Genomic DNA, 66049 nt, shown 5'->3' on the forward strand with positions numbered 1-66049 from the left:
GCCTATTCCGATTGAGAAAAAAGGTTGAATTCACCGATGGCCAAAATGCTTACTGATGTTTTAACTGAAATTCAGAATATGCTCTGAATATTTCAATATGCATAGGCGTACCATCAAAAACACTTTACATCTGCATTCTCTTGGAAAATGAGATGAAGCAGTGGTGAATCCTAGGCTGCTGTTCCACTCGATTGGCGCAATTTACAAGTAGAATGACTGCTTTTGGTTAGTAGTGACCCCTGGTGGCTAATAGTTATAAGCTGCAAATGGTAAAGTGAGCTGATTATATCTATATATATATATATATATATATATATATATATTCACAGAAAAAACCATAGGTTATAGACCATATATAGTTAGGAATTAGCATTTACAAAACCTTGAAAATTCACTGAAAAAACCATAGGTTATAGACCATATATAGTTAGGAATTAGCATTTAGAAAACCTTATTTTACTCACACAAAACCATTGAAATTCCATATATAGTTAGTTGCACTAACTATATATCGCGCACCCGCAATCCACTGCTGATGATGTCACATATTACATCATTCATGACATGGTCAGTGACATCACTGATGACATCACTGATGACATCTCAAATGACATCACTGATGACATCACTGATGACATCTCATTTGACATCATTCTTGTGCTAATACGATAAACCTCTTCAGACTCTAATATAACCTTAGATACACTCAGTGTATACAGACACTCACACACTGTCACTCATCCATGGAGTTACTCACACACCTAGTCAGTCATGCAAAGAAACAATCTCACCTCCATTTCCTCAACTATACAGTTATACACACCTTACTTATTCAAACATATACTAACACATATTTACTCTCTTATACAATCCCTGATACAAGTTCACAATGATCCATACAGCCACTCACACATTCAGTGGCTCTCATGCACAGTTATTTATATATGCCAACTCTCACATGTACTGTGTTTTACATATGTACTTACTATGACATGTAGCATTGAGATATCCATTCACTCATCAATACACTCATGCACACAGTCAACCGCCCATGTAGCTTTTTCCACATGCACTCTTGAACTCATACACCTAGTGAATCAACTGCTCACACATCTATGCACAGAGTCACACACCTCCCAGCCACCCCCACACAAACTCAATCTCCCATAGAAATACTTGGGCAACCAATTAATAACACATATAGCCTCTCGTATAGCTAATGATCAACACATGCAGCAGTTTACATCACAACAGACATAATGATGCACAAATTAAGACAGTTTAGTCACTAACCCATGCATTCAGTGAGACACATTTAATCACTCACTCATACAGTCAGTCACGCACCTACTAAATCCTTCATCCAGACACTTATACATCCACTCATTCTTCAATATCTAAGACATATTTTAACTTTACAGAAACATACAGTCACTGGATGTTGTCATCAGTGATGTCATTTGAGATGTCATCAGTGATGTCATCAGTGATGTCACTGACCATGTCATGAATGATGTAATATGTGACATCATCAGCAGTGGATTGCGGGTGCGCGATATATAGTTAGTGCAACTAACTATATATGGAATTTCAATGGTTTTGTGTGAGTAAAATAAGGTTTTCTAAATGCTAATTCCTAACTATATATGGTCTATAACCTATGGTTTTTTCAGTGAATTTTCAAGGTTTTGTAAATGCTAATTCCTAACTATATATGGTCTATAACCTATGGTTTTTTCTGTGAATTTCATTGGTTTTTTAACAGCTAATATCTGTAGCTGTAAAATGTATTCTTCTTTAAATCCAAAAATATATTTTATATGTTTATGAATAATTTTTTTTTTAAATATTTTTTTTTCTTCGTTCCCGCTTCGCGAATCGGGAAGCTTCCCGTTAGCTGACCTTGATGCCGCGAAATAGACCGCGAGCCGGTAAACGTTTCTTTACCGCAAGTGCCGCGTTAGAAAACAACATCGTGACGCCTCCCGTCCGCATGACGTTCCACGTTGTCGCGTGATACGTCATATGACGTGCTACGTTAGCGAACTGGTACGCGAAGCGAGTGCCAAAGCGCAGGTTTCTGGAAGCAAACCGGGAGGCCCTGCAAAGCGCTTAACGTAAACACAGCAAGTCATGTGACTTGGTAATAACACTTTTCATTGGTTCATTTCACTTTTGGTTTCCTAATGATGTAAGACTAGGTCATATAATCTAAAATGAACACTTTTGATTGGTTGAGAACTCTTGTTTTTCCCAAATGATGAAAATCCCTCCTTCTTTCCTCACTCTGACTTTCATCATTGTGAGAGAAAGACCCTTTGTGATCACTGAGCAATGGCTTCTTTAGTAGCTTCAGCTGGTGCTTCCCCACCACCTCCACCACCTCCAAGGAAGAGAGGACCACCTGCTCAAGTTGTAATTCAACAAGAAGAAGAAGAAGAGGAACAGGAGGACGAGCACGAAGAGAGGCAGTTTTTGCCTGAGCAGCCCAAGACGTCTCACCGGAAAGAAAACTTCATTTGGCAATTTTTTTAAATTCCCAAAGGTCAGAAAAAAGTAAATGCAAGATACGTAACTTGCCTTATATGTCAAGATAGACTGTCCAGAGGGACCGACAAAAAATACAGTTTCGGAAACTACACAATGCATCGCCATATGACTAGGTGGCATCCTAACAACTACAGTGCTGCACAGTTTCGGAACGACCTAGATAATCTCCCTATTATGGCCAGAAGATCTGTTGTACCGGAAGTAACGGGACCAGAGGGCAGGGAGATGGTGCCAAATATACAAATGAGATTTGGTGAAGTAAAACACACCTGCGTATTTTGCGATGGATTCATTTCCTACGGAGAAAGAAGCATCACTCTGATCAACAGAGCTATTGACTATCATATGCAAGTTTGTCCGAAACGCCCAAAATAATAAATACTTCTTTTTTTTGTTTTGTTGCTCCTGTTGAGCCCTTTACAATGAATCGTTTTCATTGCCCCCTCCAAGAAAAACCCAAAAAAATATAAAACTGTTCCGAAAAATTCAAAAACATTAAAAAAATGTTCAGAAAAATAAAAAAAAAAGTTCTTTTCAGAACTACCTCCCCGTTATTAAAAAATTGGTACAATATTTGGAACTGTGCCAACCTCTATTTCTCTTAGTTCGCTTCCTAGTTCGCTCGCTGGTACGCGAACTGGAAGCGAACCAAAAACAGTAAGTATAAGGGAAGGAAACACACACTTATGTTAAAAGAAAGACAGCTATAGGGGAGTAAACTAGAGATACTATTACCCATAATCCACTACTGATGATGTCACATATTACATCATTCATGACATGCTCAGTGACATCATCAGCAGAGGATTGCGGGTTTTTTGGCAACATGCCTTATCCACGGTTTAATAACGCTGCCTTTTGCTTTATATAAGTTTTCAAATTGTATGAAATATATACCAATAGGTCTTTATGAACCTTTAGGTAGTGCTTTTGTTCATGAGGTCTGGTCGCTTCCATACACATACAGATGTTTCAAACATGATCAAGAAGTTTATCTGAATGGAGAAGAATGCACTGAGACGCCAGATCATTCACTAATGTGTAGGCACATACAGTTACACGATTCATGCAACAAACACCGACCAAATATGGCTTGCGTGTTGCAAGGCACGCCAGTTCCTGCTATCATCCCCACGTTCAAGTTGTTGGAAAATGGTAGTTATTTGATGCTCAATAATGAAGATTGTTCTGAGTTAATTAAAAGTATTCCTTTTATCGTAACAGTAAGTGAACGGGTTATTTGCTGCAGAAATGTTCTATTTCCTCCCACACATGAACATAGGGAGTTTTCAATCTGGCCACAAATACCAACCTTGGGACACGTTTCAACGGCATGACAAGAATAAGAGCTCTTTTGTCTCAGAGAGAGGTGGCCTTGAGTTCGGCCCGTGAAACTTTCGTACTTCACATAGCGAACACCCGTACACAGCTTTGCCTTTCAATTTCAGCAACATGTTTCCGACTATCTTTAACGCATCCTCCACAAAATCCCTGGCACACTTTTTTAAAGTTGTTACCAGTGGTCTCGTGACTTCATTTGAGAAAATCTTTGGAGTCATCCCTGCTCCCTTTCATTCCATTTTCTCCACTCTGGTTCGTGGATTGCATTTTTACTTGCATTACCAGCGGACGCTCTTGTGCTTTTTTACATTTTTAAATATGGATGTCCCTCCTATGCAACCTCTGACCCTGCAGCTGCTGACACTGTTCCGCAATCGCATGCTAGAATATTATGGCACAATGCCGTTGGCGATATTAAGCACGGCATATGGATTATCTTTTCGGTTCTCCTACTTCACCTGTGTCCAGCCTGTATTTCACTGCCTGACCTGTGATTTCGATTGGGCCATTGATTTGTGTCTCTGCGGACCGGTTTCTCCTGACGTCGACTTTAATCAGCTGATGACTCCTATCATTACTCACGAGTTGGTTTGTCCTGGCGAAAGGATTATGGCTGTGGCATTGATGCATGGACTACTTGGTCCCTGGAATTTACTGGCGGCAGCACAGTCTTTCTTGGAACACAGCTTTCTTGAAAACCCACCGAGCTGTCCTCTGATGGTGATAGAGGATCCGGTGCTGGGAGAGCACGTATGTTCTTTTCCGCTTTTAAATTGGATGGCTGAACTGTTTTCGGATGAAGACGGTGACTTCCTGTTGGAGGCTGTTGCAGCTTATTTTGCATACACACTTATGTCATAGACCTTTTTCATGTTTCATATGCTGAGTACTAGCATTTCATTGACAATTCATTGACTTAATTGTCAAGTTTTTATTATTTACCTTGCCTATTGGCTTAAGACTCGATAAAGTACTTGGCTGTTTTATTTTTCTTTAGCATTGAATTTTCCTAGTTTTTAATGCTTTACCTTGCGGACCGTCCACATATAAACTTGCAATCTGCTCTCATGAGATGGCACTTCTATTATCTTATTCAGTTCGTTTCCGGATCATGGGGAGGTGTCATCTAGGTCCTGGATATCTTTACACCGTGTTAAGTTAGCATGGGCTCATTACCGGTTTAAACGCCATTTTTCCTTTTTTGCAACTTCTGCACACGACATTTAGTTGTTGCTTTAGCTTTCCACCTAGTAGTTCATCGTGGTTTACATGAGAATAATATGTTATTGGTCTACTATCTGCTTTACTTGTTAAACTATATCTGTACAGCGAGTGCTAAAGTTTCAAGAACAACACGATACAGAATTGTTATGAGGTCTGATCTCCACGACTTCATACTCATAACATAAGTGCAACTTCTGCCAATTCTGGGCATGAGGCGGGTTTTATATTGCTTTGCCGAACACACATACACAACAGTTGATGCGGTTCACATGAAGAGAGAGCTGGTGTATGCTGATGTGATTCCTTCAAATCTAAGACACTAAAGTATGGGCACGCCCTAAACCAACACAAAGAGACCTTCTTAGCAAATAATATAATATGTGTATTAGGGAGGGTGAGATATAAGCAGCCGCGGGCCGTGGAGGGAGTTACGGTGAGGCAGGGAGGCGGGGAGGGGGAGAAGCAGGGTGGAGCCCTCTCTACCTTGCCCCTCCCCCTCCCCGCCTCCCTGCCCCACCGTAACTCCCTCCACGGCCCGCGGCTGCTTATAAGTGTTGCTAACTCTTATTCATTTACAGCATGTTAACATACTGTCACCATTCGCTTTTTATGTACTAGTAACTATGCTGGTAATTTTGCTACTGATAATATGTGTACTTGTATTCTCCACCCTGCTTCTCCCCCTCCCCGCCTCCCTGCCTCACCGTAACTCCCTCCACGGCCCGCGGCTGCTTATAAGTGTTGCTAACTCTTATTCATTTACAGCATGTTAACATACTATCACCATTCACTTTTTATGTACTAGTAACTATGCTGGTAATTTTGCTACTGATAATATGTGTACTTTTATTATCTAAGGTACTACGCCTGAGAAGACGGCATTAGTAAATAAACATTTCAAATACACATGTGTTCTTCTTAACTCCATGTTCTGGTTTCTAAGAAATATATAACGACCGACTGTTCATGAGTTCCACGTATCCTGAGGTACTATAAGTTCATATTCTGGATTGTCTAAACATTGAGAGTTTGTTATATCCAATGTGACACTGTACCTAGCTTGCTAAATAGTTTTTGATTACTAACGTGAGTTTTGGGACACCCTAATTCGCCGAGGTTCCAATCCTCTGTCCACAGTTCTGTGTGAGAACAGAAACCCTGCGACAGGGGCACCCCCGACCCTTGCTGGAGCTTCATCACACTTGCGATACAACTCCAGCAATGCGCCACCTTTACGGCACAGATACATCACGCATCTGTGCTGTTTTTGCCCCGTGATGCGCCGCATTGTAAATGCAGCACACCATAGGTGACGGAACAGCGGCACAGAATGACTAACACATCCCTGGTGATGCGCCAGTCATCATAAATCTATCCCTATGCTTCTTATCTTGTTAGAGATGAACCGCCATATGTATCATCAAAGTTATTTGCATTTCCTAAATAGCGAACTTTAAGGAATAAATAGCGATTCTTTACCATTCCTAGTTTGCGATGAGCTATTTGCTAATTAGCCGAATGTAGCCCAATGAAGCCCAATGTAGCCCAATGTAGCCCAAAGATGGCCGCCAGACACACAAAAAAACAAATGTAGCCCAAATATCAGCCAGATGTAGCCCAACTATAGCCCAGTGACAGAATGACCAATCAGCTTCGCAAACCTCCGTTACGCGAAGCGGAGCGCTGTTACAGATATATATCTTTTTTTGAACGTTAATTTCTCAAAATCCACTGGAGCACATATATTGAGACCTAGCAAAGGCACATCGGGCTACCAGTCCCTAATATTTTGCCAAGTTTCGTGCAAATCCATTCAGCCGTTCGATTATTATTTTTATTATTTTTTTTTGCCCCGCGGGGCCCTTTTAAAACCTCCACATCAAACCTAGGGGGTCAGCGAGGATCTACTATGCCCCCTTATAGTTATTTCCCCCTTTGTTTTGACCTCCTCTTGTCTCTCGATCCTACCGAGAGACAAGATGGCGGCCGCTACGGACTGTTTGGAATGTTGACAGACGCCGGAGAACCAATCAGCTTCGCTTCACAAAGCTCCGTTGCGCGAAAAGTCCGCGAACCAGAGCGCTAACCGGTCCGCTGTTACAGATATATATCTTTTTTTAAACGTTAATTTCTCAAAATCCACTGGAGCACATATATTGAGACCTACAAAAGGCACATCGGGCTACCAGTCCCTACAATTTTGCCAAGTTTCGTGCAAATCCATTCAGCCGTTCGGGCTAAAAGTGAGGCCAACCGCCCTATGGAAAACTCAATGTTAAAAACACGTTTTGGGACCCCCCTTTTTTCTCGGCCCCCACTGGACGAACCCCCCCCAAATTTTCAAGGGCTGCTCAGAAACAAAATGTGCCATTTTCCTGAAAATTTCTGCCGATTCCGTCCACAAACGCCAAAGTTATTAGACATAGAATTTTCAAAAAACCCATAGAGAAAAAATCCTAACTATATATACCTACTGGCGACCGCCAGTAGGTAATATAAATATATATATTGATAGTTAGAAAGATAGCCAGATAGACAGATCGATAGATAGATATTTATTTCAATGAAATAATTTCTTGATAAAACTGATTGTTTTTGGCTAGGAATTTCTGTATTGTAATATTTAGGAAAAAAGATTACTTGTCCTAACCAAAAGCAGCAAATCTGCCTATTACAATACTGTGAATTGATCGAGGGTATGCCTTAACCCCAAGGAGGTGAGCACTGTTTAACTGATGCCAATAAGTCCTCGTTAGTATAGTGGGCAGTATCCCCGTCTGTCCGCGGGAGACCGGGGTTCAATTCCCCGACGGGGAGGCGATTCCTTTTATTCACACAATTAAATAAAATGATGTACTTTCTAACATTGTAAAATATATCTTTCATTATCCTTGCCTATTCCGATTGAGAAAAAAGGTTGAATTCACCGATGGACAAAATGCTTACTGATGTGTTAACTGAAATTCAGAATATGCTCTGAATATTTCAATATGCACAGGCGTACCATCAAAAACACTTTACATCTGCATTCTCTTGGAAAATGAGATGAAGCAGTGGTGAATCCTAGGCTGCTGCTCCACTCGATTGGCACAATTTACAAGTAGAATGACTGCTTTTGGTTAGTAGTGACCCCTGGTGGCTAATAGTTATAAGCTGCAAATGGTAAAGTGAGCTGATTATATCTATATATATATATATATATATATATATATATATATATATATATATATATATATATATAAATATATATATTGATAGTTAGAAAGATAGCCAGATAGACAGATCGATAGATAGATATTTATTTCAATGAAATAATTTCTTGATAAAACTGATTGTTTTTGGCTAGGAATTTCTGTATTGTAATATTTAGGAAAAAAGATTACTTGTCCTAACCAAAAGCAGCAAATCTGCCTATTACAATACTGTGAATTGATCGAGGGTATGCCTTAACCCCAAGGAGGTGAGCACTGTTTAACTGATGCCAATAAGTCCTCGTTAGTATAGTGGTCAGTATCCCCACCTGTCACGCGGGAGACCGGGGTTCAATTCCCCGACGGGGAGGCGATTCATTTTATTCACACAATTAAATAAAATGATGTACTTTCTAACATTGTAAAATATATCTGTCATTATCCTTGCGTATTCTGATTGAGAAAAAAGGTTGAATTCACTGATGGCCAAAATGCTTACTGATGTGTTAACTGAAATTCAGAATATGCTCTGAATATTTCAATATGCACAGGCGTACCATCAAAAACACTTTACATCTGCATTCTCTTGGAAAATGAGATGAAGCAGTGGTGAATCCTTGGCTGCTGTTCCACTCGATTGGCACAATTTACAAGTAGAATGACTGCTTTTGGTTAGTAGTGACCCCTGGTGGCTAATAGTTATAAGCTGCAAATGGTAAAGTGAGCTGATTATATATATATATATATATATATATATATATATATATATATATATATATATATATATATATATATATATATATAAAATATATATATTGATAGTTAGAAAGATAGCCAGATAGACAGATCGATAGATAGATATTTATTTCAATGAAATAATTTCTTGATAAAACTGATTGTTTTTGGCTAGGAATTTCTGTATTGTAATATTTAGGAAAAAAGATTACTTGTCCTAACCAAAAGCAGCAAATCTGCCTATTACAATACTGTGAATTGATCGAGGGGATGCCTTAACCCCAAGGAGGTGAGCACTGTTTAACTGATGCCAATAAGTCCTCGTTAGTATAGTGGTCGGTATCCCCGCCTGTCACGCGGGAGACCGGGGTTCAATTCCCCGACGGGGAGGCGATTCCTTTTATTCACACAATTAAATAAAATGATGCACTTTCTAACATTGTAAAATATATCTGTCATTATCCTTGCCTATTCTGATTGAGAAAAAAGGTTGAATTCACGATGGACAAAATGCTTACTGATGTGTTAACTGAAATTCAGAATATGCTCTGAATATTTCAATATGCACAGGCGTACCATCAAAAACACTTTACATCTGCATTCTCTTGGAAAATGAGATGAAGCAGTGGTGAATCCTAGGCTGCTGTTCCACTCGATTGGCACAATTTACAAGTAGAATGACTGCTTTTGGTTAGTAGTGACCCCTGGTGGCTAATAGTTATAAGCTGCAAATGGTAAAGTGAGCTGATTATATATATATATATATGGCGGACTGGTGCTGGGCTAACATTTAATAAAATAACATTTGCACCATTTCTGGGTCTCGCTGCTCCTATTTTCCTGCTCGACAGTAACGGCTGTTACTGAACACTTCGACGTGGGAGCACTACGTACCTTATATATATATATATATATATAAATATATATATTGATAGTTAGAAAGATAGCCAGATAGACAGATCGATAGATAGATATTTATTTCAATGAAATAATTTCTTGATCAAACTGATTGTTTTTGGCTAGGAATTTCTGTATTGTAATATTTAGGAAAAAAGATTACTTGTCCTAACCAAAAGCAGCAAATCTGCCTATTACAATACTGTGAATTGATCGAGGGTATGCCTTAACCCCAAGGAGGTGAGCACTGTTTAACTGATGCCAATAAGTCCTCGTTAGTATAGTGGGCAGTATCCCCGTCTGTCACGCGGGAGACCGGGGTTCAATTCCCCGACGGGGAGGCGATTCCTTTTATTCACACAATTAAATAAAATGATGTACTTTCTAACATTGTAAAATATATCTTTCATTATCCTTGCCTATTCCGATTGAGAAAAAAGGTTGAATTCACCGATGGACAAAATGCTTACTGATGTGTTAACTGAAATTCAGAATATGCTCTGAATATTTCAATATGCACAGGCGTACCATCAAAAACACTTTACATCTGCATTCTCTTGGAAAATGAGATGAAGCAGTGGTGAATCCTAGGCTGCTGCTCCACTCGATTGGCACAATTTACAAGTAGAATGACTGCTTTTGGTTAGTAGTGACCCCTGGTGGCTAATAGTTATAAGCTGCAAATGGTAAAGTGAGCTGATTATATCTATATATATATATATATATATATATATATATATATATATATATATATATATATATAATATATATATTGATAGTTAGAAAGATAGCCAGATAGACAGATCGATAGATAGATATTTATTTCAATGAAATAATTTCTTGATAAAACTGATTGTTTTTGGCTAGGAATTTCTGTATTGTAATATTTAGGAAAAAAGATTACTTGTCCTAACCAAAAGCAGCAAATCTGCCTATTACAATACTGTGAATTGATCGAGGGTATGCCTTAACCCCAAGGAGGTGAGCACTGTTTAACTGATGCCAATAAGTCCTCGTTAGTATAGTGGGCAGTATCCCCGTCTGTCACGCGGGAGACCGGGGTTCAATTCCCCGACGGGGAGGCGATTCCTTTTATTCACACAATTAAATAAAATGATGTACTTTCTAACATTGTAAAATATATCTTTCATTATCCTTGCCTATTCCGATTGAGAAAAAAGGTTGAATTCACCGATGGACAAAATGCTTACTGATGTGTTAACTGAAATTCAGAATATGCTCTGAATATTTCAATATGCACAGGCGTACCATCAAAAACACTTTACATCTGCATTCTCTTGGAAAATGAGATGAAGCAGTGGTGAATCCTAGGCTGCTGCTCCACTCGATTGGCACAATTTACAAGTAGAATGACTGCTTTTGGTTAGTAGTGACCCCTGGTGGCTAATAGTTATAAGCTGCAAATGGTAAAGTGAGCTGATTATATCTATATATATATATATATATATATATATATATATATATATATATATATATTACCTACTGGCGGTCGCCAGTAGGTATATATAGTTAGGATTTTTTCTCTATGGGTTTTTTGAAAATTCTATGTCTAATAACTTTGGCGTTTGTGGACGGAATCGGCTGAAATTTTCAGGAAAATGGCACATTTTGTTTCTGAGCAGCCCTTGAAAATTTGGGGGGGGTTCGTCCAGTGGGGGCCGAGAAAAAAGGGGGGTCCCAAAACGTGTTTTTAACATTGAGTTTTCCATAGGGCGGTTGGCCTCACTTTTAGCCCGAACGGCTGAATGGATTTGCACGAAACTTGGCAAAATTGTAGGGACTGGTAGCCCGATGTGCCTTTTGTAGGTCTCAATATATGTGCTCCAGTGGATTTTGAGAAATTAACGTTTAAAAAAAGATATATATCTGTAACAGCGGACCGGTTAGCGCTCTGGTTCGCGGACTTTTCGCGCAACGGAGCTTTGTGAAGCGAAGCTGATTGGTTCTCCGGCGTCTGTCAACATTCCAAACAGTCCGTAGCGGCCGCCATCTTGTCTCTCGGTAGGATCGAGAGACAAGAGGAGGTCAAAACAAAGGGGGAAATAACTATAAGGGGGCATAGTAGATCCTCGCTGACCCCCTAGGTTTGATGTGGAGGTTTTAAAAGGGCCCCGCGGGGCAAAAAAAAATAATAATAATAATAATCGAACGGCTGAATGGATTTGCACGAAACTTGGCAAAATTGTAGGGACTGGTAGCCCGATGTGCCTTTGCTAGGTCTCAATATATGTGCTTCAGTGGATTTTGAGAAATTAACGTTCAAAAAAAGATATATATCTGTAACAGCGCACCGCTTCGCGTACTTTTCGCGTTACGGAGCTTTGCGAAGCGAAGCTGATTGGCTCTCCGGTGTCTGTAAACATTCCAAACAGTACGTAGCGGCCGCCATCTTGTCTCTCGGTAGGATCGAGAGACAAGAGGAGGCCAAAGCGAAGGGGCAAATGACCATAAGGGGGCATAGTAGATCCTCGCTGACCCCCTAGGTTTGATGTGGAGGTTTTAAAAGGGCCCCGCGGGGCAAAAAAAAAAATAATAATAATATTCGAACGGCTGATGACCATAAGGGGGCATAGTAGATCCTCGCTGACCCCCTAGGTTTGATGTGGAGGTTTTAAAAGGGCCCCGCGGGGCAAAAAAAAATAATAATAATAATAATCGAACGGCTGAATGGATTTGCACGAAACTTGGTAAAATATTAGGGACTGGTAGCCCGATGTGCCTTTGCTATGTCTCAATATATGTGCTTCAGTGCATTTTGAGAAATTAACGTTCAAAAACAAGATATATATCTGTAACAGCGCTCCGCTTCGCGGAGATAAAATTATATGTGTATTACCTAGCTGTTGCTAACACCAGTTAGCGACGGCTAGTAGGAGATAGCGACCATCTTGGGTCCCACTTTGCATGTGAGTGATATTTATCACTAATGACATGCAAAGTGGGCATGCCAAGATGTTAGCGACTGGAAACAGTCGCTAACATCGCTATCTCCTATTATCAACTTTTGGAAATATTCGAGATAAGCGCGAATATCTCCAAAAAGTAACAGCTGCCCTGAGCAGTTCTTAGCCATGTTATCCAATGGGAGGTGGATAACATGGCTAAGAGCATTAGCTCGGTAATGCATGAATATCGCGGAGTTTTCAGCGACATTAATGCATTGCGCTCGTTTTTTATCGTATTTGCGATAAACCTTGATAATAGCAAGGTTTATCTGCGATAATTTCTGACGGTAAAAAAATCTTTGCAATGCATCGTTAGGGATAAATATCGCTTAACTTTGGTAATATGCCCCAACGTCTGTTAACGTTCGATTCGAAGGAAATCAGGAATTGTTGAAAAACATTGTGTGCGCCATCTTGTCTTTTTTCAAATGCCACACTTTTGTCGTGCACGGCAGCCATTTTAGATGCCTTGACCAGATCCACTCTGTGAACGCTGTCGATCCTTAGCATGGCTCCCCACCCTTGCAAGCATCTCCCCCAGGCAGTGGTCACCCCCGCTCTCTGTTTTATGCATGGGTAATAAACCTCCCCCCATCTGCGCTGTTCTTCCCTGAGAATCACACCCTGTGCCCGCCCGACACCTCCCTTTCGCCCTATTCACTACCGCACCCTCTGACACTCCTTTTCCTCTGTGTCCGATTGTCCAGGCCGGTCCTAGGCTATCAGCTAGCCCTGCAGATGTAGTTTATGGCCACAGCTGTAAAGAATCACCCGTCTTCAAAGGAGTTATAGTAGATCAAGGCCCACACTCGATGAGATCCGTCACAGCAGAAGCGTTGCTATTATCTGAAAACCATTCTGTATTGTGATTGGGGAGGGGACCGAGCGTGAAGCGGAAGATTCCAGGGATGACTCTTTGTACATCAAAGTTTTTACAATTATGTGTCACATTAAAAATATATAGCACTCCGACAAAGTAGTAAGATTATAAAACTTTAATAATTTATAAATATATACAAGAAAACAAAAATAGTAATAACATATAAACATTTTTCGAGAAAAACAACGAAGTAGCGGTCGGCTGTGCGAATAGTCCCAACGCAGCACAACGTCCAGATTTCCGGCGTGGGGCGTCGCGGGGGGTGGGTGATCAGTAGCAAACTGTTGTGCGAATAGTTCCAAGGCAGCAGAACGCGCCGAAATCTAGATGACACAAAAGTGATGTCTAGTAAGTTGCCACCCAGCAAATAACGGCGTGGGGCGTCGCGGGGGGTGGGTCATCAGTAGCAAACTGTTGTGCGAATAGTTCCAAGGCAGCAGAACGATGGCACCAAGGTGATGTCCAGTAAGTTGCCGCACTGGTTTTGGTATCCTACAATGCTGCTCCGAATAACGGCGTGGAGCGCCCCGGGGGAGGCGGCGTGAACGGGCCTCTCCAGGTGGAGTCTCGTCTGTTGTAGTGGGGCGCCCCTTTACCGTTTCAGTTGCCATTCCGTCCGCTTTTGGTCCACTGTGTCAAAATCCGCCATTCAGCTGAGTTGCGCCCACTCTTGCGGTGCAGCGATAGGCGGCTGTCACAGGACTCTCAAAATGGCGGCAGGCTGTTTCCTTTTTGGGCCTGGTCCACTGAAATGGCCCTGGGACACCTTGGAAATCGGACGCTTGTCTGCTAGGTCTTGGACCCCATTCTCGAAAGCGTCCCCTCCGCCTTGAGAATTCATCAAAAGTTTTGGGGGCCCCGACTCCTGCAGGCTTCTGGTGGGGAGCGGCTGCCATGATTGCTCGCGGAATGACCACGACGGAGCTACGAGATGGTGGTGCTCTCATGGTGACGCCAGCTTCAGTCTGAAACATCCAGAAACAAGGTGGGGCTTTCATCGTTTGGGGGAAAAAAAAAGTTTTCATCCAATGAAAAGTGTTGTTTTTAGGTCATATGATCAAGCCTTCCATCATTAGGAAACCAAAAGTAAAATGAACCAATGAAAAGTTTTATAAACAAGTCACATGACCTGTTATGCGGCATAGGGTATAAAATGCGGAGAAAATACGTTGGCACGTGAGGCGGCGTCAGTAGCGGACCGATGTGCGAATAGGCCGAAGGCAATACAACGCGCCAAGATCCGGATGGCATCGAGGTGGTGTCATAGTTGAGAGTTCTGAGCAGCGGTTGTAACACTGTCTGAAGCTTATTTGCAGCTGCTGCAGCTTCACTACGCGCCAAGATCCGGATGGCACCGAGGTGGTGTGTAGGAAGTTGCCGCACTGGTGTGGCCATCCTACAATGCTGAAAGTCGGCGTGGGGCGCCCCGTTGGCCTGTGAGTTTGCGTCAGTAGCGGACCGATGTGCGAATAGGCCGAAGGCAGCACAACGCGCCAAGATCCGGATGGCACCGAGGTGGTGTCTAGTAAGTTGTCGCACTTCTGTGGCCATCCTACAATGTTGAAAGTCGGCGTGGGGCGCCCCGTTGGCCTGTGAGATGGTGTCAGTAGCGGACTGATGTGTGAATGGGGCCAAAGGCAGCGCAACAATATTTTCTACTATATTTCCGGTGTAGAAGAGACCACAAGGCGCTGAGATGCCAAGATCCGGATGGCACCGAGGTGGTGTGTAGCAAGTTGCCGCACTGGTGTGGCCATCCTACAATGCTGAAAGTCGGCGTGGGGCGCCCCGTTGGCCTGTGAGATGGCGTCAGTAGCGGACCGATGTGCGAATAGGCCGAAGGCAGCACAACAATATTTTCTGACTGACACCACAAGGCGCTGAGATGCCAAGATCCGGATGGCACCGAGGTGATGTCTAAGTTGCGGACTGATGTGCGAATGGGGCCAAAGGCAGCGTAACAATATTTTTTGTATGGAAGATACCACTAGGCGTTGAGATGCCAAGATTCGGATGGCACTGAGGTGATGTCTAGCAAGTTGGTGTGGTCATCCTACAATGCTGAAACTCGGCGTGGGTCACCCCATTAGCCTGTGAGATGGCGTCAGTAGCGGACCGATGTGCGAATAGGCCGAAGGCAGCACAACGCGCCAAGATCCGGATGTCACCGTGGTGGTTTCATAGTTGAGAGGCACTTCATCTGCAGTGGGGCGCCGAGATCCGGATGGCACCGAGGTGATGTCTAGCAAGTTGCTGTACTGGTGTGGTCATCCTACAATGCTGAAACTCGGCGTGGGTCGCCCCATTAGCCTGTGAGATGGCGTCAGTAGCGGACCGATGTGCGAATAGGCCGAAGGCAGCACAACGCGCCAAGATCCGGATGTCACCGTGGTGGTTTCATAGTTGAGAGGCACTTCATCTGCAGTGGGGCGCCGAGATCCGGATGGCACCGAGGTGATGTCTAGCAAGTTGCTGTACTGGTGTGGTCATCCTACAATGCTGAAACTCGGCGTGGGTCGCCCCATTAGCCTGTGAGATGGCGTCAGTAGCGGACCGATGTGCGAATAGGCCGAAGGCAGCACAACGCGCCAAGATCCGGATGTCACCGTGGTGGTTTCATAGTTGAGAGGCACTTCATCTGCAGTGGGGCGCCGAGATCCGGATGGCACCGAGGTGATGTCTAGCAAGTTGCTGTACTTGTGTGGTCATCCTACAATGCTGAAACTGGGCGTGGGTCGCCCCATTAGCCTGTGAGATAGCAGTTCTTTGGATTTGGGCCTGGCTCGTCTGCTGTAGTGGGGCGCCCCTTTACCGTTTCAGTTGCCATTCAGCTGAGTTTCGGCTGCTCTTGATGCTACAGCGACAGGCGGCTGCAACAGGACTCTCAAAATGGCGGCCTGTTCTTTGGATTTGGGCCTGGTCCACTAAAATGGCCCTGGGACACCTTAGAACTCGGACGCTCGATTTTTTTTTCCTTTCCTGTACATGCAAAAAAAGGTAAATGCCCGGTACGTTACACGCTTCATCTGCCACGATGAACTCTCTAGAGGAACCGAAAAAAAATATAGTTGTGGTAACTATACCATGCATCGTCATATGGAGAGGTGGCACCAATTAATTATAGTGCTGCATAAAAGAGAGATTTGGAGGAGAACCCCTGACCTGCTAGTACATTCATCAAAGAAGTGGCACTGAGAGCTTCAGAGGCAAGGGAAACGGTCCCAAATATTTAGAAGAACTTTGGAAAGATTAAAATGACATGTTTAGATTGTGGCAAATTTATTTCATGTGGACATCTGAGTGTTACTCTAATAAATACAGCATATGAACATCATCATAGTCGATGGTTGGTAGAGACATTTTGACTATATCCTGGACCTGCCCGTCCTCGCCCAAAATGGCGCCAGAATAAATGGGACTCGTAACTCCTTGTTGTGTACTGGTTGCAGAACCTTGAAATCACGAGATACGTATGCAGTTTTGAAGCACATGGCGGGCGGGGACGAGAATTGATTGAATATTTCGACATCCCTATTGATATTAAGTTCTGATGTGTTATTGATTACTGTACTGTTGAAAGTTCGAATTAACGTCACCCATGGTACTTGCCCGCAAATGTATATCTAGATAATTTTATTGTAACTGGCCCTGTCGTATTTTAATTATAAAATGTACGTCCACCGATTCCGTAACTGTTAGACACCTTAGTTCTTGCAACCTAATGGCCCGCCCGTTACGTTCCTCTACAGTGTAAATGTCTATTCATCATATACGATTACAGTTTGCTCCGTGGCCGGCCCACGTGGTTATAGGCTCGTATTTGTATAATGAAATTTTCACAATAAAGGTTTTTAAAAGAAAACATGGTAGTAGTATATACATTGGTAAAGTTTTTAATAATAGTCACTGTTTTAGAATCATTAAAAGGCAAGTGAAATAAAGCAGACCAATTACATGAAGGGTAAAAGGTATAATACGAAGGAACGCAGTAAAGATAAATGGTCAAGGGCTGTTGTGTTTTCTATTCCTGCAACATAAAGTGATCGATAAGAATCTCATATTCAGGCGTATCGGCGACTAAGACAGCAGGTCGACCCTCTTTTGCTCAACGGCTCCGTCATGGGACGAAGAAACGCTCTTTTTCTCGAAAAAAGAATATATTTTACTTGCAGGACAGTTGTAAAATTTCCGGGAAAGTACATTAGCCTGGAACATTATAACATATATTTAAGAAAAAATAATGTTCGGAAGTAATGAAAAGCGTAATTTTTAGGTCATATGACCAAGCCTTTCATCATTACAATAAGAAAAGTAAAATGAACCAATGAAAAGTTTTATTAACAAGTCACATGACTTGTTATGCTTACGTTACGCGCTGCGCGCCCCGGATGACTTCCGGATGCGCTAACGCGGCGCGTCATATGACGCATTACGCGACAACGCAGGTACAGAATATAGTCAAAATGTCTCCACCAACCAGCGGTCGGAACACAACCCCTTTCAGCAGGCTAAATAGTTCTGTTAAATGACAACAGAAGGGACAGGCAACAAGAACCATCAGTCAAAGAGGGGAGGGCTAGTTCTTCTCTACCGGGTTACATTGGGGCGCTACCGGAACTGATCGAATTGGTAGTCTACAGTGTTTCTGGATGTTTCAGACTGAAGCTGGGGTTAGCATGAGAGCAGCACCATTTCGTAGCTCCGTCGTGGTCATTCCGCAACCAATCATGGCAGCCGTTCTTTATCGTTATTTTGGGCGGGGTGGGTGGCGGAGCAGAGCTGTTTTGCAGCCATCATTGTGTGGAGTTCAGTTCATCTCACTAGTTTTGTATTTGTCATGAGGGGTTGTTCCTAATGTTTCTATTTTAGCGAGGTCAAAAAGAGATCCCATTAGTGGCCTACTGATTTTGCTCGATTCCTTTTCTTTTTTTTTACACGATTTTTCGTTATCTGCAAAGACTAAACAGAGTATTGCGACTCTGTGTTTGTTTGTAAATAGAGAATGAACCAAAGAGAACTAATTCTAAAACAGTAAATACTTGGATAACAATGAATCAAATGGAGAGAGAAGCAGGCACGACGGATTACAATGGGGGCAAAGACCTGCGTTAACTACCTTTCACTATCTGCAAAGAGAGAGTACTCCTAATAGAAATGAGGGGGGGGGGCACCATTCAAAGCAGATCAGTGTGCATAAACACGAAAATGTTTTCACTTACCACGTACTTGACATTCGACAGCTTATGATATTTGCTATTAAAAAACCATTGAAATTCACTGAAAAAACCATAGGTTATAGACCATATATAGTTAGGAATTAGCATTTACAAAACCTTGAAAATTCACTGAAAAAACCATAGGTTATAGACCATATATAGTTAGGAATTAGCATTTAAAAAACCTTATTTTACTCACACAAAACCATTGAAATTCCATATATAGTTAGTTGCACTAACTATATATCGCGCACCTGCAATCCACTGCTGATGATGTCACATATTACATCATTCATGACATGGTCAGTGACATCACTGATGACATCACTGATGACATCTCAAATGACATCACTGATGACATCACTGATGACAACATCCAGTGACTGTATGTTTCTGTAAAGTTAAAATGTGTCTTACATATTGAAGAATGAGTGGAAGTATAAGTGTCTGGACAAAGGATTTAGTAGGTGCATGACTGAATGCATGAGTGAGTGATTAAATGTGTCTCACTGAGTGCATGGGTTAGTGACTAAAGTGTCTTAATTTGTGCATCATTATGTCTGTTGTTCTGTAAACTGCTGCATGTTTTGATCAGTAGCTATATGATTAACTATATGGGTTACTGATTGATTGTCCAAGTATTTGTATGGGAGACTGAGTGTGTGTGTGGCTGGCTGGGAGGTGTGTGACTCTGTGCAGATCAATGTGTACTTGTATCAATGATTGTATAACAAGGTAAGTATGTGTTAGTATATGTTTGAAAATGTAAGGTGCTCTATGTTTAACTGTATAGACAAGAAAATGGAAGTGTCATTGATTCTTTACAGGACTGACTAGGTGTGTGAGTAACTCCATGGATGAGTGGCAGACTGTGAGTGTCTGTATAGGTGTATGAGTGCATATGATAGTGTTGTAAAGATGAGTGATTGTATGTATGAATGATAGTATGGGTGAATGAGTGAAGGTGTGTGTAGACGTAGGAATCAGTGAGTGCGTATGTAGTAACTAGTATTGGTGTGTCAATGGTTTCAAAAATTATATTCTGTATTTAACACTGGGTGAAACAGAGGTTATATTAAAATGTGAGGAGATGCATTGTATTGTCACATGAATGATATCATCAGTGATGTGGTCATTGATGTCAAATGAGATGTCATCAGTGATGTCATCAGTGATGTCATTTGAGATGTCATCAGTGATGTCATCAGTGATGTCACTGACCATGTCATGAATGATGTAATATGTGACATCATCAGCAGTGGATTGCAGGTGCGCGATATATAGTTAGTGCAACTAACTATATATGGAATTTCAATGGTTTTGTGTGAGTAAAATAAGGTTTTTTAAATGCTAATTCCTAACTATATATGGTCTATAACCTATGGTTTTTTCAGTGAATATATATAAATATATATATTGATAGTTAGAAAGATAGCCAGATAGACAGATCGATAGATAGATATTTATTTCAATGAAATAATTTCTTGATAAAACTGATTGTTTTTGGCTAGGAATTTCTGTATTGTAATATTTAGGAAAAAAGATTACTTGTCCTAACCAAAAGCAGCAAATCTGCCTATTACAATACTGTGAATTGATCGAGGGTATGCCTTAACCCCAAGGAGGTGAGCACTGTTTAACTGATGCCAATAAGTCCTCGTTAGTATAGTGGTCAGTATCCCCACCTGTCACGCGGGAGACCGGGGTTCAATTCCCCGACGGGGAGGCGATTCATTTTATTCACACAATTAAATAAAATGATGTACTTTCTAACATTGTAAAATATATCTGTCATTATCCTTGCCTATTCTGATTGAGAAAAAAGGTTGAATTCACTGATGGCCAAAATGCTTACTGATGTGTTAACTGAATTTCAGAATATGCTCTGAATATTTCAATATGCACAGGCGTACCATCAAAAACACTTTACATCTGCATTCTCTTGGAAAATGAGATGAAGCAGTGGTGAATCCTAGGCTGCTGTTCCACTCGATTGGCACAATTTACAAGTAGAATGACTGCTTTTGGTTAGTAGTGACCCCTGGTGGCTAATAGTTATAAGCTGCAAATGGTAAAGTGAGCTGATTATATCTATATATATATATATTACCTACTGGCGGTCGCCAGTAGGTATATATAGTTAGGATTTTTTCCCTATGGGTTTTTTGAAAATTCTATGTCTAATAACTTTGGCGTTTGTGGACGGAATTGGCTGAAATTTTCTGGAAAATGGAACATTTTGTTTCTGAGCAGCCCCTGGAAATTTGGGGGGGGGTTCGTCCAGGGGGGTCCGAGAAAAAAGGGGGGTCCCAAAACGTGTTTTTAACATTGAGTTTTCCATAGGGCGGTCTGTCGCACTTTTAGCCCGAACGGCTGAATGGATTTGCACGAAACTTGGCAAAATTGTGGAGACTGGTAGCCCGATGTGCCTTTTGTAGGTCTCAATATATGTGCTCCAGTGGATTTTGAGAAATTAACATTTAAAAAAAGATATATATCTGTAACAGCGGACTGGGCAGCTCCCGGTTCACGGACCGGGGAGCGTACCAAAACTTCGCGTAGCGAAGCTGATTGGTTATCCGGTGTCTGTAAACATTCCAAACAGTCCGGAGCGGCCGCCATCTTGTCTCTCGGTAGGATTGAGAGACAAGAGGAGGCCAAAACAAAGGGGGAAATAACCATAAGGGGGCATAGTAGATCCTCCCTGACCCCTTAGGTTTAATGTGGAGGCTTTAAAAGGGCCCCGCGGGGCAAAAAAAAATAAAAAAATTTTTTTGTTTTTTTGCGTGGGTAGCGCCCGGTACGCGAACCGGGAAGCGTTCTGGGCAGCGTACTGCAATGAAAAATGAATGATAGACTTTTCAAATGCTGTATGTTAATTGATTGTTGGTTTTGTTGATTATTTTTTTTTTTTTTTTTTTAAGCATTTTTTATTGTGTTTCATAATTTATTAAACTTTCTAACATTTCATTGTCAGAAATTTCAAAATTATCATGGAATATACATTGTAGTCTCTGAGGTTGTAAAATGTCCTCATTTGCAAGGAGGTTATCTACTGCTTGTACACATTGCAGTAGTTCTTGGTCCCAAGTTTCATCCATAAATTCAATCTCATTTGGATCAATGATTTCTGTGTTGGACTCTGGAAGGACAATTTCAAATGAAATTTTTGTTCGCTTTCCATTTTCCCTGAAATGTGCATAAAAAAAATATATATTAGTAGAGGTAGGGCACTGTTGGGATTAATTTTAGATAGGCAGTTTTTAACAGTGAATTTATCTTTGGGCAGTGTATAGTATCAGAGTGATTGTATCTAAATTTATAAGTACTACAGAGGGATAGTATATAACTAACAGAAAAAGTTTGCCATATTAACTTAAAGTGCACAATATACTTCAGTTTTAAAAATAACAACTTACCTTTAAAAAGAAGTTGAAGTTATTAATGAAAATGCTATTGAAATGTACACCAGGAAGTAGTAGTCAAAATGGCTGTGTTTCCTTCTCTTCCTTTATATATATTCGGGTACATAACCAATCAAATGTCAGGTAAAAAAAGTAGAAAATGAAAGTAACATTTTAATTGGTTGTGAATTCCAACACTTCAGATGTGTTTTGTGAAGTAATTTACCTCACGGTATTTAGAGAGGTCTACAGGCTAAATGGCTAAATGGAATTCCAATAAAATTTGTGAAAATGGTAGGGATTGGTATGTAGTATGAGCTAATCTATATTTGGTGAAATTGTCTCAAGTGGCTTTTGTGTGAACTACTTTCCCACCTTTTTTGATGGTGCGCTTCCCAGGGAGCGACCCGGTACGCGAACCGTTGAGCGCCCCGGTTCGCGGACCTTAAGCATTCCAGGAGTCCACCATTTTGTGTTTCGGTCGAATTAAGATACAAGATGGAGGGCAAATAATGTTCAGAATGGGTAGAAGGGGGCACGGTAGAGTTATCTTGACCCCCTAGGTTTTCTGAGGGTGGCTGAGGAGGCTTATATGTGCGAAAAAAAAACATTTTCAAAAAAAAATTCGCGAGGTTAGCTCCCGGTTCGCGTACCGGGTAGCGGCCCCGGTAGCGTATTTTGTTGAAAATTAGTGAAAAATGTTAGAGTTAAATAATAATTGTGAGTGATCAGATGTAGGGTAGCTCTGAGAAGAGCTTTTGGGTTTATGGTACATTTAGGTACTTATAAGTAGGTACCAATGCACATTCTTAAATTCAGAGTGAAAATTCTGTTGCCCTCATCTGAGAAGTGAACTCCATCTCCTCTGTAGATATCTTGCATGTAGTAACGCAAGTTATTGTTGTACAGGGAGCCCATTCCATGGTCTCTCATGTAAGCTGAAACAGATTTGTTTACATGCTTCCTCGATTTCTCAATTTGTGGACAAAATTGGTTGGACCACCTCCATTTCTGTCTTTGGCATATATTTGAATATACCAAGGCAGTCTGAGGAAAAAGTGCCATCAATTGCTCAAAGGTGTCCTTTAAAAGCATTTCCAGACCTACCCCAGTCAAAGTGCCCAAGTCATTACCTCCACAGTGCACAATTAACAGGTCAGGTTTGGGCAAATGCATAAAGGTTTTCACCAATGGTATCAATTGGTGACATTTTAATCCTCTGTGGCCAAACCACTTAATTTCCACATCTTGTAAATTGAGGTTAGGTAAATTCCTGCTTTCAACACACCTTTGAGCCCAGTGAATATAACTATGACCAACAATCCAGACAGAAAACATGGTGAGAGAAGGTTCTCCTGCAGTCAGATGAAGTGTGGCAATGAAATGGCAGTTGAAAAAATGAGAGTTTGAAATGAAAAAAACTGTGGAGTTTCTGTGTTCATGAAGCAGTAACAGTGATTGGTGGATTTTGATTGCTGAAAACAAAAAGTTAGGGTGCATGGATGTGTTCTTTGAAAGATGTATTTTGAGTGGTCAATAAAAAGTCATTAAATGAAAGAATGCACTGGATATGCAGGTGCACTGAGAGTTCAGAGTTCAATTGCAACATTGTTGTGTGAACTTGCAAACAACAGAGTTCTTCCAGGAGGTGGTTGCCATGCAGATAAAGCAGAAAGGGCAGAGGGGGGATGGGTTTTCATTTGAAAAAAGTGAGGGAAGACTTTTGATTGGGTGACATGAGAGATATGTGTGAAGAATTACAGCATTTCTGTGCTTTTCATAGCTGCAGACTCTGGAGTGCATACCTTTTGCTCTGCTGCAGACAAATTGGTGTGTTTCTGAGACTGTTTTCAAACTCAAAGTATTTGCTAAGGTGAGAAAATATTTCTTTACTTTAGATAGAGAATAGTGTGTTTTAAGGAGAAAATTATGATTTATGTGGCGCAAATTGCTTGTAAATATGCTCCCACATGTGCATGGAAAATTTAGAGTTTGAATGTTTGTGTTACATAGCCATGTTAAAAGTGACCCTACCATGCAGGGAAGCCAATCAAAAAACGCATTTATGTGTCTTAAGGACATTTTAAGTCATTTTCCCATGTGCAGTGTTTAGAAATTATGATTTGAAAATCGTTTTTGGGGAAAAGGAATTGTTTTTAAAATCATGACAAGGAGATAATGGTGTATACTTCTTTATAAGGCTATTGACTGTCCTTGATGTTATTTTTCTCATTTTAGTGTAAGACCTTTCTCTGTGGCGCAAATTGCTTGTAAATATGCTCCCACATGTGCATGGAAAATTTAGAGTTTGAATGTTTGTGTTACATAGCCATGTTAAAAGTGACCCTACCATGCAGGGAAGCCAATCAAAAAACGCATTTATGTGTCTTAAGGACATTTTAAGTCATTTTCCCATGTGCAGTGTTTAGAAATTATGATTTGAAAAACGTTTTTGGGGAAAAGGAATTGTTTTTAAAATCATGACAAGGACATAATGGTGTATGCTTCTTTATAAGGCAATTGACTGTCCCTGATGTTATTTTTCTCATTTTAGTGTAAGACCTTTCTCTGTGGCGCAAATTGCTTGTAAATATGCTCCCACATGTGCATGGAAAATTTAGATTTTGAATGTTTGTGTTACATAGCCATGTTAAAAGTGACCCTACCATGCAGGAAAGGCAATCAAAAAATGCTGTCATGTGTTTTATTGACATTTTAAGTCATTTTCCCATGTGCAGTGTTTAGAAATTATGATTTGAAAATCGTTTTTGGGGAAAAGGAATTGTTTTTAAAATTTATGTGCGCCATATGACCCCAAATTTCTTTTTCAGGGGTGCAGCAGGGTGTTCTTGAGATACCCCTGCACGCTTGAAAAAAATCCTATTTTGTGATGAGCTAATTGCTAATCACAAATTGCAACCTTCATTCCTATGAGCCTCCTAGCCCATGGAAATGAATGGTTAATTTGCAATTAGCAATTTGCTCATTGCAAATTAGGAATAGTAAAGAATTGCTATTTATTCCTTAAAATTTGCTATTTAGGAAATGCAAAATAGTTTGATGGTACATATGGTGGTTCATCTCTAACAAGATAAGAAGCTTAGGGATACATTTATGATGACTAGCGCAATAAAGTGCACATTACTTACTTCATTGGTAGGCCTTTACATGTATTATCTCCTCTGTATTCTTCATCAAGCGTAACTTTAATCTGCAATCCTGAGTAGGCCTCACCTTAAACAAACCTCTGGATAGGACACACTTTATTGTCATCCTGGATTAATCATTTAAAATGGTAGGGACAGATTTATGATAGGTGTATGCCTCTTTTGTGCCACTGTGCGTCACTTTTATGATGCAGCGGTGGTGCAAAAGATTTGCTATGAGGCGACAACATTACAAATTGATGCATTTAGGCAGATATGTCATGGTGTAAAAAAAACGTACCACATAAAACCCAAGCAGCAGTGATGCAAAAGATGCACCATGCCGCAAGACAGGCCTCACTTGGGGCCATATGTATGAAGGTAATTAGCATTTGCAAAGATCAAAATTCTACGAATTTCAGCCTTTGTTAAAGTTAATTAGACAAATGGTATGTATCAAACAAGTTTGATGCAAAATAAGGAGTAGCAAAATTTGCTATTCCTTATTTTGCAATTGCACTGAAGGATTTGCAAATTTTGTGATTCCTTAAATGCAATGTATCAAACAAAAAATATGTAAAAAATGACATTAAGGATTTGGAAACTATTGTGGTGAATTGGTGGTAATTTGTGAAATCTTTTCAAAAAGCTTTTTTTCAAAAAAACAAAAGGTGCTATATGACGCCAACACATGCCCTTAGGGCATGTATGTGTGCCATATGCCCCCAATTTTCTTTTTCAGGGGTGCAGCAGGGTGTTCTTGAGACACCCCTTCACCCTTGGAAAAATTCCTAATTTGTGATGAGCAAAATGGTAATCGCAAATTAAACCTTCATTCCTATGAGCCTCCTAGCCCATGGAAATGAATGGGTAACTTGCAATTAGCAATTTGCTCATCGCAAATTAGAAATGGTAAAGAATCGCTATTTATTCCTTAAAATTCGCTATTTAGGAAATGTAAAATATTTTGATGATACATATGGCAGTTCATCTCTAACAAGATAAGAAGCTTAGGGATACATTTATGATGACTGGCGCATCACCAGGGATGTGACAGTCATCCTGCGCCGCTGTTCCGCCACCCATGGTGTGCTGCATTTACAATGCGGCGCAGCATGTGGGCAAAAATGGCACAGATGTGTGACGCATATGTGCCGTAAAGGTGGCGCATTGCTGGAGTTGTATTGCAAGTGCGATGCAGCTCCAGCAAGGCTCAGGGGTGCCGCATCTCCACAATGCTGCGTCAAGACCTATGCCAGCTTCAAGCAGGCGCAGGGTTTTGACGCAGCTTTCTCCTATCTGATTGTAAATGCGGCACACCATGGGTGGCAGAGCAGTGGTGCACGTTAACTGGTGCATGCCTGGGGATGTGCCATTTAATATAAATCTGCCCCTTTACATTTAAGTATGTGCAGGGGACACAGAGTCGGTGAGGCTTATCCAAGGTTAAGAAGAGATGAGTCCTGTTCAGTGAATAATTAGACATAGGCTTCACCTGCTCAGCATTGCTGGACATGGCTAAATAATAGCTGCTAAATGTTAATCTTGTTAAACAATTTTACTAATATAATCTCTGAGATTTGTCTCTTACTCTGCAACATCTCATTGTTGTTATCTTTCTTTAAAGATAAAGACAACCTCAACATGAGCGACAATCTGCAATCAGTTGATTTTGACCTCATCATTGAACTTGTAATTGAAACATCAGTGGATGTTGATCCTTTGGATGATTTAAATCCTGAGGATGAAGAAGGGCGTGATGAGGATGCAGATTTGTCCGAACTATATGATATAGGATGGGAAGCTGACCTGCTTGAGCCTTTGGAAATATAAACATTTATTTTTAAAATTTATAATTAATAAAAAGTAAAAAGGTGAACCGTTTAATTTAAAAATAAAAACACCTTCAACAACAGGTTATGTGTAGTGTCTTCAATAAAATATTAAAATATGTTCATAAAATTAGATCAGATTCACATATAAAATAGCATAGATTCTTTTCTGGTATTTTTGTATTGTAAGATTGCCAATGACTAAAAAATCTTCAAATTAAAATGTCAAGTAGTGTGTTAAGTTTTTGATCACTGTTACTGATTTACTGTTTGGTAATAATGTTTATTAACATTTTTTATTATATTTTTCCTCAGATTCAACTGCAGATCATTTCAAGATTTTACCATGCCTACAATACAAAGACAGATTAAGGCTGCAAAACGTCAAAGACAGCAGGTGAAAACAAAAACCCAGCAGTCCTCTAACAAAAAGATTTCTCAAGCCACGAAGAAAGCACCGGGTAAGAGCTCTAAATATTTCATAAGAAATATTTGTAAGAAAAAAAATATTACTACAGAAAATGTTTCTGTCCATAACACGATAAGGAAATCAAATGGAAAGAAAAGGACAATGAAAAATGTTACTGCTAGAGCAAGAGATAAATCTGTGCATGATAGTAGAAGGAAACAACAGTTTAGGGAGATTCGTAAACGAATGTTCCGCAACAGGATAATTGGCAATTTGTTAAAAAATATTAAGAAAGGTCAACAGAAACTAGTTTTTTATAAGAGAAAAAAGATAGTTGAGAAAGTTATTGATCAGGCATTTGAAATTAAACGTAAGTTATTTATTTTGACAATCAATAGAATTAGGAAGCTAAACAAGGCAATTTTTGATTTCAAAAGAAATAGTAGATGGAAGAGAATAGTTAATCGTAGTAATTTTTGTGAAGTTTTTTCTGGAGAATGGATGCATAGTTCAAGCTCTGAGGCATTTTTTAATGAGGAGAGTTATTTCCAGGATAATGATTTGGTGCATGCAGTTGACACCAGTGGTCGTGCTTATGAAGTGAAAGATGGTTGTCCAGTTGAAAAAGAAAAACTTGTGACAACAGAGGCCGAAGAGGTGTTAGGTAATGAGGTTTTAGGAAGACGTGCTAAGGGTCCTGTGTACACCTGGAAGTGTAGTAGTATTTGCAGTGTGCGACAGGATTCCATCAATTTGCTTTGTGATTTTGTACGGTCATTTAACAAAAAAAGTTTGAAGCAGAAAATGATGTTGTTGCAAGAATTAGATCCTTGCAGAGTAAGAGAAGTGACAGGTTTGCATGGTCATTCACTGGCTTGTCTTTCCAGGAGAGTATGCCAGAGTGTTTTTCATCATTTCAGGATGCTAGCAGTGCATCATAACAAAGTGAGGAAATTAGTTAGAATGTTGTATTATGCTAAGAGTCCAGCAATTATGCTGAAACAATTATGCGCTGCTCTTTTGCATGGTTCTGAAATAGATGTGAAGAATATGTGTGAAGAAATTGAGTTTTGTTACTTTGGAAGTAAAGAGGAGAATGTTGAAATTGAGCAAGAAGTAGAGGGTCATGTGGAAGATAGTGTACAGGTTTCCAGTACAGATAATTTCCAGAGGGAAATTGCGACGTTTGAGGTGAAATCAAGTGAGAGGCCTAATTTCACTTGTGTGTGTTGTAGACGCACTTATTATAAGAATCAGACTAAGTTAGTGGATTTATATGCAAAAAGTGAAAGGGAAAATAATAGTGAATGGAAGGATTTTGCAACATACTTGATGGTAGAAAATTGTTTTGATTTGGGATTGGATCAACGTGTGTGTACTTATTGTTGTAACAAATTAAAACAAAACCAGATGCCTGCTAGAGCAGTTCATAATAATCTGGAATTGGTTGAGATTCCTTCTGAATTGAAGGACTTAAATACTTATGAATCTATTTTGATTCAAAGTATCCATCCCTTTCAGGCTATTGTAAGAATGGAGCCAAAGACAGGGAAATTGCCTCCATCAGATTTACAGAGAGGATTAAAGGGAAGAGTTGTTTATTTGCCTCTAGATTTCAAGAAAAACATTAACACAATTGGAGTAGAAAAAGTGGAAGAGGAACCTCTGGTTATCTTAGTTAATGGGGTTCCGACAAAGAATAAGAAAATATGGCAAGATTTAGTAGATGTTAGGAAGGTTAAAAAGGCAACATTGTATTTGAAAAAAAATAATAAATACTATAAGAATGTATATGTTGCAGAAGAGGAAGTAAGTGAGGAAGAGGATAGCGATTTGTGTGCTGGTCAAATTGAGAAAGTAGAAACCTCTACTAGTGAAGAAATATATGAACATTATAGTGTTCATCCTTTGCATTCCAAGGAAGTCATGGGGAATGCTATTGAGTTGTTTCAAATGAAACAAGCCAAAGGGAGTCCCATTAGTGTTTGGGAGGAAAGTTTGGAAGCTCGGTGTTTCCCACAGCTTTTTCCAACAGGTCAGGGAGGAAGATATGATGAGCGACCTCATCAAATTCCTGCTTCTGAATACCGGACTTTGCGATTGTATGCAGGAGATGCTAGGTTTCGACAATGCATTCCCTATTTGTTTCATCTCCTGTTTGAAAGCGATCTGTCTGGACTGTCATATGCAGTGAACCACATCTTGAAAAGTGGTATACACATGCAAAACATCTCTGCAAGTGACTTTATGGATAAAGTGAATGTCCAAGATAGTATTTTGGATTCTCACCTGATTAATCTCATGGCGTGTCAGCGTGGTACTAATGAGTACTGGTACCGTCGTCATGGTGATTTAAAATGTATGCTGAGGAACTTAGGTACTCCCACATGGTTCCTCACTCTGAGCTGTGCCGAGTATGGCTGGGAAGACTTACTTGAATTTCTACGAGAGGCAAATGCTAACGTAGATAACATCGAATTCAAGACACCCGGAGAACTGTGCTCTTTGGATCCAGTCAATGTATGTAGGTACTTCAATCATAGATTTGAAGCTATGATGTCTTTCATCATGAATAAGAAGAATCCACCTCTTGGAGAGGTGTTGGATTTCTTCTGGAGAAAGGAGTACCAAGCAAGAGGTGCTCCTCATATACATATGTTGCTGTAGATCAAGGATGCACCTAAATTTGGAACGGATCCAGAAGACTCAGTGATGAGTTTCATCCAACAGTATTCTGAGTGTGCTGTTCCAAACGCAAAGGAGAAGAAAAGCCTAAGAGAAAAAGTTCTGCGTTTCCAAAGCCATCGATGTGGAAAGTACTGCCGACGTAAATTCCGAAACAAAGACAAGTTCTACACCAAATGTCGTTTCGGCTTTCCACGACCGGTGATTTCTAAAGGAAGAGTAAACAGTTTGATGTCTTCGCTGCGACACAATGTGATGAAGAAATCACCTAAAAACACATACAATTTGAAGAGGAACGAAGAGTCCAAGTACATCAACGACTACAACCCGGTGATTTTGTCCATGTGGAATGCTAACATGGATATACAGTTTGTGGCTGATAACTGTATGGCTGTGGCTCGGTATGTGACGTCTTACATCACCAAAAAAGAGAAGACAGAATTAAAGGATATGTGGGAGGACATTTCCCATGAAAAGAGCCTCAGCAAGAAGTTGTACAGTTTCAGTCTGAAGATGTTGTCGCATCGAGAAATCGGAGCGTACGAATGTTCTGACCGGTTGTCTTCAGCAAGTCTCTATGCCAAGTCCAGGAGTATCGTTTGGGCGAGTCTTGGTCTTGCTGCAACGCGTAATAGAGTTCTGAAACCTGTGCGGGAAATTGAGTATTTGGCGGAAAAGGAGCCAAACAGTACCGACATTTTGAAGACAAACATGTTGGATACATATTATCCAAATCGAAGCAGTCACCTCGAGAATGTTTGTCTGTATGAGGTTCTGCAAAATTACATATTCAAGAGGAACATCAAAGAAGATACTGAGAAAGGAGTGTATGCTGTAATAGGAAGTGAGGGATGTCTGGTCAAGCAAAGAAAATGCCACTTGATAAACCATCGAAAATTGAGTGGCGAATCTCCTGAAAAAAAGGAGTTTTTCTATTTAGCACTTTTGCAACTTTTCAAGCCTTGGCGTGCAGAAGAGGAACTGCTTGGAGATTTCCTCTGTTACGAAGACTCTTTCAATGCCGCCAAGGAGACCATAGAATGTCCTGCTTTTCCCAAATATGTAGAAATGTTGAATGCGGAAATTGAGCAGGAAGCAACAATTGCAGCCGAGATTGCCAGAGACAGTTCTCAGGACAGTCAGAGTTCTGCTTCATTGAGTCAGGATCCACTAGGAGGACCTCTTATCGAAAATGAAGCTGCCACTGCTATGAATGAAGTGGAAAGAGCCATGGCACATGCTCAAGAGGATGCGGTTAACTTAGAAGAGTTGGAAAGGCAACTCAACGTTGAGCAGAGGAAAATATATGACGAAGTTACCATGCAAATTGATCATGGATTAAGTCATGATAAGAAAGAGTGCTCATGTACGTCGTTGAAGCCTGTCCGACTGTACGTGAGTGGAGAAGCGGGAACTGGAAAAAGTTTCCTCATTAAAGCAATTTCATGCTATTTGCAGGAAAAGACAGAGTCATCGCTGTCTTGTGTTGTCACTGCTCCAACTGGACTGGCAGCACATAATATTAAAGGGATTACTTTACATCGTTTACTGATGCTGCCAGTGGAGCATGACAACAAATTAGAATATCACAAGCTATCTGGAGATGCTTGTTTTGAAGTTTCAAGAATCTTGAGGAAAATGAAACTTCTTATCATTGACGAAGTAAGCATGGTTTCCAATGTCATGCTTGCCTTTGTGCATTTGAGGATGCAAGAAGTTCTCAAAACAGAGTATGATGTGTTATTTGGTGGCAAACACATCATTGTTTTCGGAGATCTTTTGCAGCTGACACCAGTGAAAGGGCAACCTGTGTTCAAAATGCTCACGCATGAAGATACCAGGAAGTGCCTAGGCAGCATTGGCAACGTCAATATATGGTTAAACTTCAATTATGCTGAACTGCATGAAAATATGCGTCAGGCGAAGGATGAAGTTTACAAGACTATTCTACAAGATGTTAGAATTGGAAAAGTGACCGAGCATGGGAAAGAAGCTTTACATGCACGATTACTGTCAAATTTATATCCAGAACAAGATGTTGTGCCTGAGAATATTTTTCAGAAAATTACTGAAAAGAAATCTGGAATATGTTTGATGCCAACTCTTGCAGAATGTGCCAAATTTAACAACAAAATGTTGCATTTAGAAAAGCAAGAGATTGTGAAACTGGAAGCTATTGATAGAGTAGAGCATATGGGATCAACAATTATTTTGTCTGAGAATCTGAAAACAAAATTGGATTCATTAGAGAAGAGTATATCTAAAACTGCAGGTTTTGAAAAGACTCTGAATGTGTGCTTGAACTGCCGTATAATTTTAAGAAGGAATTTACATGTTGAAAGAGGTCTGGTAAATGGATCAATGGGTAATGTTGTTGATTTTGTGAAATACAGAAATAGAGATGGAATTGAATTTTTAAAAATTAAATTTGATGGCATTGAGGAAGTACAGCTAATTGCTCGTTGTTCTGCTAGATTTTTGCTTGTAAAAGACTTATATGTTCGCCGTAAGCAGTTTCCTGTTTGCTTGGCATATGCGGTGACAATCCATAAATCGCAAGGTTTAAGTGTAGACAGTGCATTGGTGAATATTGGCAGTTCTGTGTTCAAGGAGGGTATGGCATATGTGGCATTGTCACGAGTTAGAACTTTATCGGGATTGTACTTGATTGAGTGTGATGTCACAAACATTTGTGCAGATCTAGATTGTGTTAAGGAATACAATAGGTTAAGAAGAGAGTATGCGCCACATTTGCCTCAGTTTCCTTTGTTTGAGAAACGTCTGGTAGGCCGGAAACGAAGAAATGAGAACAATACTGGGGAGGTTATAGCAAAAAGACAAAAAGTGAATGAACCTAAAATTACAAGCAGAAACAAAAAGGATTCTGTTGAAGATGTTGTTGGTTTTCAGTTTGAAAACAGTTCTGGTGTCAACTGCTATGCTAATGTAGTAATTAATGTTTTGTTTTCTCTAAAAAATGTAAAAGAAGAGATTGTGGTCAATTCTGATCAAAGATTTTGCGGTTTGTTAAATTCTGTGTTAGAGAAATGTACCACTGATAGAAGAAACATAGAAAGTGTGTCTGAAATTCGAAATCTGTTAGACAGATGTTCAGGCCAAACACAATTCTCTCAAAATATTCAGCAAGATTGTCAGGAGTTTTTAATGTATATGCTTGATGTATTACATGCTGAAGGTGTAGATGTAGATCAGCTGTTTGGGCTTTCTTATCAATGGCAGCATGACTGCGAGAACTGTATGATATCAAGTACTACTAGTGTAGACTCAGAAAGATTTATATATTTAACTTTGCCAGACAGTAAATCAGTCTCCTTTAATAAGCTAGTAAAAGCTGCTAATCACAACATGGAGTGTAGCCAATGTAAATCTGAAATGATGTCCACATTATTTATACGAACATATGGCCAGTACGTCATTTTAATGTTCCAACGATGTAGGCCTGATGGAACAAAATTGACAACTTTAATAAAAAATTTTGTAGCTTCGCAGTTGTCAATATCAGGAAGGACTTTTGTAACTACAGCAATTATATATCATGACGGCCCTTCAATATCATCAGGACATTACACAGCTTATTTAAAGTCTAGAAATGGCTGGTCATTCTGCAATGATTCTGTTTTAATTTTCAAAAAAAAATTGCCGTATGACCTTAAAAACTCTTACCTGGTGTTTTTAAAACCAAAATTTTAGGGAAATAATCTCGGGATGTGCTCTGTGGAATTTCAAGAAGTTCTAATGGCTCCTACACAATTTGGCCTTGAGGATAAGTGTAGTTCAGAGACATAACTTCTAATCATAGGACTGGACATCATGGAGATATATGTGCACTTTGAATGAGTTCAGAAAAACTGTTTCTTTTTATAAGCTAATTGAAGCAGCCAATCAAAACATGGAGTAGAGGGAATGTAAGTCTGCAATGCTGTCTACTGTTTTACATTGCTTTGTGATTAAAAGTGATGTAGAGAATTAAATAATTGTTGTAGTCATAGAGGTAGTGTAAGTCTGCTTCATATTAAGCAGTATCAGTGTCATAGGAAATGTAGAACATGACTGAGCAAGAAGGGGAAGATATTACTATTCCAGGATTGTGAAAATGATCTTCAACATTTTAATTCTGAAAGTTGCGGGAATGCCAAATGATGGGATTGGCTAACAAGAAATCCAAGAGTTATACATGGCTCTGACAAGATTTGGCCTTGTGGAATCTTGTGGTAGAGAGCAAGAAGTCATTTATTGTATGTAACATGTTTTTAAAAACGATGGAGATTTTCTTTCAGAAAGTGGCGGGCTGAAAGTAATAACAGCACAAAAGAGTGTAAGCTATTCATAGGACATCCTTGGACGTCATGGAAAGTAAGTTAACTTTAAGGAGTTCTGATTTTTGATTTCTGATGTTGTATGGGTTTTTTAAACACAATCATTTTGATTGTGTTTTTTTTTCCCCGCTGTTACATGATGAATACCTTCAAGTCACTGTTTTTAGTGAATTTTGATACATTCTGAGAACAGCAAAAATAAACCATTTAACATGTATAATTAATTCTGTACTGTTTGCATTTATGATGTATATGTAGAACTGTGTAGGAGGCATGGAGAAGGTGAGGCTTCTGTAAGTGTCAAAGTTGTTGCATGCAGTGCTGCACTTCTGCGTATTCTTTGATATGCTAGACTACATCTGCACAATGAGATAAATAAGCAAAGGAAACACAAGTGATGTGATTGTGAAATGAGCAAAATAAATTGCATGTATTTCAATTACATCATGTGTGTTTCCTGTCATTACGAATCACATTGTGCAGATCAAGTTTAGGTCTGTCCAGGGAAACATAGGAGGTTTGGACTTTGTTGAAGATTGCAGTGGACATGACTCACTTCATTGGTAGACCTTCACATGTATTATGTCCTCTATTCTCTTCAACAACTCGAAATTTCATCTGCAACCCTGAGTAGGCCTCACCTGAAACAAAACTCTGGATAGTAGACATCTTATTGGCATCCTGAAGCAATTATTTTAAATTTTAGTGTCTTGCGACACTTTTCTGAGACAACAGCAATGCAAAAGATGCACCATGTTTTAAGATAGGCCTCACTTCATCTGCATCAAGATAGTGTTAGTTTAAAATGTATATCTTTAGGACTGTGTAGCTTCTGTAAGTGTCAAAGTTATTGAAAAACTGTTTGTCCTTCAATCTTTGCCCTTGTCTTTTGTAATTTTTTAATACATGTTTTTATATTTTTCAAATGTTTGTTCTCTCTTTCACAGATTGAAAGTATAAAAATAAAAAGTGAGGAATTTAACGACAATTATAAGGTAAGTATTTTGTACTCTTTTCGTTACATTTCTATCACATTGAACTACTATTAGTTCCACTGCTTCATTTCTTTAATCCTCAGTTTCCTGCCTTTGCTACTTCCCTCATTCCTTTCTCTAATACCTACTTACTCAACTCCTTCCACTGTTTTTCTCAGTCCCTCTCTTCTCATAGTTCCTCACTCTTGTTCACTCACTCTGTCTCTATTACTCTTAGTGTCTTTGACTGATCACTGTATCACTATTTGTTCATAATGCTTTCTCTGTGTAGTTGAAGCACACTAAGGGGCATATTATGAATGCAGCCAATAAAATTATTGCTCTTTTTATTAGCAGAAAACTGGTGCAAAAGCGGCTTTAGCGGCAGTTTTCTGCCGCAAAAGCAGCTTTAGCGACACATTTCTGCCGATAAAAGCTGCAAAACTTTTATTGCCTATGTTGATAATATGCCCCTATGTTATTTACATTAGGGCTATATTGTCCAGTATAACAATCAAAATTGCTCTCCAAAGACACCAGGCAAAGCAGACGCTCCCTCAAACAGATCACCAAGCGCAATTTACCCTACTTACAATCTAGCCTGTTCTCTGTCGAGACTTTAGCAATCTTTAGAGCACAAGATAAGATTTTTTTACATGGAAGAGCCATACGTATTGCAATTCTACTTAAGAAACAAGCATTGGCATAGACAATAGGTCTCGCCTTTGGGACCTTATACGTGTTTAGCCATGCAACAGTTGATGTTGCTGCACCAAGGATATTATGCTGCATAACTAAAGACTTAGAAGGTCCCAAAGTCGATACCTATTGGCTATGCCAATGCTTGTTTTTCTTTCACTTCGTTATCTATTTTGTTTTTCACAATTATACCCTCTTCTGTCTGTTCTTTGGTAAATAGATCTATTAAATAGTATCTCTTCTTTACTCCCTATAGCTGTCTTTCTTGAAACATCACTCTCTGTTTACTTTCCTTATACTTACTCTTTTTAAAAAAAAAAAAAAAATTTTTGGTTAGCTCCCGGTACGCGTACCGGGAAGCTAAACCGGAAGCGAACCAAAAGAAATAGAGCTTGCCAGAGTGCTAAACATTCTAGCAATTTTTTGGGAAAGGGAAGGTAGTTCTGAAAAGAACTTTTTTTTAATATTTTTGTTGTTTTATATTTTTTTTGTATTTTTTGAACATTTTTTGTTTTTTTTGTATTTTTTGAACGATTTTATATTTTTTTTGTTTTTTTTGGGGGGGGGGAAACAACAAAAAACAGGCGTTGAAAAGGGCTCAACAGGAGCAAAAAAAAATTACTGGGGGTGGTTAGGGCAATCATGGTGTTCATACGCCAGGTTCAGTGCATTGATGCTCATGTTGCCACAAGCTAATAATCCACGACAGCGCATACATAAGTGTATCATGTTCCCAAAATTGGGCTGGATATTTGGCACAGTTTCCCGTGCCTCCTCTGGTGATAAAGAAACCGATGTTGCTGGTCTCGTCACAGGAGTTGGTCGAGGATTGTCCATCATATCCCTTAATTCCGCCCGGCTGTAATTTAAGGGATGTTTCCTCGTCATATGCCTATGCATGGTATGATTACCGTAGCTGTATTTTTTGTCCGTCCCTCTGGACAATTGTTCCTTGCATATGAGGCATGTTGCATACCTGGCATTGACCTTTTTTTGGCCACGAGGGATGGAAAAAAACTGCCAGATGAAACTGGGTTTCTTTCTTGAAACCCGGGGCAACTCTTCAAGAAATTGTGGTTGTTCTCCCTCCTCATCCATCTCTTCATCTTCCTCCTCAGTGTTGATAACCACCTGGGGAGGTGGTCCTCTCTTCCCATGAGGAGGTGGAGGTGGTGGTGGGGGTGCACCAGCTGAAGCAATCAGTGAAGCCATTTTCATAGAATCAAAATAGGTCTTCCAAGAAGCAAAATAGGTCTTCCTCTCACAATAATGAAAGTCAGAGTGAGGAAAGAAGGAGTGGTTTTCATCATTTGGAAAAAACAATACTTCTCAACCAATGAAAAGTGTTATTTTTAGGTCACCTGACCTAGCCTTCCATAATTATGAAACTAAAAGTGAAATGAACCAATGAAAAGCTTTATTAACAAGTCACATGACCTCTAACTTTCATGTTACGCGCTGCGGAACGCTCCCCGGTTAGCTTCCGGTTCGCTGCGCTTCGCGCCTCGGTCCGCGCCCCGGGACACTTCCGGGTGCGCTAACGCAGTACGTCACAAGACGCATTTCGCGGCAACGCGATACGTCGCGCTTTCGCGCCGCGGATCGCTTCCGGGGAGTTGCGTTTCGCGCCTCGGTCCGCGCCCCGGGGCACTTCCGGGTGCGCTAACGCAGTACGTCATAAGACGCATTACGCGGCAACGCAATACCGTCACTATGTTGATTTGTTACCGGTTCGCGGACGGGATCGCGGAATCGAATTGAGCTAACTGGAAGCTTCCCGGTTAGCGGACCGGGAGCGAAACAAAAAAAATATTTAAAAAAAAATTATTAATAAACATATAAAATATATTTTTGGATTTAAAGAAGAATACATTTTACTTCTGTAGATATTAGCTTTTAAAAAACCAATGAAATTCACTGAAAAAACCATAGGTTATAGACCATATATAGTTAGAAATTAGCATTTACAAAACCTTGAAAATTCACTGAAAAAACCATAGGTTATAGACCATATATAGTTAGGAATTAGCATTTAAAAAACCTTATTTTACTCACACAAAACCATTGAAATTCCATATATAGTTAGTTGTACTAACTATATATCGCGCACCCGCAATCCACTGCTGATGATGTCACATATTACATCATTCATGACATGGTCAGTGACATCACTGATGACATCACTGATGACATCTCAAATGACATCACTGATGACATCACTGATGACGTCATCCAGTGACTGTATAATTCTGTAAAGTTAAAATATGTCTTACATATTTAAGAATTAGTGGATTTATAAATGTCTGGATGAAGGATTTATTAGGTGCATGACTGACTGTATGAGTGAGTGGTTAAATGTGTCTCACTGAGTGCATGGGTTAGTGACTAAACTGTCTCAATTTGTGCATCATTATCTTTGTTGTTCTATAAACTGCTGCATGTGTTGATCATTAGCTATATGATTAACTATATGCGTTATTGATTGGTTGCCTACGTATTTGTATGGGAGACTGAGAGTGTGTATGGGTGGCTGGGAGGTGTATGACTCTGTGCATAGATGTGTGAGCAGTTGATTCACTAGATGTATGGGTTCAAAAGTGCATGTGGAAACAGCTGTATGGGCGGTTGACTGTGTGCATGAGTGTATGGGTGAGTGAATGGATATCTCAGTGCTGCATGTAAAAGTAAGTACATATGTAAAACACAGTACATGTGAGAGTTGACATATATAAATAACTGTGCATAAGAGCCAGTGAATGTGTGAGTGGCTGTATGGATCATTGTGAACTTGTATCAGGGATTGTATAAGAGAGTAAATATGTGTTAGTATATCTTTGAATAAGTAAGGTGTGTATAACTGTATAGTTGAGAAAATGGATGTGTGATTGATTCTTTCCATGACTGACTAGGTGTGTGTGTAACTCTATGGATGAGTGACAGTCTGTGAGTGTCTGTTTACACTTACTGTATCTAAGGTTATATTAGAGTCTGAAGAGCTTCATCGTATTATCACATGAATGATGTCATCAGTGATGTCATCAGTAATGTCAAATGAGATGTCATCAGTGATGTCATCAGCGATGTCATTTGAGATGTCATCAGTGATGTCATCAGTGATGTCATTTGAGATGTCATCAGTGATGTCATCAGTGATGTCATTTGAGATGTCATCAGTGATGTCATCAGTGATGTCATTTGAGATGTCATCAGTGATGTCATCAGTGATGTCACTGACCATGTCATGAATGATGTAATATGTGACATCATCAGCAGTGGATTGCGGGTGCGCGATATATAGTTAGTACAACTAACTATATATGGAATTTCAATGGTTTTGTGTGAGTAAAATAAGGTTTTTTAAATGCTAATTCCTAACTATATATGGTCTATAACCTATGGTTTTTTCAGTGAATATATATATATATATATATATATATATATATATATATAAATATATATATTGATAGTTAGAAAGATAGCCAGATAGACAGATCGATAGATAGATATTTATTTCAATGAAATAATTTCTTGATAAAACTGATTGTTTTTGGCTAGGAATTTCTGTATTGTAATATTTAGGAAAAAAGATTACTTGTCCTAACCAAAAGCAGCAAATCTGTCTATTACAATACTGTGAATTGATCGAGGGTATGCCTTAACCCCAAGGAGGTGAGCACTGTTTAACTGATGCCAATAAGTCCTCGTTAGTATAGTGGTCAGTATCCCCGCCTGTCACGCGGGAGACCGGTGTTCAATTCCCTGACGGGGAGGCGATTCCTTTTATTCACACAATTAAATAAAATGATGCACTTTCTAACATTGTAAAATATATCTGTCATTATCCTTGCCTATTCCGATTGAGAAAAAAGGTTGAATTCACGATGGACAAAATGCTTACTGATGTGTTAACTGAAATTCAGAATATGCTCTGAATATTTCAATATGCACAGGCGTACCATCAAAAACACTTTACATCTGCATTCTCTTGGAAAATGAGATGAAGCAGTGGTGAATCCTAGGCTGCTGTTCCACTCGATTGGCACAATTTACAAGTAGAATGACTGCTTTTGGTTAGTAGTGACCCCTGGTGGCTAATAGTTATAAGCTGCAAATGGTAAAGTGAGCTGATTATACATATATATATATGGCGGACTGGTGCTGGGCTAACATTTAATAAAATAACATTTGCACCATTTCTGGGTCTCGCTGCTCCTATTTTCCTGCTCGACAGTAACGGCTGTTACTGAACACTTCGACGTGGGAGCACTACGTACCTTATATATATATATATATATATAAATATATATATTGATAGTTAGAAAGATAGCCAGATAGACAGATCGATAGATAGATATTTATTTCAATGAAATAATTTCTTGATCAAACTGATTGTTTTTGGCTAGGAATTTCTGTATTGTAATATTTAGGAAAAAAGATTACTTGTCCTAACCAAAAGCAGCAAATCTGCCTATTACAATACTGTGAATTGATCGAGGGTATGCCTTAACCCCAAGGAGGTGAGCACTGTTTAACTGATGCCAATAAGTCCTCGTTAGTATAGTGGGCAGTATCCCCGTCTGTCACGCGGGAGACCGGGGTTCAATTCCCCGACGGGGAGGCGATTCCTTTTATTCACACAATTAAATAAAATGATGTACTTTCTAACATTGTAAAATATATCTTTCATTATCCTTGCCTATTCCGATTGAGAAAAAAGGTTGAATTCACCGATGGACAAAATGCTTACTGATGTGTTAACTGAAATTCAGAATATGCTCTGAATATTTCAATATGCACAGGCGTACCATCAAAAACACTTTACATCTGCATTCTCTTGGAAAATGAGATGAAGCAGTGGTGAATCCTAGGCTGCTGCTCCACTCGATTGGCACAATTTACAAGTAGAATGACTGCTTTTGGTTAGTAGTGACCCCTGGTGGCTAATAGTTATAAGCTGCAAATGGTAAAGTGAGCTGATTATATCTATATATATATATATATATATATATATATATATATATATATATATATATATATATATATATATATATATATATATATAAATATATATATTGATAGTTAGAAAGATAGCCAGATAGACAGATCGATAGATAGATATTTATTTCAATGAAATAATTTCTTGATAAAACTGATTGTTTTTGGCTAGGAATTTCTGTATTGTAATATTTAGGAAAAAAGATTACTTGTCCTAACCAAAAGCAGCAAATCTGCCTATTACAATACTGTGAATTGATCGAGGGTATGCCTTAACCCCAAGGAGGTGAGCACTGTTTAACTGATGCGACTAAGTCCTCGTTAGTATAGTGGTCAGTATCCCCGCCTGTCACGCGGGAGACCGGGGTTCAATTCCCCGACGGGGAGGCGATTCCTTTTATTCACACAATTAAATAAAATGATGCACTTTCTAACATTGTAAAATATATCTGTCATTATCCTTGCCTATTCCGATTGAGAAAAAAGGTTGAATTCACGATGGACAAAATGCTTACTGATGTGTTAACTGAAATTCAGAATATGCTCTGAATATTTCAATATGCACAGGCGTACCATCAAAAACACTTTACATCTGCATTCTCTTGGAAAATGAGATGAAGCAGTGGTGAATCCTAGGCTGCTGTTCCACTCGATTGGCACAATTTACAAGTAGAATGACTGCTTTTGGTTAGTAGTGACCCCTGGTGGCTAATAGTTATAAGCTGCAAATGGTAAAGTGAGCTGATTATATATATATATATATGGCGGACTGGTGCTGGGCTAACATTTAATAAAATAACATTTGCACCATTTCTGGGTCTCGCTGCTCCTATTTTCCTGCTCGACAGTAACGGCTGTTACTGAACACTTCGACGTGGGAGCACTACGTACCTTATATATATAGATATATATATATAAATATATATATTGATAGTTAGAAAGATAGCCAGATAGACAGATCGATAGATAGATATTTATTTCAATGAAATAATTTCTTGATCAAACTGATTGTTTTTGGCTAGGAATTTCTGTATTGTAATATTTAGGAAAAATGATTACTTGTCCTAACCAAAAGCAGCAAATCTGCCTATTACAATACTGTGAATTGATCGAGGGTATGCCTTAACCCCAAGGAGGTGAGCACTGTTTAACTGATGCCAATAAGTCCTCGTTAGTATAGTGGGCAGTATCCCCGTCTGTCACGCGGGAGACCGGGGTTCAATTCCCCGACGGGGAGGCGATTCCTTTTATTCACACAATTAAATAAAATGATGTACTTTCTAACATTGTAAAATATATCTTTCATTATCCTTGCCTATTCCGATTGAGAAAAAAGGTTGAATTCACCGATGGACAAAATGCTTACTGATGTGTTAACTGAAATTCAGAATATGCTCTGAATATTTCAATATGCACAGGCGTACCATCAAAAACACTTTACATCTGCATTCTCTTGGAAAATGAGATGAAGCAGTGGTGAATCCTAGGCTGCTGCTCCACTCGATTGGCACAATTTACAAGTAGAATGACTGCTTTTGGTTAGTAGTGACCCCTGGTGGCTAATAGTTATAAGCTGCAAATGGTAAAGTGAGCTGATTATATCTATATATATATATATATATATATATATATATATATATATATATATATATATATATATATATATATATATATATATATATATATATATATATATATATATATATATATATATATATATATATATTGATAGTTGGAAAGATAGCCAGATAGACAGATCGATAGATAGATATTTATTTCAATGAAATAATTTCTTGATAAAACTGATTGTTTTTGGCTAGGAATTTCTGTATTGTAATATTAAGGAAAAAAGATTACTTGTCCTAACCAAAAGCAGCAAATCTGCCTATTACAATACTGTGAATTGATCGAGGGTATGCCTTAACCCCAAGGAGGTGAGCACTGTTTAACTGATGCCAATAAGTCCTCGTTAGTATAGTGGTCAGTATCCCCGCCTGTCACGCGGGAGACCGGGGTTCAATTCCCCGATGGGGAGGCGATTCATTTTATTCACACAATTAAATAAAATGATGTACTTTCTAACATTGTAAAATATATCTTTCATTATCCTTGCCTATTCCGATTGAGAAAAAAGGTTGAATTCACCGATGGCCAAAATGCTTACTGATGTTTTAACTGAAATTCAGAATATGCTCTGAATATTTCAATATGCATAGGCGTACCATCAAAAACACTTTACATCTGCATTCTCTTGGAAAATGAGATGAAGCAGTGGTGAATCCTAGGCTGCTGTTCCACTCGATTGGCACAATTTACAAGTAGAATGACTGCTTTTGGTTAGTAGTGACCCCTGGTGGCTAATAGTTATAAGCTGCAAATGGTAAAGTGAGCTGATTATATCTATATATATATATTACCTACTGGCGGTCGCCAGTAGGTATATATAGTTAGGATTTTTTCTCTATGGGTTTTTTGAAAATTCTATGTCTAATAACTTTGGCGTTTGTGGACGGAATCAGCTGAAATTTTCAGGAAAATGGCACATTTTGTTTCTGAGCAGCCCTTGAAAATTTGGGGGGGGGTTCGTCCAGTGGGGGCCGAGAAAAAAGGGGGGTCCCAAAACGTGTTTTTAACATTGAGTTTTCCATAGGGCGGTTGGCCTCACTTTTAGCCCGAACGGCTGAATGGATTTGCACGAAACTTGGCAAAATTGTAGGGACTGGTAGCCCGATGTGCCTTTTGTAGGTCTCAATATATGTGCTCCAGTGGATTTTGAGAAATTAACGTTTAAAAAAAGATATATATCTGTAACAGCGGACCGGTTAGCGCTCTGGTTCGCGGACTTTTCGCGCAACGGAGCTTTGTGAAGCGAAGCTGATTGGTTCTCCGGCGTCTGTCAACATTCCAAACAGTCCGTAGCGGCCCCCATCTTGTCTCTCGGTAGGATCGAGAGACAAGAGGAGGTCAAAACAAAGGGGGAAATAACTATAAGGGGGCATAGTAGATCCTCGCTGACCCCCTAGGTTTGATGTGGAGGTTTTAAAAGGGCCCCGCGGGGCAAAAAAAAATAATAAAAATAATAATTGAACGGCTGAATGGATTTGCACGAAACTTGGCAAAATATTAGGGACTGGTAGCCCGATGTGCCTTTGCTAGGTCTCAATATATGTGCTCCAGTGGATTTTGAGAAATTAACGTTCAAAAAAAGATATATATCTGTAACAGCGCTCCGCTTCGCGTAACGGAGGTTTGCGAAGCTGATTGGTCATTCTGTCACTGGGCTATAGTTGGGCTACATCTGGCTGATATTTGGGCTACATTTGTTTTTTTGTGTGTCTGGCGGCCATCTTTGGGCTACATTGGGCTACATTGGGCTTCATTGGGCTACATTCGGCTAATTAGCAAATAGCTCATCGCAAACTAGGAATGGTAAAGAATCGCTATTTATTCCTTAAAGTTCGCTATTTAGGAAATGCAAATTACTTTTATGATACATATGGCGGTTCATCTCTAACAAGATAAGAAGCATAGGGATAGATTTATGATGACTGGCGCATCACCAGGGATGTGTTAGTCATTCTGTGCCGCTGTTCCGTCACCTATGGTGTGCTGCATTTACAATGCGGCGCATCATGGGGCAAAAACAGCACAGATGCGTGATGTATCTGTGCCGTAAAGGTGGCGCATTGCTGGAGTTGTATCGCAAGTGTGATGAAGCTCCAGCAAGGGTCGGGGGTGCCCTTGTCGCAGGGTTTCTGTTCTCACACAGAACTGTGGACAGAGGATTGGAACCTCGGCGAATTAGGGTGTCCCAAAACTCACGTTAGTAATCAAAAACTATTTAGCAAGCTAGGTACAGTGTCACATTGGATATAACAAACTCTCAATGTTTAGACAATCCAGAATATGAACTTATAGTACCTCAGGATACGTGGAACTCATGAACAGTCGGTCGTTATATATTTCTTAGAAACCAGAACATGGAGTTAAGAAGAACACATGTGTATTTGAAATGTTTATTTACTAATGCCGTCTTCTCAGGCGTAGTACCTTAGATAATAAAAGTACACATATTATCAGTAGCAAAATTACCAGCATAGTTACTAGTACATAAAAAGTGAATGGTGATAGTATGTTAACATGCTGTAAATGAATAAGAGTTAGCAACACTTATAAGCAGCCGCGGGCCGTGGAGGGAGTTACGGTGAGGCAGGGAGGCGGGGAGGGGGAGAAGCAGGGTGGAGAATACAAGTACACATATTATCAGTAGCAAAATTACCAGCATAGTTACTAGTACATAAAAAGCGAATGGTGACAGTATGTTAACATGCTGTAAATGAATAAGAGTTAGCAACACTTATAAGCAGCCGCGGGCCGTGGAGGGAGTTACGGTGGGGCAGGGAGGCGGGGAGGGGGAGGGGCAAGGTAGAGAGGGCTCCACCCTGCTTCTCCCCCTCCCCGCCTCCCTGCCCCATCGTAACTCCCTCCACGGCCCGCGGCTGCTTATATCTCACCCTCCCTAATACACATATTATATTATTTGCTAAGAAGGTCTCTTTGTGTTGGTTTAGGGCGTGTCCATACTTTAGTGTCTTACATTTGAAGGAATCACATCAGCATACACCAGCTCTCTCTTCATGTGAACCGCATCAACTGTTGTGTATGTGTGTTCGGCAAAGCAATATAAAACCCGCCTCATGCCCAGAATTGGCAGAAGTTGCACTTATGTTATGAGTATGAAGTCGTGGAGATCAGACCTCATAACAATTCTGTATCGTGTTGTTCTTGAAACTTTAGCACTCGCTGTACAGATATAGTTTAACAAGTAAAGCAGATAGTAGACCAATAACATATTATTCTCATGTAAACCACGATGAACTACTAGGTGGAAAGCTAAAGCAACAACTAAGTGTCGTGTGCAGAAGTTGCAAAAAAGGAAAAATGGCGTTTAAACCGGTAATGAGCCCATGCTAACTTAACACGGTGTAAAGATATCCAGGACCTAGATGACACCTCCTCATGATCCGGAAACGAACTGAATAAGATAATAGAAGTGCCATCTCATGAGAGCAGATTGCAAGTTTATATGTGGACGGTCCGCAAGGTAAAGCATTAAAAACTAGGAAAATTCAATGCTAAAGAAAAATAAAACAGCCAAGTACTTTATCGAGTCTTAAGCCAATAGGCAAGGTAAATAATAAAAACTTGACAAATAAGTCAATGAATTGTCAATGAAATGCTAGTACTCAGCATATGAAACATGAAAAAGGTCTATGACATAACTGTGTATGCAAAATAAGCTGCAACAGCCTCCAATAGGAAGTCACCGTCTTCATCCGAAAACAGTTCAGCCATCCAATTTAAAAGCGGAAAAGAACATACGTGCTCTCCCAGCACCGGATCCTCTATCACCATCAGAGGACAGCTCGGTGGGTTTTCAAGAAAGCTGTGTTCCAAGAAAGACTGTGCTGCCGCCAGTAAATTCCAGGGACCAAGTAGTCCATGCATCAATGCCACAGCCATAATCCTTTCGCCAGGACAAATCAACTCGTGAGTAATGATAGGAGTCATCAGCTGATTAAAGTCGACGTCAGGAGAAACCGGTCCGCAGAGACACAAATCAATGGCCCAATCGAAATCACAGGTCAGGCAGTGAAATACAGGCTGGACACAGGTGAAGTAGGAGAACCGAAAAGATAATCCATATGCCGTGCTTAATATCGCCAACGGCATTGTGCCATAATATTCTAGCATGCGATTGCGGAACAGTGTCAGCAGCTGCAGGGTCGGAGGTTGCATAGGAGGGACATCCATATTTAAAAATGTAAAAAAGCACAAGAGCGTCCGCTGGTAATGCAAGTAAAAATGCAATCCACGAAGCAGAGTGGAGAAAATGGAATGAAAGGGAGCAGGGATGACTCCAAAGATTTTCTCAAATGAAGTCACGAGACCACTGGTAACAACTTTAAAAAAGTGTGCCAGGGATTTTGTGGAGGATGCGTTAAAGATAGTCGGAAACATGTTGCTGAAATTGAAAGGCAAACCTGTGTACGGGTGTTCGCTATGTGAAGTACGAAAGTTTCACGGGCCGAACTCAAGGCCACCTCTCTCTGAGACAAAAGAGCTCTTATTCTTGTCATGCCGTTGAAACGTGTCCCAAGGTTGGTATTTGTGGCCAGATTGAAAACTCCCTATGTTCATGTGTGGGAGGAAATAGAACATTTCTGCAGCAAATAACCCGTTCACTTACTGTTACGATAAAAGGAATACTTTTTAATTAACTCAGAACAATCTTCATTATTGAGCATCAAATAACTACCATTTTCCAACAACTTGAACGTGGGGATGATAGCAGGAACTGGCGTGCCTTGCAACACGCAAGCCATATTTGGTCGGTGTTTGTTGCATGAATCGTGTAACTGTATGTGCCTACACATTAGTGAATGATCTGGCGTCTCAGTGCATTCCTCTCCATTCAGATAAACTTCTTGATCATCTTTGAAACATCTGTATGTGTATGGAAGCGACCAGACCTCATGAACAAAAGCACTACCTAAAGGTTCATAAAGACCTATTGGTATATATTTCATACAATTTGAAAACTTATATAAAGCAAAAGGCAGCGTTATTAAACCGTGGATAAGGCATGTTGCCAAAAAACCCGCAATCCTCTGCTGATGATGTCACTGAGCATGTCATGAATGATGTAATATGTGACATCATCAGTAGTGGATTATGGGTAATAGTATCTCTAGTTTACTCCCCTATAGCTGTCTTTCTTTTAACATAAGTGTGTGTTTCCTTCCCTTATACTTACTGTTTTTGGTTCGCTTCCAGTTCGCGTACCAGCGAGCGAACTAGGAAGCGAACTAAGAGAAATAGAGGTTGGCACAGTTCCAAATATTGTACCAATTTTTTAATAACGGGGAGGTAGTTCTGAAAAGAACTTTTTTTTTAATTTTTCTGAACATTTTTTTACTGTTTTTGAATTTTTCGGAACAGTTTTATATTTTTTTGGGTTTTTCTTGGAGGGGGCAATGAAAACGATTCATTGTAAAGGGCTCAACAGGAGCAACAAAACAAAAAAAAGAAGTATTTATTATTTTGGGCGTTTCGGACAAACTTGCATATGATAGTCAATAGCTCTGTTGATCAGAGTGATGCTTCTTTCTCCGTAGGAAATGAATCCATCGCAAAATACGCAGGTGTGTTTTACTTCACCAAATCTCATTTGTATATTTGGCACCATCTCCCTGCCCTCTGGTCCCGTTACTTCCGGTACAACAGATCTTCTTGCCATAATAGGGAGATTATCTAGGTCGTTCCGAAACTGTGCAGCACTGTAGTTGTTAGGATGCCACCTAGTCATATGGCGATGCATTGTGTAGTTTCCGAAACTGTATTTTTTGTCGGTCCCTCTGGACAGTCTATCTTGACATATAAGGCAAGTTACGTATCTTGCATTTACTTTTTTCTGACCTTTGGGAATTTTAAAAAATTGCCAAATGAAGTTTTCTTTCCGGTGAGACGTCTTGGGCTGCTCAGGCAAAAACTGCCTCTCTTCGTGCTCGTCCTCCTGTTCCTCTTCTTCTTCTTCTTGTTGAATTACAACTTGAGCAGGTGGTCCACTCTTCCTTGGATGTGGTGGAGGTGGTGGGGAAGCACCAGCTGAAGCTACTAAAGAAGCCATTGCTCAGTGATCACAAAGGGTCTTTCTCTCACAATGATGAAAGTCAGAGTGAGGAAAGAAGGAGGGATTTTCATCATTTGGGAAAAACAAGAGTTCTCAACCAATCAAAAGTGTTCATTTTAGATTATATGACCTAGTCTTACATCATTAGGAAACCAAAAGTGAAATGAACCAATGAAAAGTGTTATTACCAAGTCACATGACTTGCTGTGTTTACGTTAAGCGCTTTGCAGGGCCTCCCGGTTTGCTTCCAGAAACCTGCGCTTTGCGACTCGCTTCGCGTACCAGTTCGCTAACGTAGCACGTCATATGACGTATCACGCGACAACGTGAAACGTCATGCGGACGGGAGGCGTCACGATGTTGTTTTCTAACGCGGCACTTGCGGTAAAGAAACGTTTACCGGCTCGCGGTCTATTTCGCGGCATCAAGGTCAGCTAACGGGAAGCTTCCCGATTCGCGAAGCGGGAACGAAGAAAAAAAAATATTTTAAAAAAAAATTATTCATAAACATATAAAATATATTTTTGGATTTAAAGAAGAATACATTTTACAGCTACAGATATTAGCTGTTAAAAAACCAATGAAATTCACAGAAAAAACCATAGGTTATAGACCATATATAGTTAGGAATTAGCATTTACAAAACCTTGAAAATTCACTGAAAAAACCATAGGTTATAGACCATATATAGTTAGGAAATAGCATTTAGAAAACCTTATTTTACTCACACAAAACCATTGAAATTCCATATATAGTTAGTTGCACTAACTATATATCGCGCACCTGCAATCCACTGCTGATGATGTCACATATTACATCATTCATGACATGGTCAGTGACATCACTGATGACATCACTGATGACATCTCAAATGACATCACTGATGACATCACTGATGACAACATCCAGTGACTGTATGCTTCTGTAAAGTTAAAATATGTCTTACATATTGAAGAATGAGTGGATGTATAAGTGTCTGGATGAAGGATTTAGTAGGTGCATGACTGACTGTATAAGTGAGTGATTAAATGTGTCTCACTGAGTGCATGGGTTAGTGACTAAACTGTTTTAAATTGTGCATCATTGTGTCTGTTGTTTTGTAATCTGATGCATGTGTTGATCATTAGCTATATGACTAACTATATGGGTTATTGATTAGTTGCCCAAGTATTTGTATGGGAGACTGAGTGTGTGTGTGGGTGTCTGGGAGGTGTATGACTCTGTGCATAGATGTGTGAGCAGTTGATTCACTAGATGTATGGGTTCAAAAGTGCATGTGGAAACATCTGTATGGGCGGTTGACTGTGTGCATGAGTGTATTGGTGAGTGAATGGATATCTCAGTGCTACATGTCAAAGTAAGTACATATGTAAAACACAGTACATGTGATAGTTGACATATATAAATAACTGTGCATAAGAGCCAGTGAATGTGTGAGTGGCTGTATGGATTATTGTGAACTTGTATCAGGGATTGTATAACAGAGTAAATATGTGTTATTATATGTTCCAATAAGTAAGGTGTGTATAACTATATAGTTGAGGAAATCGAGGTGTGATTGATTCTTTGCAAGACTGACTAGGTGTGTGAGTAACTCCATGGATGAGTGACAGTCTGTGAGTGTCTGTTTACACTGAGTGTATCTAAGGTTATATTAGAGTCTGAAGAGGTTCATTGTATCATCACATGAATGATGTCATCAGTGATGTGATCAGTAATGTCAAATGAGATGTCATCAGTGATGTCATCAGTGATGTCATTTGAGATGTCATCAGTGATGTCATCAGTGATGTCACTGACCATGTCATGAATGATGTAATATGTGACATCATCAGCAGTGGATTGCAGGTGCGCGATATATAGTTAGTGCAACTAACTATATATGGAATTTCAATGGTTTTGTGTGAGTAAAATAAGGTTTTCTAAATGCTATTTCCTAACTATATATGGTCTATAACCTATGGTTTTTTCAGTGAATATATATATATATATATATATATATATATATATATATATATATATATAAATATATATATTGATAGTTAGAAAGATAGCCAGATAGACAGATCGATAGATAGATATTTATTTCAATGAAATAATTTCTTGATAAAACTGATTGTTTTTGGCTAGGAATTTCTGTATTGTAATATTTAGGAAAAAAGATTACTTGTCCTAACCAAAAGCAGCAAATCTGCCTATTACAATACTGTGAATTGATCGAGGGTATGCCTTAATCCCAAGGAGGTGAGCACTGTTTAACTGATGCCAATAAGTCCTCGTTAGTATAGTGGGCAGTATCCCCGTCTGTCACGCGGGAGACCGGGGTTCAATTCCCCGACGGGGAGGCGATTCCTTTTATTCACACAATTAAATAAAATGATGTACTTTCTAACATTGTAAAATATATCTTTCATTATCCTTGCCTATTCCGATTGAGAAAAAAGGTTGAATTCACCGATGGACAAAATGCTTACTGATGTGTTAACTGAAATTCAGAATATGCTCTGAATATTTCAATATGCACAGGCGTACCATCAAAAACACTTTACATCTGCATTCTCTTGGAAAATGAGATGAAGCAGTGGTGAATCCTAGGCTGCTGCTCCACTCGATTGGCACAATTTACAAGTAGAATGACTGCTTTTGGTTAGTAGTGACCCCTGGTGGCTAATAGTTATAAGCTGCAAATGGTAAAGTGAGCTGATTATATCTATATATATATATATATATATATATATATATATATATATATATATATATATATATATATATATATATATATATAAATATATATATTGATAGTTAGAAAGATAGCCAGATAGACAGATCGATAGATAGATATTTATTTCAATGAAATAATTTCTTGATAAAACTGATTGTTTTTGGCTAGGAATTTCTGTATTGTAATATTTAGGAAAAAAGATTACTTGTCCTAACCAAAAGCAGCAAATCTGCCTATTACAATACTGTGAATTGATCGAGGGTATGCCTTAACCCCAAGGAGGTGAGCACTGTTTAACTGATGCCAATAAGTCCTCGTTAGTATAGTGGTCAGTATCCCCGCCTGTCACGCGGGAGACCGGGGTTCAATTCCCCGACGGGGAGGCGATTCCTTTTATTCACACAATTAAATAAAATGATGTACTTTCTAACATTGTAAAATATATCTTTCATTATCCTTGCCTATTCCGATTGAGAAAAAAGGTTGAATTCACTGATGGCCAAAATGCTTACTGATGTGTTAACTGAAATTCAGAATATGCTCTGAATATTTCAATATGCACAGGCGTACCATCAAAAACACTTTACATCTGCATTCTCTTGGAAAATGAGATGAAGCAGTGGTGAATCATAGGCTGCTGTTCCACTCGATTGGCACAATTTACAAGTAGAATGACTGCTTTTGGTTAGTAGTGACCCCTGGTGGCTAATAGTTATAAGCTGCAAATGGTAAAGTGAGCTGATTATATATATATATATATATTTATATATATATATATATATATATAAATATATATATTGATAGATAGAAAGATAGCTAGATAGGCAGATCGATAGATAGATATTTATTTCAATGAAATAATTTCTTGATAAAACTGATTGTTTTTGGCTAGGAATTTCTGTATTGTAATAATTTAGGAAAAGAAATTACTTGTCCTAACCAAAAGCAGCAAATCTGCCTATTACAATACTGTGAATTGATCGAGGGCATGCCTTAACCCCAAGGAGGTGAGCACTGTTTAACTGATGCCAATAAGTCCTCGTTAGTATAGTGGTTAGTATCCCCGCCTGTCAAGCGGGAGACCGGTGTTCAATTCCCCGACGGGGAGGCGATTCCTTTTATTCACACAATTAAATAAAATGATGTACTTTCTAACATTGTAAAATATATCTGTCATTATCCTTCCCTATTCCGATTGAGAAAAAAGGTTGAATTCACTGATGGCCAAAATGCTTACTGATGTGTTAACTGAAATACAGAATATGCTCGGAATATTTCAATATGCACAGGCGTACCATCAAAAACACTTTACATCTGCATTCTCTTGGAAAATGAGATGAAGCAGTGGTGAATCCTAGGCTGCTGTTCCACTCGATTGGCACGATTTACAAGTAGAATGACTGCTTTTGGTTAGTAGTGACCCCTGGTGGCTAATAGTTATAAGCTGCAAATGGTAAAGTGAGGTGATTATATATAAATATATATTTATATATATATATATATATATATAAATATATATATTGATAGATAGAAAGATAGCTAGATAGACAGATCGATAGATAGATATTTATTTCAATTGAAATAATTTCTTGATAAAACTGATTGTTTTTGGCTAGGAATTTCTGTATTGTAATAATTTAGGAAAAGAAATTACTTGTCCTAACCAAAAGCAGCTAATCTGCCTATTACAATACTGTGAATTGATCGAGGGCATGCCTTAACCCCAAGGAGGTGAGCACTGTTTAACTGATGCCAATAAGTCCTCGTTAGTATAGCAGGCAGTATCCTCGCCTGTCTCGCGGGAGACCGGGGTTCAATTCCCCGACGGGGAGGCAATTCCTTTTATTCACACAATTAAATAAAATGATGTGCTTTCTAACATTGTAAAATATATCTGTCATTATCCTTGCCTATTCCGATTGAGAAAAAAGGTTGAATTCACTGATGGCTAAAATGCTTACTGATGTGTTAACTGAAATTCAGAATATGCTCTGAATATTTCAATATGCACAGGCGTACCATCAAAAACACTTTACATCTGCATTCTCTTGGAAAATGAAATGTAGCAGTGGTGAATCCTAGGCTTCTGTTCCACTCGATTGGCACGATTTACAAGTAGAATGACTGCTTTTGGTTAGTAGTGACCCCTGGTGGCTAATAGTTATAAGCTGCAAATGGTAAAGTGAGCTGATTATATATATATATATATAAATATATATATTGATAGATACAAAGATAGCTAGATAGACAGATCGATAGATAGATATTTATTTCAATGAAATAATTTCTTGATAAAACTGATTGTTTTTGGCTAGGAATTTCTGTATTGTAATAATTTAGGAAAAGAAATTACTTGTCCTAACCAAAAGCAGCAAATCTGCCTATTACAATACTGTGAATTGATCGAGGGCATGCCTTAACCCCAAGGAGGTGAGCACTGTTCAACGGATGCCAATAAGTCCTCGTTAGTATAGTGGTTAGTATCCCCGCCTGTCAAGCGGGAGACCGGTGTTCAATTCCCCGACGGGGAGGCGATTCCTTTTATTCACACAATTAAATAAAATGATGTACTTTCTAACATTGTAAAATATATCTGTCATTATCCTTGCCTATTCCAATTGAGAAAAAAGGTTGAATTCACTGATGGCCAAAATGCTTACTGATGTGTTAACTGAAATTCAGAATATGCTCTGAATATTTCAATATGCACAGGCGTACCATCAAAAACACTTTACATCTGCATTCTCTTGGAAAATGAGATGAAGCAGTGGTGAATCATAGGCTTCTGTTCCACTCGATTGGCACGATTTACAAGTAGAATGACTGCTTTTGGTTAGTAGTGACCCCTGGTGGCTAATAGTTATAAGCTGCAAATGGTAAAGTGAGGTGATTATATATAAATATATATTTATATATATATATATATATATATATATATATATAAATATATATATTGATAGATAGAAAGATAGCTAGATAGACAGATCGATAGATAGATATTTATTTCAATGAAATAATTTCTTGATAAAACTGATTGTTTTTGGCTAGGAATTTCTGTATTGTAATAATTTAGGAAAAGAAATTACTTGTCCTAACCAAAAGCAGCAAATCTGCCTATTACAATACTGTGAATTGATCGAGGGCATGCCTTCACCCCAAGGAGGTGAGCACTGTTTAACTGATGCCAATAAGTCCTCGTTAGTATAGTGGTTAGTATCCCCGCCTGTCAAGCGGGAGACCGGTGTTCAATTCCCCGACGGGGAGGCGATTCCTTTTATTCACACAATTAAATAAAATGATGTACTTTCTAACATTGTAAAATATATCTGTCATTATCCTTGCCTATTCCGATTGAGAAAAAAGGTTGAATTCACCGATGGACAAAATGCTTACTGATGTGTTAACTGAAATTCAGAATATGCTCTGAATATTTCAATATGCACAGGCGTACCATCAAAAACACTTTACATCTGCATTCTCTTGGAAAATGAGATGAAGCAGTGGTGAATCAAAGGCTGCTGTTCCACTCGATTGGCACGATTTACAAGTAGAATGACTGCTTTTGGTTAGTAGTGACCCCTGGTGGCTAATAGTTATAAGCTGCAAATGGTAAAGTGAAGTGATTATATATAAATATATATTTATATATATATATATATATATATATATAAATATATATATTGATAGATAGAAAGATAGCTAGATAGACAGATCGATAGATAGATATTTATTTCAATGAAATAATTTCTTGATAAAACTGATTGTTTTTGGCTAGGAATTTCTGTATTGTAATAATTTAGGAAAAGAAATTACTTGTCCTAACCAAAAGCAGCAAATCTGCCTATTACAATACTGTGAATTGATCGAGGGCATGCCTTAACCCCAAGGAGGTGAGCACTGTTTAACTGATGCCAATAAGTCCTCGTTAGTATAGTGGTTAGTATCCCCGCCTGTCAAGCGGGAGACCGGTGTTCAATTCCCCGACGGGGAGGCGATTCCTTTTATTCACACAATTAAATAAAATGATGTACTTTCTAACATTGTAAAATATATCTGTCATTATCCTTCCCTATTCCGATTGAGAAAAAAGGTTGAATTCACTGATGGCCAAAATGCTTACTGATGTGTTAACTGAAATACAGAATATGCTCGGAATATTTCAATATGCACAGGCGTACCATCAAAAACACTTTACATCTGCATTCTCTTGGAAAATGAGATGAAGCAGTGGTGAATCCTAGGCTGCTGTTCCACTCGATTGGCACGATTTACAAGTAGAATGACTGCTTTTGGTTAGTAGTGACCCCTGGTGGCTAATAGTTATAAGCTGCAAATGGTAAAGTGAGGTGATTATATATAAATATATATTTATATATATATATATATATATATAAATATATATATTGATAGATAGAAAGATAGCTAGATAGACAGATCGATAGATAGATATTTATTTCAATTGAAATAATTTCTTGATAAAACTGATTGTTTTTGGCTAGGAATTTCTGTATTGTAATAATTTAGGAAAAGAAATTACTTGTCCTAACCAAAAGCAGCTAATCTGCCTATTACAATACTGTGAATTGATCGAGGGCATGCCTTAACCCCAAGGAGGTGAGCACTGTTTAACTGATGCCAATAAGTCCTCGTTAGTATAGCAGGCAGTATCCTCGCCTGTCTCGCGTGAGACCGGGGTTCAATTCCCCGACGGGGAGGCAATTCCTTTTATTCACACAATTAAATAAAATGATGTGCTTTCTAACATTGTAAAATATATCTGTCATTATCCTTGCCTATTCCGATTGAGAAAAAAGGTTGAATTCACTGATGGCTAAAATGCTTACTGATGTGTTAACTGAAATTCAGAATATGCTCTGAATATTTCAATATGCACAGGCGTACCATCAAAAACACTTTACATCTGCATTCTCTTGGAAAATGAAATGTAGCAGTGGTGAATCCTAGGCTTCTGTTCCACTCGATTGGCACGATTTACAAGTAGAATGACTGCTTTTGGTTAGTAGTGACCCCTGGTGGCTAATAGTTATAAGCTGCAAATGGTAAAGTGAGCTGATTATATATATATATATATAAATATATATATTGATAGATACAAAGATAGCTAGATAGACAGATCGATAGATAGATATTTATTTCAATGAAATAATTTCTTGATAAAACTGATTGTTTTTGGCTAGGAATTTCTGTATTGTAATAATTTAGGAAAAGAAATTACTTGTCCTAACCAAAAGCAGCAAATCTGCCTATTACAATACTGTGAATTGATCGAGGGCATGCCTTAACCCCAAGGAGGTGAGCACTGTTCAACGGATGCCAATAAGTCCTCGTTAGTATAGTGGTTAGTATACCCGCCTGTCAAGCGGGAGACCGGTGTTCAATTCCCCGACGGGGAGGCGATTCCTTTTATTCACACAATTAAATAAAATGATGTACTTTCTAACATTGTAAAATATATCTGTCATTATCCTTGCCTATTCCAATTGAGAAAAAAGGTTGAATTCACTGATGGCCAAAATGCTTACTGATGTGTTAACTGAAATTCAGAATATGCTCTGAATATTTCAATATGCACAGGCGTACCATCAAAAACACTTTACATCTGCATTCTCTTGGAAAATGAGATGAAGCAGTGGTGAATCATAGGCTGCTGTTCCACTCGATTGGCACAATTTACAAGTAGAATGACTGCTTTTGGTTAGTAGTGACCCCTGGTGGCTAATAGTTATAAGCTGCAAATGGTAAAGTGAGCTGATTATATATATATATATATATATTTATATATATATATATATATATATATAAATATATATATTGATAGATAGAAAGATAGCTAGATAGGCAGATCGATAGATAGATATTTATTTCAATGAAATAATTTCTTGATAAAACTGATTGTTTTTGGCTAGGAATTTCTGTATTGTAATAATTTAGGAAAAGAAATTACTTGTCCTAACCAAAAGCAGCAAATCTGCCTATTACAATACTGTGAATTGATCGAGGGCATGCCTTCACCCCAAGGAGGTGAGCACTGTTTAACTGATGCCAATAAGTCCTCGTTAGTATAGTGGTTAGTATCCCCGCCTGTCAAGCGGGAGACCGGTGTTCAATTCCCCGACGGGGTGGCGATTCCTTTTATTCACACAATTAAATAAAATGATGTACTTTCTAACATTGTAAAATATATCTGTCATTATCCTTCCCTATTCCGATTGAGAAAAAAGGTTGAATTCACTGATGGCCAAAATGCTTACTGATGTGTTAACTGAAATACAGAATATGCTCGGAATATTTCAATATGCACAGGCGTACCATCAAAAACACTTTACATCTGCATTCTCTTGGAAAATGAGATGAAGCAGTGGTGAATCCTAGGCTGCTGTTCCACTCGATTGGCACGATTTACAAGTAGAATGACTGCTTTTGGTTAGTAGTGACCCCTGGTGGCTAATAGTTATAAGCTGCAAATGGTAAAGTGAGGTGATTATATATAAATATATATTTATATATATATATATATATATATAAATATATATATTGATAGATAGAAAGATAGCTAGATAGACAGATCGATAGATAGATATTTATTTCAATTGAAATAATTTCTTGATAAAACTGATTGTTTTTGGCTAGGAATTTCTGTATTGTAATAATTTAGGAAAAGAAATTACTTGTCCTAACCAAAAGCAGCTAATCTGCCTATTACAATACTGTGAATTGATCGAGGGCATGCCTTAACCCCAAGGAGGTGAGCACTGTTTAACCGATGCCAATAAGTCCTCGTTAGTATAGCAGGCAGTATCCTCGCCTGTCTCGTGGGAGACCGGGGTTCAATTCCCCGACGGGGAGGCAATTCCTTTTATTCACACAATTAAATAAAATGATGTGCTTTCTAACATTGTAAAATATATCTGTCATTATCCTTGCCTATTCCGATTGAGAAAAAAGGTTGAATTCACTGATGGCTAAAATGCTTACTGATGTGTTAACTGAAATTCAGAATATGCTCTGAATATTTCAATATGCACAGGCGTACCATCAAAAACACTTTACATCTGCATTCTCTTGGAAAATGAAATGTAGCAGTGGTGAATCCTAGGCTTCTGTTCCACTCGATTGGCACGATTTACAAGTAGAATGACTGCTTTTGGTTAGTAGTGACCCCTGGTGGCTAATAGTTATAAGCTGCAAATGGTAAAGTGAGCTGATTATATATATATATATATATAAATATATATATTGATAGATACAAAGATAGCTAGATAGACAGATCGATAGATAGATATTTATTTCAATGAAATAATTTCTTGATAAAACTGATTGTTTTTGGCTAGGAATTTCTGTATTGTAATAATTTAGGAAAAGAAATTACTTGTCCTAACCAAAAGCAGCAAATCTGCCTATTACAATACTGTGAATTGATCGAGGGCATGCCTTAACCCCAAGGAGGTGAGCACTGTTTAACGGATGCCAATAAGTCCTCGTTAGTATAGTGGTTAGTATCCCCGCCTGTCAAGCGGGAGACCGGTGTTCAATTCCCCGACGGGGAGGCGATTCCTTTTATTCACACAATTAAATAAAATGATGTACTTTCTAACATTGTAAAATATATCTGTCATTATCCTTGCCTATTCCAATTGAGAAAAAAGGTTGAATTCACTGATGGCCAAAATGCTTACTGATGTGTTAACTGAAATTCAGAATATGCTCTGAATATTTCAATATGCACAGGCGTACCATCAAAAACACTTTACATCTGCATTCTCTTGGAAAATGAGATGAAGCAGTGGTGAATCATAGGCTTCTGTTCCACTCGATTGGCACGATTTACAAGTAGAATGACTGCTTTTGGTTAGTAGTGACCCCTGGTGGCTAATAGTTATAAGCTGCAAATGGTAAAGTGAGGTGATTATATATAAATATATATTTATATATATATATATATATATATATATATATATATATATATAAATATATATATTGATAGATAGAAAGATAGCTAGATAGACAGATCGATAGATAGATATTTATTTCAATGAAATAATTTCTTGATAAAACTGATTGTTTTTGGCTAGGAATTTCTGTATTGTAATAATTTAGGAAAAGAAATTACTTGTCCTAACCAAAAGCAGCAAATCTGCCTATTACAATACTGTGAATTGATCGAGGGCATGCCTTCACCCCAAGGAGGTGAGCACTGTTTAACTGATGCCAATAAGTCCTCGTTAGTATAGTGGTTAGTATCCCCGCCTGTCAAGCGGGAGACCGGTGTTCAATTCCCCGACGGGGAGGCGATTCCTTTTATTCACACAATTAAATAAAATGATGTACTTTCTAACATTGTAAAATATATCTGTCATTATCCTTGCCTATTCCGATTGAGAAAAAAGGTTGAATTCACCGATGGACAAAATGCTTACTGATGTGTTAACTGAAATTCAGAATATGCTCTGAATATTTCAATATGCACAGGCGTACCATCAAAAACACTTTACATCTGCATTCTCTTGGAAAATGAGATGAAGCAGTGGTGAATCCTAGGCTGCTGTTCCACTCGATTGGCACGATTTACAAGTAGAATGACTGCTTTTGGTTAGTAGTGACCCCTGGTGGCTAATAGTTATAAGCTGCAAATGGTAAAGTGAGGTGATTATATATAAATATATATTTATATATATATATATATATATATAAATATATATATTGATAGATAGAAAGATAGCTAGATAGACAGATCGATAGATAGATATTTATTTCAATTGAAATAATTTCTTGATAAAACTGATTGTTTTTGGCTAGGAATTTCTGTATTGTAATAATTTAGGAAAAGAAATTACTTGTCCTAACCAAAAGCAGCTAATCTGCCTATTACAATACTGTGAATTGATCGAGGGCATGCCTTAACCCCAAGGAGGTGAGCACTGTTTAACTGATGCCAATAAGTCCTCGTTAGTATAGCAGGCAGTATCCTCGCCTGTCTCGTGGGAGACCGGGGTTCAATTCCCCGACGGGGAGGCAATTCCTTTTATTCACACAATTAAATAAAATGATGTGCTTTCTAACATTGTAAAATATATCTGTCATTATCCTTGCCTATTCCGATTGAGAAAAAAGGTTGAATTCACTGATGGCTAAAATGCTTACTGATGTGTTAACTGAAATTCAGAATATGCTCTGAATATTTCAATATGCACAGGCGTACCATCAAAAACACTTTACATCTGCATTCTCTTGGAAAATGAAATGTAGCAGTGGTGAATCCTAGGCTTCTGTTCCACTCGATTGGCACGATTTACAAGTAGAATGACTGCTTTTGGTTAGTAGTGACCCCTGGTGGCTAATAGTTATAAGCTGCAAATGGTAAAGTGAGCTGATTATATATATATATATATATAAATATATATATTGATAGATACAAAGATAGCTAGATAGACAGATCGATAGATAGATATTTATTTCAATGAAATAATTTCTTGATAAAACTGATTGTTTTTGGCTAGGAATTTCTGTATTGTAATAATTTAGGAAAAGAAATTACTTGTCCTAACCAAAAGCAGCAAATCTGCCTATTACAATACTGTGAATTGATCGAGGGCATGCCTTAACCCCAAGGAGGTGAGCACTGTTTAACGGATGCCAATAAGTCCTCGTTAGTATAGTGGTTAGTATCCCCGCCTGTCAAGCGGGAGACCGGTGTTCAATTCCCCGACGGGGAGGCGATTCCTTTTATTCACACAATTAAATAAAATGATGTACTTTCTAACATTGTAAAATATATCTGTCATTATCCTTGCCTATTCCAATTGAGAAAAAAGGTTGAATTCACTGATGGCCAAAATGCTTACTGATGTGTTAACTGAAATTCAGAATATGCTCTGAATATTTCAATATGCACAGGCGTACCATCAAAAACACTTTACATCTGCATTCTCTTGGAAAATGAGATGAAGCAGTGGTGAATCATAGGCTTCTGTTCCACTCGATTGGCACGATTTACAAGTAGAATGACTGCTTTTGGTTAGTAGTGACCCCTGGTGGCTAATAGTTATAAGCTGCAAATGGTAAAGTGAGGTGATTATATATAAATATATATTTATATATATATATATATATATATATATATATATATATATATAAATATATATATTGATAGATAGAAAGATAGCTAGATAGACAGATCGATAGATAGATATTTATTTCAATGAAATAATTTCTTGATAAAACTGATTGTTTTTGGCTAGGAATTTCTGTATTGTAATAATTTAGGAAAAGAAATTACTTGTCCTAACCAAAAGCAGCAAATCTGCCTATTACAATACTGTGAATTGATCGAGGGCATGCCTTCACCCCAAGGAGGTGAGCACTGTTTAACTGATGCCAATAAGTCCTCGTTAGTATAGTGGTTAGTATCCCCGCCTGTCAAGCGGGAGACCGGTGTTCAATTCCCCGACGGGGAGGCGATTCCTTTTATTCACACAATTAAATAAAATGATGTACTTTCTAACATTGTAAAATATATCTGTCATTATCCTTGCCTATTCCGATTGAGAAAAAAGGTTGAATTCACCGATGGACAAAATGCTTACTGATGTGTTAACTGAAATTCAGAATATGCTCTGAATATTTCAATATGCACAGGCGTACCATCAAAAACACTTTACATCTGCATTCTCTTGGAAAATGAGATGAAGCAGTGGTGAATCATAGGCTGCTGTTCCACTCGATTGGCACGATTTACAAGTAGAATGACTGCTTTTGGTTAGTAGTGACCCCTGGTGGCTAATAGTTATAAGCTGCAAATGGTAAAGTGAAGTGATTATATATAAATATATATTTATATATATATATATATATATATATATAAATATATATATTGATAGATAGAAAGATAGCTAGATAGACAGATCGATAGATAGATATTTATTTCAATGAAATAATTTCTTGATAAAACTGATTGTTTTTGGCTAGGAATTTCTGTATTGTAATAATTTAGGAAAAGAAATTACTTGTCCTAACCAAAAGCAGCAAATCTGCCTATTACAATACTGTGAATTGATCGAGGGCATGCCTTAACCCCAAGGAGGTGAGCACTGTTTAACTGATGCCAATAAGTCCTCGTTAGTATAGCAGGCAGTATCCTCGCCTGTCTCGTGGGAGACCGGGGTTCAATTCCCCGACGGGGAGGCAATTCCTTTTATTCACACAATTAAATAAAATGATGTGCTTTCTAACATTGTAAAATATATCTGTCATTATCCTTGCCTATTCCGATTGAGAAAAAAGGTTGAATTCACTGATGGCTAAAATGCTTACTGATGTGTTAACTGAAATTCAGAATATGCTCTGAATATTTCAATATGCACAGGCGTACCATCAAAAACACTTTACATCTGCATTCTCTTGGAAAATGAAATGTAGCAGTGGTGAATCCTAGGCTTCTGTTCCACTCGATTGGCACGATTTACAAGTAGAATGACTGCTTTTGGTTAGTAGTGACCCCTGGTGGCTAATAGTTATAAGCTGCAAATGGTAAAGTGAGCTGATTATATATATATATATATATAAATATATATATTGATAGATACAAAGATAGCTAGATAGACAGATCGATAGATAGATATTTATTTCAATGAAATAATTTCTTGATAAAACTGATTGTTTTTGGCTAGGAATTTCTGTATTGTAATAATTTAGGAAAAGAAATTACTTGTCCTAACCAAAAGCAGCAAATCTGCCTATTACAATACTGTGAATTGATCGAGGGCATGCCTTAACCCCAAGGAGGTGAGCACTGTTTAACGGATGCCAATAAGTCCTCGTTAGTATAGTGGTTAGTATCCCCGCCTGTCAAGCGGGAGACCGGTGTTCAATTCCCCGACGGGGAGGCGATTCCTTTTATTCACACAATTAAATAAAATGATGTACTTTCTAACATTGTAAAATATATCTGTCATTATCCTTGCCTATTCCAATTGAGAAAAAAGGTTGAATTCACTGATGGCCAAAATGCTTACTGATGTGTTAACTGAAATTCAGAATATGCTCTGAATATTTCAATATGCACAGGCGTACCATCAAAAACACTTTACATCTGCATTCTCTTGGAAAATGAGATGAAGCAGTGGTGAATCATAGGCTTCTGTTCCACTCGATTGGCACGATTTACAAGTAGAATGACTGCTTTTGGTTAGTAGTGACCCCTGGTGGCTAATAGTTATAAGCTGCAAATGGTAAAGTGAGGTGATTATATATAAATATATATTATATATATATATATATATATATATATATATATATATATAAATATATATATTGATAGATAGAAAGATAGCTAGATAGACAGATCGATAGATAGATATTTATTTCAATGAAATAATTTCTTGATAAAACTGATTGTTTTTGGCTAGGAATTTCTGTATTGTAATAATTTAGGAAAAGAAATTACTTGTCCTAACCAAAAGCAGCAAATCTGCCTATTACAATACTGTGAATTGATCGAGGGCATGCCTTCACCCCAAGGAGGTGAGCACTGTTTAACTGATGCCAATAAGTCCTCGTTAGTATAGTGGTTAGTATCCCCGCCTGTCAAGCGGGAGACCGGTGTTCAATTCCCCGACGGGGAGGCGATTCCTTTTATTCACACAATTAAATAAAATGATGTACTTTCTAACATTGTAAAATATATCTGTCATTATCCTTGCCTATTCCGATTGAGAAAAAAGGTTGAATTCACCGATGGACAAAATGCTTACTGATGTGTTAACTGAAATTCAGAATATGCTCTGAATATTTCAATATGCACAGGCGTACCATCAAAAACACTTTACATCTGCATTCTCTTGGAAAATGAGATGAAGCAGTGGTGAATCATAGGCTGCTGTTCCACTCGATTGGCACGATTTACAAGTAGAATGACTGCTTTTGGTTAGTAGTGACCCCTGGTGGCTAATAGTTATAAGCTGCAAATGGTAAAGTGAAGTGATTATATATAAATATATATTTATATATATATATATATATATATATATATATATATAAATATATATATTGATAGATAGAAAGATAGCTAGATAGACAGATCGATAGATAGATATTTATTTCAATGAAATAATTTCTTGATAAAACTGATTGTTTTTGGCTAGGAATTTCTGTATTGTAATAATTTAGGAAAAGAAATTACTTGTCCTAACCAAAAGCAGCAAATCTGCCTATTACAATACTGTGAATTGATCGAGGGCATGCCTTAACCCCAAGGAGGTGAGCACTGTTTAACTGATGCCAATAAGTCCTCATTAGTATAGTGGTCAGTATCCCCGCCTGTCACGCAGGAGACCGGGGTTCAATTCCCCGACGGGGAGGCGATTCCTTTTATTCACACAAATAAAATGATGCACTTTCTAACATTGTAAAATATATCTTTCATTATCCTTGCCTATTCCGATTGAGAAAAAAGGTTGAATTCACCGATGGACAAAATGCTTACTGATGTGTTAACTGAAATTCAGAATATGCTCTGAATATTTCAATATGCACAGGCGTACCATCAAAAACACTTTACATCTGCATTCTCTTGGAAAATGAGATGAAGCAGTGGTGAATCATAGGCTGCTGTTCCACTCGATTGGCACGATTTACAAGTAGAATGACTGCTTTTGGTTAGTAGTGACCCCTGGTGGCTAATAGTTATAAGCTGCAAATGGTAAAGTGAAGTGATTATATATAAATATATATTTATATATATATATATATATATAAATATATATATTGATAGATAGAAAGATAGCTAGATAGACAGATCGATAGATAGATATTTATTTCAATGAAATAATTTCTTGATAAAACTGATTGTTTTTGGCTAGGAATTTCTGTATTGTAATAATTTAGGAAAAGAAATTACTTGTCCTAACCAAAAGCAGCAAATCTGCCTATTTCAATACTGTGAATTGATCGAGGGCATGCCTTAACCCCAAGGAGGTGAGCACTGTTTAACGGATGCCAATAAGTCCTCGTTAGTATAGTGGTTAGTATCCCCGCCTGTCAAGCGGGAGACCGGTGTTCAATTCCCCGACAGGGAGGCGATTCCTTTTATTCACACAATTAAATAAAATGATGTACTTTCTAACATTGTAAAATAT

At 38.6% G+C, this 66049-nt stretch overlaps 6 non-coding genes across 6 annotated transcripts; all 6 read left to right on the forward strand.

The window, feature by feature from the left end:
* Positions 1 to 8604: 8604 nt before the first annotated feature.
* TRNAD-GUC (transfer RNA aspartic acid (anticodon GUC)) lies at positions 8605 to 8676 on the forward strand. Its single transcript has one exon. It is a non-coding gene; the product is annotated as a tRNA-Asp (tRNA).
* An 11978-nt stretch (positions 8677 to 20654) lies between these two features.
* On the forward strand, positions 20655 to 20726 carry TRNAD-GUC (transfer RNA aspartic acid (anticodon GUC)). Its single transcript has one exon. It is a non-coding gene; the product is annotated as a tRNA-Asp (tRNA).
* Positions 20727 to 41796: 21070 nt separating this feature from the next.
* Positions 41797 to 41868, forward strand: TRNAD-GUC (transfer RNA aspartic acid (anticodon GUC)). Its single transcript has one exon. It is a non-coding gene; the product is annotated as a tRNA-Asp (tRNA).
* Positions 41869 to 43444: 1576 nt separating this feature from the next.
* Positions 43445 to 43516, forward strand: TRNAD-GUC (transfer RNA aspartic acid (anticodon GUC)). Its single transcript has one exon. It is a non-coding gene; the product is annotated as a tRNA-Asp (tRNA).
* Positions 43517 to 52207: 8691 nt separating this feature from the next.
* Positions 52208 to 52279, forward strand: TRNAD-GUC (transfer RNA aspartic acid (anticodon GUC)). Its single transcript has one exon. It is a non-coding gene; the product is annotated as a tRNA-Asp (tRNA).
* A 4959-nt stretch (positions 52280 to 57238) lies between these two features.
* TRNAD-GUC (transfer RNA aspartic acid (anticodon GUC)) lies at positions 57239 to 57310 on the forward strand. The gene has a single exon. It is a non-coding gene; the product is annotated as a tRNA-Asp (tRNA).
* The last annotated feature ends 8739 nt before the right edge of the window (positions 57311 to 66049 follow it).

Source organism: Lissotriton helveticus, chromosome 1_2, assembly GCF_964261635.1.
Source record: "Lissotriton helveticus chromosome 1_2, aLisHel1.1, whole genome shotgun sequence".
Lineage (NCBI taxonomy): Eukaryota > Metazoa > Chordata > Amphibia > Caudata > Salamandridae > Lissotriton > Lissotriton helveticus.